Below are 72,089 nucleotides of genomic sequence, written 5' to 3'. Positions count from 1 at the left end.
TATATATATATATATATATATATATATATATATATCTTGCAATTTATTTGAGTTTTCGTCGGTAACTTTGTGTTACACATTTCTGGTTGGTTAATTGTTTAATTTCTCATGTCTAGCCTTTTGTGAAATAAACAATACATATTTGTATTAAATATTGTTATTATTTCATACTTAATGCTTATCATGATCAATTGATTTCAATTTATTTCCAATTTTTATTTAATAAATCTGTTATATATCATTTCCAATGATATCACTTCACTTTTTTTTCTTAATATATACGTTAAGTTACACATATTTTTTTATTTTTAGTGTAACATACATCATGTAATTGTTTAGACAATGATGATAAACTTAACAATAAGACATCTAATTTTGTATTCAAATAAGTGTTGGAAATTTGTGATTCATAACAATTATTTATAGGGCTAATGTTATAAAAACCCTTAAGTTTTCAGGGTTTTGTCGTTTTGTCCAAAGTTGAATTTTATATCCGTTTTTTACCTTAACATTTTCCAAAAAAAATGTTCGGTTTTACTATTTTACCAGTGATAACAGGTTACCATTATATTAACTTCGCAAAAAAAAAAAAAACTCTTAAGTTTACAGTTCTTTTACGTTTTTACCCTTAAGTTTATAATTTTTTTTTACACTTTTTCCCTATGTATTTTTTTTTTCATATTATACGTATTCAAGCAGAAAAATCATATGAATATGTATATTATGAAAAAATATACTTAGGTAAAAATGTAAAAAAAAATTATAAACTTAAGGGTAAAAACGCAAAAAAAAATGGTAAACTTAAGGGTTTTTTTTGCGAATTTAATATAATGGTAACCTGGAAAATCTGTTATCACCGGTAAAAGTGTAAAACCGAACATTTTTTTTCGAAAATGTTTGGGTAAAATCGACAAAACTCTAAAAACTTGATGGTTTTTATGACATTAAGCCTTATTTATAATATGTCAATAGTTTTTTTTTTTAATTAGTATAGATTTAGTTACTTACTTATTCATCAATTCATTTATATTTATTTCAAAAGTTTACTTTAAAAAATGTTTAATATTGACATCTTCGTATTCAAAGCAATTATTTTGAATATGTCAATAGTTTTTTATTAGTATATATTGAACTACTTACTTATTCATCATTTCCTTTTAATTTATGTAAAAATAGTACTTTAAGTTTAAACACTTAATATATACACATTTATATCATTATCATTATATTTTTAATAAACCCGTATAATATACAGGTCTCCCACCTAGTATTATATATATATATATATATATATATATATATATATATATATATATATATAGCTAGGTTATAATGTGGATGAACAATTATTGTGCGGACGTGTGACAATGCTATTCTACGAGAATTACTAAGATAATAGGTTGTTTAGTAATGGGAATACATTCAACCTTACACAATTATCGTCATTTTCATGCATTCTCACTATTTCTTATTCATTTTTGTCACACATCGTTTTTCACTCATTTTCATTCGTACAGAATACGACTCAATAAACATTCTGACAAAATGAAAATAATAAAAAAAGTCTACAATAACCTTATACATGATTTAATTAGTGAGAATATGTGATAATGACAATAATTATGTAAGATTAAACGTATTCACATTATCAAACAACATATTTTATTTGTCATTCTCCCAGTTATATATATATATATATATATATATATATATATATATATATATATATATATATATATATATATATATGTTCAAATGTGGATTGACATCTATTGTGCGGACGTATGAACAGTGTTATTCTGTGAGAATGACAAATAATATATATATATATATATATATATATATATATATATATATATATATATGTTCAAATGTGGATTGACATCTATTGTGCGGATGTATGGACAGTGTTATTCTGTGAGAATGACAAATAATATATATATATATATATATATATATATATATATATATATATATATATATATATATATATATATATATATATGTTCAAATGTGGATTGACATCTATTGTGCGGACGTATGGACAGTGTTATTCTGTGAGAATGACAAATAATATATATATATATATATATATATATATATATATATATATATATATATATATATATATATATATATATATATATAAATCAAAATTTATGGGGCCGTAAGATTTGTGGAGGCCCGTGATGGTTGCCCAATTTGCACTCTACTGGGCCAACCCTGATGTAAATTGAATTTAATTGGTTGGTTTTATAATCCTAGTCTTACTATGTGCTTGTTTTAACATTTCAGTAATTTTCTAATAAAATTTAGTGTTTCCCACAAATAAATAAATCATAACGCCTTGTGGTTTTTATGTATCGGGCCCTTATTTATCATATAGATAGCGTAATTATGATACTTTCTATGTTGTGCAAAATACGACCCACCAAAGTCTTCATTTTAAGTTATTTAAAGCCCATTATGGTCATTTAACCTCTCTCTCTCTCTCTCTCTCTCTCTCTCTCTCTCTCTCTCTCTCTCTCTCTCTCTCTCTCTCTCTCTCTCTCTCTCTCTCTCTCTCTCTCTCTCTCTCTCTCTCTCTCTCATCTCTCTCTCTCTCTCTCTCTCTCTCTCTCTCTCTCTCTCTCTCTCTCTCTCTCTCTCTCTCTCTCTCTCTCTCTCTCTCTCTCTCTCTCTCTCTCGTAAATGTGTTGTGTATGTGTGTCTTTATGTGAACCGGATACAAAAAAAGGTATTTATAATCAAGTAAATCAACACATTACCAAATACCAAACACTTGTACAATTGCATACAAATTACAATCAATTATAGGTAAATACAAATTTTGTGATTCCTAAAACACCATAACTTAACTGATGCTAAAAAGTGACTAGAAAAATTACAATTCATTCGATCAAACCTCCTACACATACAATTCATAGATACACATTAAAAGAACAAAGCAGTATAAAAGAGTTGGTTCCACGTATCGGGCAATCCAGGTAAACACCAATGGCTACAATCAGCGTAGTGGTCAGGATTAGACTGTTGGCCCGGGCTAAAGTCCCCACTATAAATAGACGGGTGTGCATCTTTTCTCATTGCTGACAAAGTCGTTATGTCAAGTATGTATGCAGGGTTTTGCATTTCACGTATTACAGTGTCAATAACTTTCATTTGATCAGGATAGACGCCTGGGTAGGTAGACCCGCTCATCGGACTTGTTTCGCCGTAGCAACTTTTTCCTATACTGGTGGCACCGGCGCTCCATTCAGATGGGCTGTAAAAGGTAACCACCGACGAGTTATTATAGAACAAGAATATAGACAAAAGTGTTGGAAGGTTTAATGCAAAGGGAAAGGCAACCACACAATTTGCATGTGAATAGAATTTATTATTTTTTTTTTTCTTGTGAGACATCTTTTCCCCCTGTATTTACAAATTTACTTTTGATTATTTAATTTGAATTATTATATTATAAAAAATTATTATCGGCAACATAGAGTGGGCAAGTATATAAATAGAAATTTGTGGCTAGGAACTAGGCCAATAGTATTGGGTCCAATTAGGACAGCTAAACTATTGATTCCGCTATTATGTATTTATGTTGATGGACCCTAAATTTTTAATTACTTTTTTTTTTCTATTAGAATTTTAACTTTATTTTACCCATCTTATTTCATGGAAAAAAAAATCGTTGATAACCGAATTAGATTGGTTAACATTTTTCTTGTCAAAATTAGTTAAGAACCGAATTAGTTTTTTTAGAAAATTGGTTTATTTAAATATAAAAAGACTTACTTATAATGGGTAGGGGACACTGATTGGAAAAAAATTCGGGTCGTAATTGTATCAACATTAGAATCAACCCATCGAGCCCATGTTTTTAAGCCTGTATCCAATGCGACAAGACGATCCATATCCTCATAAAGATGTCCACCTGACTCGATCAAGTCCCACCTGTATCATTATCATCATCAATTTAACATAGTGGCGTATCCAAGAATTCAGATATGACGTACGACTTTTAACCTATAGATAGATTTATATTATATCTTGTCCTAAGTTATATATAAATTAAGTTATATTAAAATATTGTTATGAATTATGATAGCGTCGGTTTTGTAATTGTTTTGACTTTTGGACCAAATATGTTTATCACATGTATGTTGCTCACTACTTGTTTATTCAGCTTCATCTAAATATTACTTAACCCATCGTTGACTAATCCTCTTACTCAAATTAGTACACACAAATCTCGTGCTCCCTATTTTTTCTATTGATATTATGAGCTACAAAAACATTAAAAATGGTTATTACAACTTGAAGTTGTAAAAATAAATAATTGTTTTTTTTAAAAGTCATATTCAAACAAAAAAAAACGATTATATATGGTATAATACAACTATTTAAGTATCTTTACTTTATCAATTTTTTTTCTTGAATAATCAAGATTGACAAAAATGCAATACCAAAAAAAATCAACATAAACATTGAAATTATGCTTATATAGTACTAGTATTACATTTGTGTTGATTATTTAATATTGTATAATCACTCTACAATATTTATTTACAGAGTAAAGACCTTTTTCGTTTTTGAATAACAAAATATATGCCAATTAAATTTAAATGCTTATCCTTTCTAGATTTTATTTGTTATTTTATTTCTATCCAAACATCACTTAATTTCATGTAACAACTTATGACGAAATCATATATATATATAATTTATTTATGGTTATTTTATTGTTGGATAAATATAAAAATACATGAAAAAACAATTACTATTTACTAACCCTTGAAGGGAGCCTTTATGACTCCACCAGTGACCGGTGTTAAACGACAGAACATCGGCGGACATCCACGCCCGTGCATTCTTCGAGATTTCTTCCAATTTAAGCACCCTCCGCCCATCCACGGCGTCAATGTCCACCAGATACGGCGCTCGATAAAACGCCACATCCACCCCATAATCCTAATTCACATATTTTCATCAAACAAATTAAGCGCCACTCCACCCACCATATTCAAATCGATCAATTACAGAGTAGTCAAAATCAGATAAATGCTTTACCAGAAACTTAAATGTGGAGAGAGGATCGCCGGTAATCATCTTGGTGGCGGACTGTGGCACCGCCGACAACGTCATACAAATCAATGACTCCCATTGGTTTCGCCCAAGTGAGTCTCCGACGAACATCACCTTCTTCCCTTTCATGTTCATCAGAAATTCGAGTCCGTTAAACCTGCTCAAATCACAAACGATACAAATCGTTAATGTTTACAACAGCTACAATCAAGTAGAAATTCACATTCGAAACTGACCTCGGGAGTTCACAATTGGCAGGTTTCCATCGATACTTGAGGTAATCGGAGTCGGGTCGGCCATACATTTGGCAATTGAACTCTGGATCGATAATCGGGCAGGAAGAGGCTTTGTAGATCGGGTAGGATTCGTCATGGACCCATGAACCCATGAACAGAGCACATTCGGAGTGGTTTGACTGACGGATACGGATTGGCTGCTTTTGGCCGGGGTTATCGCCATTGTTGTGGATAGGATGAGGTAATCTAACAGATGAAGCTATTAACAGAAAATTGAAGGATATCATACATATAAGAGTAGATGTAGAAGGGTTGAAGATGGAGGAAAACGCCATTGGAGAAGATGGTGTAGCTTTGGCTATGGGTTTTGGTGGGAAGAAGGTGGGAAGGGGAAGGAATTTTGGTGGATATGGAAGAATGGCTACTTTTTGTTGTGTTTGTGTGCATGTGAAACTTAGCATAATATGACTTCATGTCTCTCATGTATATATAATGAGTTTGCATTTTGGATATATATTTCTGTATTATTAAATAACTTGATAAGCCTTTAATTATAAATTATAATAATAAAACATTAAATAACTTGGTTGTCTATAATAATTTTGAATTCTTTCGACACTCTATTATTTCTTTTTTCTAATTTGGATATTTTTCTTTTAATTTTGTGCACTGTTTGATTATTTCTCCGGTCATCTTTAGGATGACACTGACATGACATGACGGCCTTTTACTATTAGTGACATCGCAAGATGTCAAAATTTCAAAAAAATAATAAATAATAAATAATAAATAAAAATCTGACCTTTGTAATAGATATCTAAAATATAGATTTTTGTATAAATTGGTCTAATCATAAAAAAATGAAAATTCAAACACTAGGTCCAATTACCCTCATCATTCTTGATTTTGGAAATCGATTTTGCAAGTAGGTTCCTTAACCAAATTTTGGTGTACTGAATTTAGTAATAACTTAACTAGGTTCTTGTATGTGTTTGCATACCTTTTCCACAGATCCCTCGGTGGTGTTATGTATATCGTGATTGAGTTTGGTTTATGTTTGATTGAGTTTGTTTGAAGATAAACGAGTTTAAGGTTTTGTGACGAGTTGATGAAGAATTTAGGAATTTGATGGAGTTCAATTAGTTTTGCTCAAATTTCCCATAAGATGTTTTAAATTGTACTTTTGTTTATTTCTTTATTATATACATCATAGGTTGTTACATAACCAATCTCACGCGATGTACTTTTGTTTATTTGTCATCATTCTTTCTTTCATTTTATTACATCATTACACTTCCAAGATATATGTTTTATCACGACATTATACTTTTACAAATCATTATGATATGGTAATTCAAAAAAAATCTTATTAAGAACTTATACCTTGAAAATAATCAAAATATACCTAATTATAGTAGTGAAATTTGTTTCTTATATGGATAATATTGCCATAACTTGGATAGTTTCAAAGTACAATGCTATAATAGACATATATGAAAGTATGATCCTATATAAATAAACCAGTGGAAGTATGTTGCCATTTTGCATTTAACACTATGAAATACATCATCAATGAAATAAATAATGGTGATATTCACATATGTCTTCCCAAATCCTTTAAAACCAAAAAATTAGAATATTTTTTTTCATGAAACATATTAGCCAAACTGAATAATCTATAACTATTTGAATCAAGCATTTTCTGCGGTTTGAAGTTCACCCACTTATATATTTCCATATATAGTGTACTTGAAAAAATAACCATTAAAGAAGTTATATATGACTTTCAAGATTCATGAAAGAACATTATTCATGATGAAAAAACCTTTCTTAGCAAAAATAAATGGATGTTAATGACACATCTCAAGGATTATTTGAGTAATAGGTCCATTTCACTAATATTTTGAAGAGTTGATATACATTTTAAATTATCTTAATGGTGCATGTTATTTATCAAACCTTCATCCCTAAAACTTGTAATATTTTATTCCACATTTGAGCACACACCTTTGATGTCTCCTCTTTATTAGATGTAGCATGGTCCTTGCAAAAGATGCACAATGTATGTATTAATATATACAATCATTTGGTTTTGTGTGGTTTACGTTCACATTTTACTTTGCCAAATCAAAAAACTAAAGTCTTGTGATACATATTTTCTTTTGGTTCTTTTGAGAAGCAATAATTTACGAAACTTTTATAAACAACCATTTAACAATCTTACAAATAGTATTTAACTCATGTATGAATACCCATAGAAATAGTTGTATTGCCTTCAATAGTGTATGATAACACTGTGGATCACTTTTGCTCAAGGGTAATAACATTTTTTGAGTTGCCTTTTTTTTGTTATCGATAAGAAATTACTTACACCAAAATAATTTTATATGAAACTTCATAACTTCATAGTATAATATTATTATTTTTATTCAAAGATCCATAATTATAGCTTTTTAGAGGAATATATTGTAAAACATATCTATATGCGCAATTTAGGCAAAAACAAAATGAATGAGTCAAATTTCTTAAGTTCTTAATAAACTCCTTACCAAATGCTAAACTCACTTCTCTTCGAACAACTCGATCAAACACAAACCAAACCCAATCATGACTTACATAGCACAGCTGAAAAAATTTGTTCAAGAGTATTGAAACCATACATGAACCTCGTTAGGTTATTATTAAATTCGGTTCACCAAAACTCAGTTCTGAAACCTAGCTTGCAATATCGACTCCCAGAATCAAGAATGAAAAATAATTGGACATAAAGTTGAAATTTTCATTATTTTTTATGATGAGACTAAATTGCACAAAAGCCACTATATTTTAGATAATTATTATAATAGTCACTATGTTTTTAATCTTTTTCTTAAAGATTTTCCGTTAGAATGTGATGTCACAAAATAATGTCATATCAACATCATGTTATTAGAGTATCATCTCGGTTGACAATAAGATAAATTGAAAAAGTTCCCCGAAAAGATAAAAAAAAAAAAAACAAGTATTAAAAATAATTGAAAAACACGATGTACAAATTGGAAAAATAATAAAGTGTCAAAATAAAATAAAAACTTGGTTTTTCTTCTACGGCACTTCCTACTATAACATATAATGACATTTGACTTATTACGAGTTTTTATATTGGTAATATACTAATTTAATCTTTAATGTTTATAAGTTCTTGTTTTTTAATCGTATTTAGGCAAAAATAATTGTAATGCGTAGCTTGCTTTTACCAAGATGGTAATTGCATCGATATTTTATCATCGATGAATATTTAAATAGTAATAATATTATTTTTAAAAAATGAGACTACCGAGTAAGAAATATTCAAAATAAGAGAAAAAGAACATTAATAAATTAAATTATTACAAGAAGTTGTAGTTGGCATCGTCAAGAGCAATCGTATTTAATTGTTTGAAGACAACACCCGAGCTTGACAAGATGAAAATTACTTATCCATTATTGTACTTTTAATATATAATATACAAACCTTAGATTTAATTCGTGACTTCTGCATTTTTTTTTGATAAATGTCACCGCTTTAACCAACTCAACATGCATAATCATTTTCTAAACGTGAATACAATATGATGAATTCTTGAATCACTCACAAGAGATTGTTAAGTGGGACGTGTCTTAAGATAATCAAGTTAGAATCATGGATGTATAACAACGAGGAATAATGTATATAAGTGTTTAGAAAGAAAATTAAGATGTTGATTTTGAATAATTCACTTCTCTTATATCTAATAGCATACGTGACACTATTATGATGTGGGAACTTGTGTATTGGATGCTTGTTTTCATCTTATGATTGTACATATATAATGTAATATCAAAGTATAACAATATGGAAGATCAAATTCTAGGTGTTTTGTTAGAAATTTGAGGTATGAGAGCACTTGAAATTTTGAGAATCATGAAGACACTTTCAAATTGAAGTATTTCGGTGGTACTTTCGAAATCAAAAATTGGATAAGACTCAAAAATAAGATGCAAGAACAAATTGGTTATTAACATCTATGTTTAAAGCTGCCACAAAACATTTTTTTATGTTTGAAAACTACCCAAATTGTCACAAGAAATTTTACAACAGTCGCAAAATAATGGTCAAGACAAAAGTCAAAACCGAGTTCCAAACTGTCACTCGGTCCCAGCCAGGGGCTCTACCCCTTGGACCCCGCTACCAGGGGCTTTGCCCCCGGACCCCCGTTTGTTTAGGGGCTTCGCCCCTAAATGACAATCTATTTTGAATCTTGAACAAACTTAAACAAATGTGCACTCAACACCACCATTACGTGTTTAATGTTTATCAAGATTGGTTTTTGTCAATAAATCAATCTCATTACACTTAAACAATATTAGTGAAACAAAACACCAACATGTTTTAGACTTGAAAACCGTTATGAACTTTAGATGTTCCTTAGATAATGTAACACACATATTTTAGGGTTAGAAAATTTTAAGCTTTTAATAAAAAAATTATGAAGAAAATTTAATAAAGATTAGTTTGTAAAATGAGTTAAATAATGAAATTGAAGTTTCAATTTAAACAATATAAATATATAACGGATTTAAAAGTTTCAAGACTAATTTGGTTCAATTAGAAAATTTAAAGTTTAAGGGACTAAACTTATGTAATTTAGAAACTTAGGTTTGACTTGACATAACTAGGTCTCGATCTAAAGTGTCAAGAAATTATCTATATACTTTTTATGCATAAGCTTTATAACTAGTTGGTGAAGTAGAAGTTGGTTGGGGAATCAAGTATGAACTTTGAAGTTTAGCGGCTAAAGTGTCATTACGTCAAAGATTTGATGAAGAAGAAGGATTAAGAAGTTTATGGATCAAAATGGCATTTAGATTGTTCTCCCGACGTGAGGATATGCATGTCACGTCGTGTGACATCCCCAAAATCACGGTCAGAAAAGACCGATTTTGTTTATGCTTTGTTTAAAAATCAGAGTAACATTTTAAATAAAAGTGTTACGGAATTTGTCCAAAAACAAAATATGATAAAGATTTATCAAAAGCATTTCCATAGAAATGTATTTCATTAAAAGACTTGGGATGTCATGTTCGTACAGATCAAAAGCATAAACAGTACAATATAAGCCTTACTACATTATTTCATATCTACAGGCCTATATCCGTAATCCCTCGTCCAAACATCATATCTATGCTCAAGCGCCACTACCTGTAATACATAAAACTGAGTGGGTCAGGCTTGGGAGCCTGGTGAGCACATAGGGTTTTCAACCCATAATAAATAAGTTTATTAATTTCATCAATCAACAATAACCCGATTACCCGTTCCCGTTATCCTCACTTTACGTCCCTAAACACCTATCATAAGGGACCTAGCCTAAGGATCATTATCGGGACGGACACTACTGCTAAGGGGATTCCTCAGCAATAAATGTCCTAAAGGCAACCATGTGGGGGATGGAGTACACCGGTGAACACATCGGTCACAAACACCTACAGGTTGCGAGCCTGCTAGTGTTCCAATGGACTATCTAGAAGAGTCCGTGGTCGTCATCCAAACTCCGCTAGATGACAGAATCAACAACATCAACATCGAGGTCTCTCATCATTTTATCACACATCACCTATTACATCTACCCATGTTTTACCCCAACATTTTCGTAGATATAAAATACATATACAGTTTAAATCATTGAAAACATGTATAACAATGTTCATCCGACATAGATAGCAAGTATTCAAATAATATGCACACATAGCACGTAATTTATATAAAATACTTCATATCTATGTGTAAGCTGAAAGTAACTATGCACTCACTTGTTAAAGTGACGATTCCAAAATCGGGCAGCGCTTGCTTCTAACGATTCTATTTTCCTTCGACGAAACCTAGCATTATTATCGCAAAATTTTAGTCTAATATTTACCGTGACCAACTATTAGTCTTAGTATTATTATTATTATTATTATATAAGCGTTAAACAATATTTTCCAACCACTATGTACAGACAGGGGCCATACATAAAACACCGGAGGGCAGGACCATTTTGGCATATAGCACTTCTGAAATCCAACAACCCTATGCGGCCCTTTAAACCAGATTTCCCGTACCACGAGTAATTAAAAAAAATATTATAACGACACTTATATAAGTTATAATAATAGCTCAAATATTTATTATAAGTTCATAATAACAATACTAATTTTAAATATAAGCTATATTAAAATAAGGTAAGCATAACTTACTTACAAGAGGGTTTTAGCTAGGAGTCAGGCTCTACAGGGGCAGAACTTCGTCGCTAAATCTTTCTAAGAAAGATTCGTGCAGCGCTTCAACGCTCACCTTACTATACTAAACTACAGAAAGAGAAGTCGATTCACGAGGGACCGAAATGCTCGGGGGATAAGGAGAGAAAGACTCTTGAATCAAGAGAATGGTGCAAGAAATATGAGAGCCCAAGACTCTTATTTATACTAATTGAATTTTCAAAAACTACCCTCCATAATTACTTAATGACATTTTAGTTATATAAACAACTAAACACCCCTCTATAATACTATTTTAAATGGATTTAATGATATTTGTACTAAACTAATGTCGAAAGAACTCAACATTAGTCTTATAATGACCGCATCGTCGATACCTTTCTAATGATATATACATATGTATATATATGTGTACGTATACATGATTTATACTTTATTTTAATACGTAAATATGCTATTATAATTTGTAACTCGTTCATACGAACTCCGTTTTTGATGTTCTTTATATCCACGCGTAGGTGGAGACGTACTCTACAACTTTCGTTTAGACTCCGTCGGCTAATTTTGACTTTATTTTTAAAGTTATATTTTTAACAGGCCGGGACAGGATTGGTCTGTTTAAAATCTCATAACTTCTTCATACGAAGTCAGATTTTTGCGTTCTTTTTATGGACACTCTCAGTTTAACATATTCTACGACTTTCATTTAGATTTCTAAGGCTAAAAGTCGCTATATCATAAGTTCACTATTTAAGTTTCCCGGTGTCGCGCCGGTTCCGTCGTGAAACTTCGACGGGTCATAACTTCTTCGTTATAACTCGGATTTCGGCATTCCTTATATCCCCGGAATCCTTGTTTCGACCAATACAACTTTATGTAAAGATATCGGGCTTATCTCACACTTTAATTTTGACGCTTATTTTTATTCTTTATTAATTATACATTTATAATTAAACAATAAACACATAAACACACATAATTCACATAATACTCAAATATTTCATTATTATTACTTCAAAAAGAGTTACAATAGTTGACCTAGACTATTACATTGACAAATATGCTTAGCCCTGAAACCCGGGCGTTACACGTCGTGAAGATTATGAGACCCGACTATTTTGTCCTGTAGTGGCTCACGACGTGACCATAGATTGTAATGTTGTGAGGGGCTGTTGACTGTTGACTTTCTTTGACCGTTGAATTTTTGACCAGTTTGACTTTGGGTAAAACTTGAAAATTTTGAGTTGTTGATATGATTCTTCCATGTTTTGGTGTTAGAGGGTGTGACATCCCCATTTTCACGGCCATAAAAGACCGATTTTGTTTATGCTTTATAAAAATCAGAGTACCTCTTTTAATAAAAATGTTGCAGAATTTGTTCCCAGTAAAACATGATAAATACGTTATTCATTTTAAAACATTTGGGATGTCATCATCAATACAGAAACATAAGCATAAACAGAACTTACATTCATTATCACTAGTGATCCTTAATCTCTCAGTGTAATGTGACTTCATATCAACACATGTGATATAAATAAACTGAGTGGGTCAGGTTGGGAAACCTGGTGAGTAGATAGGGTTTTCAACCCACAATAATATAATTATTATGTTTAAACAATCAAGTAATCAACCCGATTACCCATCCCCATTATCTTCTTTATTTTTAAGGATCTACCCTAAGAATCAGCTATTTCTCGTTTATTCATTCCTAAGGATTATCCTAAGGAATAGGTACGAAGTCCATCGTTGTCAATGATACAACTGTCAAGCACAGCTGCTAGTTCTATCACTTAGGCGTAGCTGCCAGAATTGTGACATTCTATGTGAGGCGCAGCTGCCAGTATTGTCCTTCGAGCACAGCTGCTAGGGTTATCTCGTTTATTGAAAATATCGTTTTCAAGAGTCCACTCGCAATAAATGTCAATGGGTTTTTAGCGTACAGCGGTGAGCACATCGTTCACAACACCTACAGATTGTGAGCCTGCTAGTGTTCCACCGGACTGTCTAGAATAGTCCGTGGTTGTCATCCATACTCGGCTAGATGACGGGGCCAACTTTTGGGAACAAGGCTTCTCACATCGTCTACCTCTCACCCTTACCTCATGGTCTGTATCACCTCTCACATCGCCCAAGTACTTATTATAAGTTCCTAATAACGTTACTATAATTAAATAAAATCTATATTAAAAAATAGCGTAGGCGTAGCTTACTTACAGCGGGTTTTATAGAAAACTGGGCTTTGCTTGGAGCAACGTTCTCGAGCCGAAAAGCTCTTCTTCTCGGAGCCGTCGATCACTCCGGGGCTTTTGCCTCGTGCTAGGGAGGTTCCCTAGGGTTTTCGGGGGGTTTCAGGGCTAGAGAGAGGTTCTAGAGAGAGAGTGTAAAGAGAAGAAAGAATGGGAAATGTGTGAAAAATGCGGGTGGAAGGGGTTGTATTTATAGGGTGAAATATGGCTGAAATTGGTGCCACATGTCACCATCCAGTGGCAAGCTTTGGGGAGAAAGCAATAGCCAAGATTGTGCCACGTCACCCCTTTTGCAGCAGCACCCTACTGACTTCTAAACCCTGTAAATTTCGCATACGAGCTCCGTTTTCGACGTTGTTTATATCCACGTGTAGGTAAAAATAAGATCTACAACTTTCATTTTGACTCCATCAACTAATTCTCGACCGATCTTAAATTTAACAGTATGATGAGATTATACTGTTAAATGTCCGCGTAAAATTCATAACTTCTATATACAAACTCTGTTTTCGTCTGTCTTTTTACCGTTGAGTTCCTATTAATGATATATTCAATTCTCATTTAGGTTGCATAGGCCAGAAACCGCTCAATCTAAAATTCAAGTTTCGGGCTGTGCACTGCTAAGCCAAATCGTAGAAAATTAATAACTTCCTCATACGAAGTCAGATTTGGGCGTTTTTTTGTATGTTCTTGACTTAACGTATACTAAAACTTTTGTTTATATTTCTAAGGATAAAAAGTTCTACATCGTAAATTCACTATTTACGTCTCTCGATGTCATGCCGGTTTTGCCGTAAAACTTCGACGATCCATAACTTCTTCGTTATAACTCAGATTTGAACGTTATTTATATGTACGGAACCCTTGAGACGTATTCTACAACTTGGTTAAGATTATTTATTCTAAATAATCTTTTATTGAAAAGTCATTTTCGACCTTTATTATCTCTAAATTGACTAGTCCGAATCTACGGGGGTTACAAAGGGCTCGTAGGAGCAAGTCGTGCAGAAAGGGAGTGCGTCACAATGTTTTTAGGTTCTTCGATTAAGGTGATTTTTGCCTCATTATACCCATGGGTCGAAAGCACCAATGCCGACCCACTAGTTTTGGTTATCTTTTAGTGGAGGGATGCCATAGGGACTATATATAGTCATGTAGTTTAGACTGATGACTCTTAATCAGACTTTATTGCATGTTCCTTGTTTGGTTGTGACTCTATAGTATGATCACCTGGCCGAGTGTCTATATATATATATATATATATATATATAGAGAGAGAGAGAGAGAGAGAGAGAGAGAGAGAGATTTAGGTTTATGGAAAACAAAAAACCCTAAAAATCATAAAAATGCATAAAAATGCATAAAAAAATATTTAGAGATCACAAATCTTTTTTTTTACTTTATATTCTTTAAAACCGCACATTTTTGTATAATTTCGTTGATTTTTTTTTGAAAAAAAACGAAAAAATAAAAAAATAAAAAATAAATAAATAAGTAATAAAAAATCGATTTTTAATTTTTTTTCAGTGAATTTATAAAAAGGTTGCGATTTTTAAGAATATAAAGTAAAAAAAAAATTGAGATCTCTAAATATTTTTTTATGCATTTTTATGATTTTTAGGGTTTTTTTATTTTCCATATAACCTTCCCTATATATATATATATATATATATATATATATATATATATATATATATATATATATATATATATATATATATATATATATATATATATATATATATATCCTATCTAATAAATAAAACCAAAAGTACACGTGTCCATTCAAAACAACTGAATTATTCCAAAGTTAAATACCAATTATACCCTTCGTTGTTTCAACTACAAATTAATATCGGTAAAAGCCCTGTTTTCTTTCCATTTACTCAGTGATAACAACTGTAGATATTAACTCAAAAATTCATTACATACCCGATTAATAGCATGTTATTATGGTATCCGATTTCGTATATAAGGTATGGTATCAATTGCATTCAATTTGATCGTAGTCTGCTCAATATATACTTCAAACATATGATATCAATCTATCAATCGTTCCTTTACAACATCATGTTTACAATATCATTCATTTGTAAATTAAGCTACGATTTTAATACCTGATATACCCCTTTAGCCTTTCAGTATTAACGCAATGTAAAATGACGGACTGGAGGTACCTATACGAACGAGAAATCAGCGAGCTCATAGAAAATCTCAATCGGATTAGCATCATGAAGGTGATCAATTCCATATATATTGCTCAATTTGTCTATTTATTTGTGTTTGCTACTGTCATTGATTAGTCAGACAATGAAGAACATCTCCTATCCTTCTTCGTCCTTTCTTAGCTTGTTGACAAATGTCTTTGATTCGAAGAACAACTCCATAACACAAACGATTCTAAAATCTATTTCTCTTGCATCTTATCGCTCACCCGAATTTATTTCCCTGTTTGCAACCAAGAACTATACGTCTATACGCCCACACCAACTGTTGGTTCTCCTATTTTCGAATTGTTTGCAGAAGTGGTGGTTGGATGTGATTTACAGGTATTTATACATATCTCAAGTAGTGCGTAACTAGGGGGTTTCTCTCAATTATAAAAAGAAAATCGCTTGTGACTTGCAGTCAAATTATACTTTGTTAAATAAATCATATATATTTTTGCAAGGGTTTGTATAAAAACAAGTCTGGTTAGATGTAGTCAATATAATAAGCTTTGGTAGTAATGCCTTATCAGCGCATTTTTAATCAAAACCATGAAAGATTCCTCAAAGTAGCCAGTATTAGGACTTAGGGTTTTGTAATTATTGATTTGGGGAAGTTGTTTTACTTATATGCCTTCTATCTTTTATTCAACTCATGGTGTGTAGGTATTATACTATTATTTAGTTGAAGATTATACGCCTACAAAAGTTTAAGTTCTATCTCATATTAATCAAGTAATTTTTTTCTTTTTCATATATTATTTGAAACATCCCAAAAATACAGGCCAAAAATTTCATTTTTAAATACGTCATTATAAACCAACAGTGTAATAAAACATCCGTAATATCATGCCATGTCAAAACCAAAGTAGAAATAACCAAATGTGTTATCATAAAATAATATCAGAGTGTAATCCCAAAGATCTCATATGCGGAAAACCATAGTGTGATGCGCTGCGATCGAGCCGACTCCTTTCCTTTAAACACGAAGTACCTGAAACCAAAACTAAAAACCGTAAGCACAAAGCTTAGTGAGTTCCCCCATCATACCACATACCATACAATCACATAGCATACATACTGCCGGACAATTCTGGGGTGCCCGAACTACCCATGTCAAGCCATTCTGGGGTGCTGACCTACCCGTGTCAAGCCATTCTGGGGTGCTGACCTACCCATGTCAAGCCATTCTGGGGTGCTGACCTACCCGTCGGTCCTAACAACCGACCCTCGGGGACTATTCCACCCCCTACTGCTACTATCACATATATCATAACATAAACATACTATCAGACATATCTGGGGTGCCTGAACTACCCTTCGGTCCTAACAACCAAACACAAGGACTGGTCCCCTCATACTACCTCTATCGCATATAACATAACAAGCCAGCATGCAAACATATCATCACATACTGTCAGACGTATCTGGGGTGTCTGACTACCCTTCGGTCCTAACAACCGAACTCGACTACTATCACATACAACATATCATGCTAGCATATAACATATCAGGTAGTAGCAAACCTAGATGATATCACAAAGACAATCATCTATCATACGTCTCCTACTGGTGGGTCGACATTGTGGCCTTAGACCCACCGCTACTGGAAGGTAACTCACCTCACACTGCTGAAGTCCCGAAGACACAATCCCACACTTGCCGAAGTCCCGCAGACTCGACCCCAGCTGCTGGCTGACAGATTCCCGAACTGTCAACACCAAAATAACACCCAATTAATAATTGGGTCTCAATACATAACCATACATACATTCTTTGGGTAATTACTACATTACCCCTCGCTTGGCTTATTCAAGCCCAAGGCCCAATCCGTAGGCCCAAGGTCAATTAGAAATCAAAGCCAAACACATGGCCCAATTTTCCAAATTGGGCCTAGGCCTATACATGGTCTCATTCTGAGGCCCAACATCATATACTCATTAAGGCCCAAACTATGGCCCAATTTTCTAAATTAGGCCCAAGCACCTTACTTGGGCCTTACCCTAGGCCCATTAAATTGCTCTAGACCATTTGCTTGATCTTGGATAGCCCATTTGATATCCCAATCATTAAGGCCCAACAGAAAGGCCCAACCATAAACCCAAATGAAATTAGGGTTTCACATAAAATGATGATTAGGGTTAAGTTTCCTACTTAACCCATTAAGCACTTAATCCATTAAATCCGATATTGCTTAGATTAGTCTTTGCCAATGATTATTATTTAATATCTCTAGTTATTAAATAATTCCCGTGTGTCCCGATTAATCCCCCCTAATTAGGGTTTCCAACCCAATACTAGTCCATTAATTAATTTGTTGGGCTTTTAAATCAATTAGGGCTTTATTGGGCCTATTAAGCCCACTAGAATATCATTAAGCTCATTAGGGTTTTATTAGGGTCCATTAAGGTTTTATTAGGTCCAATAGAGTCCATTAAGCTTCATTGGTCCCATTAGGGTTTTAGTCCTTTGTCCAATCATCCAAACAAGTCCAAACACTATCAAAGCACACCGCCACCCGACATGGCGGCCGGTGGCGGCAGCCACCACCCTACGGTGGTGGTTTGAGTTTCTTTTCATTATTTTTCTTTCCGGTTACATTTTACAATGCTAACACCCCAAATAATCACACACACACACACACTAATACAAGTACATAAACAACAACCTAATGGTGGCCGACGGTGGCGTGTGGTGGCAGCCACCATGGCTGGCGGCCATGGTGGGCATTCTTTTCCATTTTCCGACCAAGATAAACCACACAAAACACACACGTGACTGGGAGCACACACCCTCAATTTTTCTTCTAGCAAAACGAACCCATCCACCCACCTAAGGTGAGTGGCGACGGCAGTGGCGTAACAGCGGCTCTATGGCGGTAGAGAAGGAGCAGCGGCAACGCTCATCGTCGAAGGGCAGCAGCATCAGCAACGTTCATCATGGCGGCGGTGCAAGGTGGCCATGAGGAAGGCAGGAGGCTCATCGTCTTCAACAGCCGCCAACAGCGGGGCATCGGCTAGGGTTGCGATCTCGACAACCGAATCACGTCGGAGCAGCATCCTTGTCTTCGTCGGCCGCTAGAACGTAGCGGCGGTTTAATGCGGCTCCAATGGCGGCTATGAGGCTGATGACTAACACCGGTGACAACGGGGTCAGCTGATGGCGATAGCGAGATGGAGTCTCGATCGGTCGGCAAGGCAGGAGGTCGGGTAATTGCTTGGTGGCCGCTAGCTTGCCGGAGAACGGACCAGGTGGGGGAAAAAGGAACGGCTGTCGGAGGTTGAAGATGAAGAGTATGAATGGAGGCGGCTGAAAGATGAAGGGTTTAGGGTTTGCCGAGACATATAAACCCGCTCCATCTAAAAGTTTCCCATATTGACAATAACAGTCCCTCCCTTCATATTTTCTTTCAAAGCAGAGCTAATATTTACCATTCAAACCCTGAATACATAAATCTCTTTCATAATAAGTCTGGATTTTACACTTTTAACCCCAAATCTCTTAAAGTGTGACAATTAGCTCTATGAGACCATCATTTGATATATAATTATTTATTTTAGGGCTACTAATCGCTCATTAATTTATTTATTTAATTAATAAATAAACGGGTGTTACATTATTTTAGAGTCCAACAATAATTTTAGTTGATTTCTATGATACTATAGCAAGAATTTTAAAAAAAAAACACCCACTTTAATTGTTTGATGCATGTATACTAAATTAGACTAATGAAACCATGCACACTATTTAACATTTATTCTTGATTACCCTTTTATAGGTGGATCTGATTATCATTACGAAAGTCTTATGACACTTCTTGAGAAGATTGGTCGATTGAAGATGGCAGGAACGTAAGTTTTTATCTTTCTTGATTAGTATTGGCTGAGAAGGTGTAGTTGTGAGTGTGCATATATCTATTGTAATGTTAATTTAAAGTTTTCAATTTAAAAAATAGTAAATACTTCTGTTAATATGTTTGTTATAGCATTGTATTTTTACTTCTTCCTATTACATCATTATACCTTCTACTTTTTCCTAATTATAAGACATTGTATTTTGAAATTTTCATGAGAGGTTTCATCATTTTTTTTTCAAATCATTGTGAACACTCTTTGGCAATGGTAGCAAATTAGCAGTGATGTCTCTTGTGGCAAGAATATGATGGATTTAGGTAGGTGGGTTTTTTATGTTTTATTTCCTTTGTTTTAGTTTTGTTTGATTCTTGAATGTGACGTACTATTGGCATGTGTTGGGTGGGAACAAGGAGAAGTAAAATATTTTGATTAGTCATTACGATTTAATATTATCAATATTGTTTCTTTTTATGTCAAAGTATGTTGCTATTATAGGTATTTATGTTCAACTAGCAAAAAATGTTTCTAAATAGTAGTGTCTAGATGCAAAAAATAACGATTAAAAGTATGCAACTTTTGTCGGGCAGCCCGTCCACCGGTTGGGGTTACACTAAGCTTTTGGTCGATAAATCCATAAGATTGGTATTATAGTTTTTTTAATAACAACTTTTATGAAATTTCTTATAATTCGTAATAATTATCGAAGTGAAAAGCCACATTGATTTGTCTCAGAAAGATATAAGTTTTTTAATAGGTTTACGTTTATTGGTTGTGATAGTTCTTAACAAGAAACTTTTTTAGATTTTCAATAAAATTTTATAAATTTTTACCCGTGGTTTCTACGGGTTGTAACATAGTATGTATATATATAGTTATATACATATACTAGCCGTTTACCCGCGCCAAGCGTCGGGTGCGAATGTGGCGGTGATGATGCTTAATGGTGATTCTAATGGTTACTGGCTCTTTTCAATGAGTTTGTTTTTCGGTGAAAGCAGGTGTATGATGGTGCAGAAGATTTGCAACCATTTAATTAAAATTAACACTTTGTTGTCGATTTAACTTGTTCTTTGATTTTTTTTTTCTATTTTGTAGATTATTGAAAAACATATAACATACATTTTGACACCTACAATGCTATCAAACAAAAATAATAATACATTTTTTATTTGGATACATGTTTAATGTCTTCAATAACTAACAAGCATATCTTCTAAGTTAATACAAACGCAAAACAATGAGTTTCTCTTTCAAGTTAATGCTAAAGATGAACTTTCAAAACAAAATAACCTTTAAAATAAAGACCAGAGAGAATTAAATTGGATGATTATTAATAAAAAAATGACTAAAAAAATAAAAAAACCATATAAAATGGTCCTAGTCCTATTAGCAACAGATTACACAAATCATATTAACAAATAACCAATAAAAAACTAAAGGAAGTAGCCCAAATCCTTTTGTTCTTCAATTTCATATCAAGATTCAAATTAATATTCAGAGGCTAATTTTTAAAGCTATTCTAATCCTATCAACAAAGAAATACTAAAAATCAAGCAGAGTGGACCATCATTGAAGAACAATTTTAAAAAATAACTTTTTTAATAGCAATAACCTATACAAAAAGATAGCTAGTGAAACCGAAAAAATACAAGAAAGAAAAATAGATGAACACAATCAAGAAATCAATTGTAAATATTAAAAAGCTTCATCACGAGTGATTTAGCATTATCAACGTTGAAAAAAAAACTTTATCTAGTTATCATCACACATCATAGCATAAGAGATCAGCAAAATTACAAGCAACACCCAAATCAACTTGAAATTGCAAACACCATCTCCAGGGGTATAATCGTCCAATTTTGATCAAAAGTAGGTTACACATTGGAAGCTCTAGATAACATCCTCAATCAAACTCACATCAAGGGAAAAACCGTCCAATTTAGGCTTTAATTATAAATACAAAAGTCATAAATTGTTACCAACATATAAAATCAAAATCATAAAACCAGAATATTTACCCGGATTCATATTTCCATATTTCTCAAACTTCCCCAGACCACACAGGCACGCACACACGATTCCACTTGACAATTTATCGGTTATGCATAATGCATTTAGAATTCTTGAAAGAAAAGAAACAAAACAAAAAGAATACGTTTTTTGTTTTTGATTTCATATTTTGAATTTCAGATTTAAGAGTTTGGGAATGCAAGCAAAGAACAAAAAATTTAGCTTCTTAAAGCAATAATTTTTTTACCTTTGCTTGCAAGACTCAGGACAATTGATTTTTGATTTTGGGCGTGATTATTGCATCTATTTGAATCCTTGTTTTTTGATTTTTATGCGTGATTGTCGAGCTGCATTTTGCCACCTTCTGCCCATTCTATTCGTCGATGTCTCATGCCTTTCTTGAAACTGGATCAAAGATTGTGCATAAAATTAATATGCCTATAAGAGATGGACTAATTTTTATGATCCCCTCACAGTGATGCCCTGGGCAGTGGCCCAGGTTGCCCTACGCTTGGACCAGGCCTGAATGAAATCATCAATTCTACAAAGAATGGACAACAATTAGATAAAAAAACAATAATAGGGTGAGAATATGCTTTAAAAAAACATCTCACGTTAACATTTGAAGTAGAACTGAAGAATAGCATGCTAGCTGATTATAGAATTCAGAAAGACACAACCCCAAATGCATACATATGCCATAGGATATAAGAAGAATGATTCAAGAGTGGGATACACTCACACAACCATACACAATCACATATACACAGACCTGCTTGACAAATATTTCCCTAAGTAACAGATTCCTTCATCCCTCAAAACAACAAACCATCCCAATCAGCATTTGACCATTCTAGAACATTGTAAGCTAGCTCCTACCACCTGTTAATCACATACACACACATCTGCCGGATTTGAGCATAAAAAATTGTTTGCAGGTGCAATTCTTTGGTCTTTTATAGACTTGAAAATTTATCATAAGAATAATTGGAAGTGTCTGTAGTAAAAACAAATAAACATTTTACAAAATACCATTTTCATCAAAAGAACAAATTGTAAACCTGAATAGAGTTAGGAACTCAACATAACCTTCTTGTAAGAACAAGGATACATGCTCTTTCTGAGTTTGTGGGACAAATAAAGGGTAAATTAACTGCAAATATAAACACAAGGACTATTAACTAATGATAACAAAATCATTGGCCATAGATCAATATAAACACTATCTTTGGTTTTTGGTTTTTGGTTTTTTTTCTCTTGGTTCTGTTTTAACCTACGTGATTCTGCCATTGGATAGTTGTGTCAACCACAAAGTTTGGCTTTTTATGGTTTTTCTAGCATTGTACCCTCCATTGTCAACTGATGCTCCCTTTTTTGTTTCAATTTAGGCAGTTAGACGAATTTCTCGTTAAAGGAATCAAACTAAAACACATTCGAATTTTCAAAAACCTATGTAAATCTTAGAATCATCAATATCACAAAAAGGAGAGACCTGAAATTGTGAAATCATGAAATCATGAAAGATAGAGGGATAGACGATGAGGGAAAGTCATAACAGCAAGATTTGACAAAAGCAATCAAAATTAAGAGCAAGAGAGGAGATATAAATCTATAAATATTAAGAACTCACTTGTAAGAAATTGAGAAAGTTGAACCATGAGTCCATGATAGAGAAAACTTGTGTAGCTATGGTTGATTGAAATTGCCCTGATTTCACTCCTTCTTGTAACTATGACAAATCATCACCACTAAATAGGGAGTTAGATGATGGTACCAAATCAGAAAAATAAAACCCTAAATCGAGGTGGTGGAATGCTATTCTAGAGAGATACAGAGATAGATAGGAAGGAATAGAAGAGAGTGTTTTGGCTCGTTGCTGTCCGAGGATAGCGAGACGGTGGTGGACGTAGTAGCCGATGATGGTGGTGTAGGTGATCGTTCGTCGATGATGGCGACGTTTCATTTGTATAATGAAAGAGAGGTATGGTGCAACGATATTCAAATGGAGAAGAAGAGTGGAGGTGGGTCGTGGGTTATATAAATGACAAAGGTATAGTATTATACGGCGGAAGAAAGTGTGACATAGTGGGAAGCTTGTTGGTCAGGATTGGTGAGATGGGGGTGATGGCTATTTGAATTAGTCTTCCCCTATTGAATGAGTCTCTAGTATCTTATCTTGACTTTTTTAATTGTTGACTAAGATTCATAACCTTTTAATGCATAAATTCATTGTACACATTGCATTAGGCCATGTACCTCTTAAAATTCAGTCTTTGACCAAATTTGCATAATAAGTAATATATATATATATATATATATATATATATATATATATATATATATATATATATATATATATATATATATATATATATAGGGGAGAGTTCAATTGAGAAAAAAAAAAGGTTGAGAATGGGGGAATCATTCTCAGTCACTCATTTATTTTTGCCACAAAAGCCTCCGTCGTACCAGCGGAAATGGGGAAAAAATAGACATGTGTTTTCCAACAAAACATATTTCCTTAAACTATGCTAATCATTACCTTAATATATACAAAAACATAGTCTTTTTCGTTTTTTTTTTTTTAATTTTTAAGAAGCTAATTTTATCGAAAAATTATTTTAAATGTACCAAAATTCATGATTTTTTATTCTCTACAAATAGACATCCATATTAATATAGTTTTAAAATAAAATAATTTTTTTTTATATTTCCAGCTATCGTTATTCATATGTAAATAAAAATGAATCAAGTTTTTTCTACAGTACATTTCACTTATGAATAAAAAACTATGATTAATTTTTTTTTTTACATTTTAAGTATCATTCATATATGAATATAGCATATACTAAACATAGTGTATTCATATTTAAATATTAGACGATTCATTAACTTGTGAATATTACATAGTATATTCACTTGTGAATATTATATGGTATATTCACTTATGAATATTTGATAATATTTTCATATCTGAATATTACATAATATTACATGGTATATCACATGTGAATAATACATAGTATATTCACTTGTGAATATTAGATGATATATTCACCTATGAATATTACACAGTATATTCACATATGAATATTACAATGTGTTTTCACAAATATATATAATTTTTATATATTATTCACATATGAATAACATCTAGACTTGCATATTCGTTTTTTTGTTTTAATAATCATATATTGATTCAAGCGAGAAAACAAATTCATATATGAATATAACGTGGTAATTTAGTTTATGCATTTCATCAAACAGTTGGAGTGCATACAAGTTAACTATTTTAAAAATGTTAAAAACATCAAGTTATCAATTCCAAATCATCATATACTTACGATTTCAACTTCAGATGCGGCACTTATGTCTGATCGATTTCTCATTTTGATTTTGATTTCCGAAAATCAGATTGGGAACTTGTGTGTATCGATTATGAGTCCTTCAATGTCGACCGTGACTGCGAGTCAAGAACTCCGATTCCAATTTCATGAACAACGAAGAAATTCCGATTCCAACTGATTTCGTTTGCGAATCTGGGAAATTCCAGTTCCAAACTTTAACAAATCGATGAAATTGATGAATTTGGATTGCAAATTTTGTCTTGAACGACGAACCTCCCATCTACGAATATTGATGATTGATTAACACTGGATGACATTGACGATGGTTTAGTTGAAGAAATTTGGATGATTGTTGAAGATTGGAGGAGAAATTTTGAGGATGAACGAAGTGTTATCGAAATCTCTATAGTTACGTATTTGACATTGAAGGTTATTAACATATTTACAAGTTTGCCACCGTGTCTTTTTATGCTTATATAAATGAGTGGCTGAGAATGATTCCCCCATTCTCAACCTTTTTTATTTTCTCAATTGAACTCACCTCTCTCTCTCTCTCTCTATATATATATATATATATGGTGAGGTTCAATAGATAACCAATCGTGAGCGTCAGAAATCATAATGATCAATGACCAAGGAAATAGATGTATATTTTTACATTGCAGGCACACATACCAGATTATACCAAAAATCCACTTCCTTACCAAAAAAACTCACATCTTTTTTTCGTTTAAATTTTTTAGGCCACATTTCTTATAAAAAAAAACAGAATATACCGTTGTTCTCGATTTTTCGTCCTGTTTCCATAGAGATTCATGTTGATATATTAAAAATAGTTTTTTTTTCGAAAAAAAAACTCACTTCATTTTGTTAGTTTTCTCAATATTTAAGCTTATTTTTATCAAAAAAAAATAATTATACAAAAAATATTAATTTTTTGTACTCTATTAATAACCATCAACACCGATTATAAAAAAAACTCGAACAGTGTAGATTCACTAAACTGTAAATATTTCAATTTTTAACAATCAGAATGTGAAAAAACTCGAATAGTTCAGATTCACATTGTAAATCTGACTTACTATTATGTACACTGTGAATCTAAGAAGGTTCACAAAAAAAAAAACCTCGATCAGTGTAGATTCACACCGTGAATCTAAACTGTAAATATTTCAATTTTTAACACTCACAATTTGAAAAAGCTCCGATCAATTCAGATTCACACTGTGAATCTAACTTACTATTATGCATACTGTGAATCTGAGAATGTTCATAATGTGAATCTGAACAGGTTCACAATATTAATCTGAACAGATTCACAATGTGAATCTGAACTGAAATATCAATTTTTTTTAAACATGAATATGAATCTATGTTTAAAAAGTACAAAAGATCATGAATTTGGATATATTTATTAATTTTTTTCTATAAAAAAATAGAACTTAACTTTTTAACAAAGAAAATGAAGTGAGTTTTTTTCGAAAAAAAAAGTTCGTTTTTTTTTTATATATATCATCATCGATCTCTTTGGAAAGAGGACGAAAAATCGTGAACAACGGTATACGCGGTTTTTTTTTCGATAAAAAACATGGCCTAAAAAAAATTTAAACGAAAAAAAAGAAGTGGATTTTGTTATAATCCGGTGCATACACGTCCATTGTAAAAGTCTACAACCCTTCATTTTGCTTTTGATCGCTTTAAATTTCGACGCTTTGGATTGGTTCCTTGGTTTTTTGATTAATAATGATTCTCTATTGAACTTTTATATATATATATATATATATATATATATATATATATATATATATATATATATATATATATATATATATATATATATATATATATATATATATATATATATTGTGTGTTGTTTAAAAGGGATATATCCCTTATCCGCATGATTTTATCCACACTAAAACAAAATTTATCTTTCATATTGCACTTAAAATTTGCTTTGATTCATATTAAGGGCGTATTCGACACGCAGTGTTTTTGGAGCTTCTGGCTTCTAGTCTTCCTATTCTAATAAAAGAATAAGTTTAATCTCCTATTGACAAGTGTCATACAATTAGAATACCTCATTAATGATATATATTCATTATCATGCCACTTGTCAACCTATTAATTATTCATTTCAAATTTCAAATTTTAAATTTTTTCATTCTAATTACATTAAACTAATAATTGATTCTTTTATTTAAATTTCAAATTTTAAATTTTCCCACTGTAATTATATTAAATTTATAACCGTGGTTTCACGGGTTATAAACTAGTTTTTAAGAAAACGCTAGTAAAAAAGAAAAAGTCTCGTTCGGCGACAGGAACGTTTAGCTTTTAACCTAAGCAAAACGCTCCAAGATCAAACGCTACCCGCTACCCGTTAGCAGTTAGTTTTATCGAACACACCCTAAAACAAAATCAATCTTTAATATTGCGCTTAAATCTAAAGTTAACAACCAATAAATTATTAACGTATCCTATTATTATGAAGTCATGTAAGTCCCCTTAATGTAAATTTATAGTTCCGCCCCTAGTGCCTTCATCTGATCATAACTTCATAAGGATGTTATGTAATGATTAAAATGAGATGTTAAAGATTAAGAATTTAGTTTGGACAATTATAATGTAATTAGTTGCAACTAGTTGATGTGAATTATTACCCAATAATATATGTCCATATCTTACTAAACCATGGGTTTGATTTCTATTTTTATGTGATATCTATATATCTATGTTATGTGATAGTCCATGTACATATGTGAATTTTTTTGAGATTTTAGAAATGATTTTGATCATGAATTTGTACATTCACTTAGGATAGATTAAGACTTTGAATGACACTTATCAGTATCTAATTTGGAACATTTATTTTGAGTGATTGCCTCATCAACACTAGGAATTTGCTTGTCATTGTGTAGTGTGCTTTGTATAGTGTGAATTGAACGTAGATTAAAATTGTATAGTGTAATGGTTCACATATAACTAGTTTGAATCGAACGTAGATTAAAATCGTATAGTGTGCTTTGTGTTATTGATTATAAGATTGGACCTTGAGATTGACTTGGAGTTTGAGAATAAAAACATAAGTATTTTTTAATTGAAATTGTTCAATTATCATCCATAAGTATTTGTGATAATGGAGATGATTACTTTTGGAAAAAAAAAAATTATTCCCCAAACTTTAAAACTTGATAAATAATTTATTGATTTGAAAACCTTTTTGAAATTTGACTTTGTGTTTGGAATTTTGACATTTTACAATATCCTTAAAAGTTAAATACGCAAATGTTCATTAGGCTTTTCAAATAACTCATACGAAAGATGTTTAAGATAAACACAAAGTTTGCACTTGAGGTTGATCTTTTGGAATACCTCATTGAATACAACCACAAATACAAAAACTAGAGATGCTTTACACCTTAAATTAAACAATAATAGAAACATTTGTGGACAAGAAGAAACAATTGGGGAAGATAGGGTCCAATTATTTTGTGGAAAATTAAAAGATGAGAGATAGAGAGAGATAGGAGTAAAGGGCAATTTATATTTGGTTAACGACTATGTGACCTACAATACAAGTTGGTTAGTGCATGGGACCCTACCACTTTCTTCAAAGTTGCTTGGTAGGCGCCTCCAAGTCTGATAAGTCTACACTCTCCTTTTCAACAAGTCAAATAAGAAAAAAAATAAAAAATTAAATATCACTCAAATCCCTAAATTCGGTAATTAATCTCATAACAAAATAACACTAACAACATCAATTACTTCAACCACATTTATCACATCATGAAAAGCATTAAAAACATTAAAAATTTTGTTTGTTACATAAAGCAATGATTGAGAGTGAGTCTCGGTGTACTATGTCCAAATACGTTAAACTTGTTTTCTTCTTTCATCACTTTTACAAGATAGATCACACAATTGTTCATAAAGTTAAATAATTGTAGGATGGTGTCAAGGATTTAACCCTAGATAAGGGTAAACTTGTCATTTCAAGAGAAATCATAATTTAGATAATTAGAAACAAATTGAAATAACTTCTTTCTTACGTATCAACAAAAGGCAAATAGATAGCAAACTTTTACCAAAGGGGGAAACTTGCAAGTTGTAAGCAAACATGTTCTATTCTTTCCTTGTGCAATAAACACTATTTTTTATTTTTATTTTTTCTTCATGTCCTATTGTGACCACTTGTATTCCATGGTCCCATTTCAGTTTTTATAAAAATTATCCAACATTTAGAGTTGCCAACAAGACATATATATATAAAACGTTAAAACAAACTTAAGCCCTTTTTAATAAACGAAAAACATGAAATAACAAAAGGGTGTTTAGTGGGACACTTCTTAACATGGGGATATTAAAGGTAAGGTGTGCCAGTGTATCTTGATTCAGATGTTTTGCTTCTAAACCCAAAGCACAATTCCCATTTTACCCTCCATCTTAATCCTATAGTTAGCTTGATCTCGAAAGTCTTGTTTTTTTGTATTTATGAAGTTGTATTAATCTTTTAAGTTTATAAATTTCAAATCTTTAATAAAAGCAGCAGCCAGCAAAGACGTGTTGGACTAATTAAACTTTGTGTCATCTCATAAAATAAATCTCAACATCAAGAAAATGAAAGAAAGCATATAACCCAATGATTGAACATTCGAATGTGATTGTATTAAAACATGCATTCTTTTCATCTATCACCATTTTTTTATACAAAAAACAAGGTTAAAGATCATCATAACCTCTACTTACATATTTCAATGAAGTTACTTTTGGAAAGACACCTAAATTTTATCCTTTTGTAACAATTTGGTTGTAAATTTGTTGCACTTTGAGCTTCTACGTGACCATTGTTCCTAAAAAACAACATAGTCAGTATCTGCAAAAAAAAGTTATTCTTCGAGCAACCCCCATGAATCATGTTTTAATGGTCAAACAAAAGACATACCTTGAGGAAGAAGGTTTGACCAAGATTTTGTGGCATGTTGTAGTGCCTTGGAAATCAAGAAAAGTGAAGCCTAAAAGTTTGAATTTTTCGGATTCGGTCATCACTGAGAAGCCAAAGGATCTTGTCCAAGTGAGTAGGACGCTTGAGACAGCTGGCAAAACTAGTCTCTTCACTCCTAACTCTGTAAGAATCTGCAAAAAAATAAAAAAAAAGTTGGATTCTATAATATCCATATCACTAAATGACAAATAAAGGAATCTTGTGGACCCCATGAGTGTCATATCATATCAGATCAGGTGTAAATCAGATACACAGTAGCCCCCACTAATATTTATTTACCTTTTCAAGTTGGTGCATGAGAATATGACACATTCCACGTCTACGGTATTGGAATCGTGTTCCAACAAGTGGGATTTCCGCTACTTTTTCTCCATAAACCCTTTTTATAAAAAAAAAAAAAAAAAAAAAAAAAAAGTTTCAATCTTTCAAGATGAATATAAATAAGGACACAAAATTAGGAGATTTAATAAATTAGAAATGTTGAATCACACCTTAATGTAGCAGTTGAAATTAGCTCATCACCTTTCTCCAAAAAAACCGTGTAAAAACCCTTAAAGTTCAACCGACGTAGCTCTGACCTTAATACCAAAAAAGAGAGAGAGAGAGAGAGAGAGAGAGAGAGAGAGAGAGAGAGAGAGAATAAGGAAAAGAGTTATTACATTTTTGGTCCTTGGGTATAACTGATTTTTGCAATTTTGGTCCCAAAAAGTTTTCTCTTTCAATTTTGGTCTTTATTTGAGGCTCTTGTAACGTGTTTGATCATTGTTCCAAATAAAATGACTTTTTTGTCCCTAGAATCTTAAATATAGCTGATTTTTTCATTTTTGGTCCAAAAAAGATAGTCTTTTTACATGGAACATGAGCTAAAATCTCAAAGAATGAGAAAAATTACAAGAGAAAACTACTTAGGACCAAATTTGAAAAAACTAGCTATACTCAAGGACCAAAAATGTAAATTACTTATTCTAGGAAAAATTAACTCACCATCTACAAAAGATAACATCTTCAACTACATCTCTCCCAGTGCGAGCTTCTTTAACTGGCTCAAAGCATTCATGCATGACACTAATAGCAACATTCAACTTGCTATAATTCTCTATTATTTCCTCCATATTTAAGGCATCAATATCATCATTAGAAGTAGAAGAGCATTCAGATGTCTTATTTTTTCTTAAGGTCCATGTTAACTTATCCTTATCCCTCCCAACTGGAATCGACTTCCCTAAAAGCCTTTCAAGACCCGTAAATATCTGCAATTCCCAAAACTTTATCATATTATCAATCATAAAATGATTAAAATCTCTAAAAAGATATTACAAACTTGAATGTATACATACCTCTTCACATCTTGAACTACAAAACCAATTTGCTTCAAGATAACTCCCCACACCCACCTTTCTTTTTAAGCACCCTACATGATCTACATAAGTTTAACAATCAATAAGTTTCATGCTTTATTATAACAAAAACAAACAAAAAAAAAAAAAAAGAGATTGGATTGAAGAATGAAGACTACATACATCGTTTGTCACATTGTTCACAATTTATCATTTCACTATTTGTATTTTGTTCACTAAATCTGTTCTGATTACATATTCTACAACAGCAAGATGGACAAAACCATTCACCATCAGGAACCTCCTAACAAAATCAAAAACTATTCATCAATATAAAATTATAAAGTTTAAACAATGAAGAAATATAAAAGTATAAAACACCAAGATATTTTTATTTTTTACCTTTAATCCCACGCAAGATTTGTGAAATGAAGAAGGGCATTGATCACATAACACTAACTCACCTCCATATTGACAAACAGAACATATAAAATCATTGTCATTCACCATTTCATGTTGGTTTCCTTTTAGATTTGACTTTGAACTTTGATCAAGTTTAATTTGCAATTGACAATCGAGTAATGATCTTCCATCTTCAAGAAATATGTTAGCAGAAGCTCTCCCATAAGAGCTTCCACCATGAGATTGAAACTTCAAGAGGCTAAAAGTAGATTGACAACAACTACATTTAATCCCCTCACGAGTTATTCGACCTTCCTTCATTGTAAAACCATTTTTCTTACAAATATATTTCACTTTTGCTCGAGGCAAAACAACATTATTATCAATCAACCAAGATAAAACAGTTCTTGGGGTTTGAAACAATGAAGAAACATCTTTTCGTGCCCTTTTGCTTGATCTTAACACATGAGTAGTAGTAGGAGTCATCAAAGATTCGGCTTTTTTTATTGGGGATTCAGTATGCAAAACACCATTTTCGTTCTTGAAAGTCTTGTTAAAGTCAAAGCAAAAGGATTCCTTGATATAATGACTGCAGGCTTCATGAAGACTGTAGAACTTTCTTCCATTCGGTGAACTGTAAACAATTACCTTCCTACCAGAATCATGTTCTAGATGAAAATTCGACCACCCAACAGCAAAAAGATGCTTTCTTGCACTAATTTGAAGTTTTTTAAACTTATCATCTCTCATCTTTTGTAAGTCAAAGTTTGGTGCTGATATCAATGAGTAATAGTCAACTACAGCCTGTGGACAGTATTCAGATTCAACAACGTGTAAATCTTGTATTTGTGGTTCTTCTTTGGTGGATGCTGATGATGTTAAAGATTCAAGATTCTTGACATTGAATGAATTTGAAGAAATGTTTTTTAGCTCTGTGCATAGTACATTAAGTGAATAATATTGTTTCCCATTTGGGTCAGTGTAACGATATCGAAAAGTAGCATTCCCTTTTGAGCCAATTTTATAAATCTTGCACTCAATTGTCCATCCCAAATAGGAAAGATGTTGCCTAACTTTCAGTGTTGTAGAAACTGGAGGCTTTTTACCAGATTTGAAGCATTTGTAGTATTCAAAAATTGCATCTGGGAAACACTCTGCTTGAGGAAATATATCGGTTTTGGTCCATTTAGAATAGGGTTCTTCAGAAGGGGAATTAAGAGTCTCATGATCAGATTTAATAGCCAAAACTGTGTCATGATCATGAAATTCCTCAACAGATTTGGAAAAGGAAGGTTCAAGATTTACCACTGAATCAAGAAACCGTTTGTTGATATCCATATCTTCTGAAAACGTATGCAAGAAGTCTGCCATTGTTAACTTAAAGTTATCTGCCATTACCTCTTTAACAGTTTCTTTCCAGCTTTCTTTCACTGGACATGTCCACTCCTTCATTTCTTTTGAAAAACACTTTGTCATTCTCACTTCATACCAAATCTGTTTCACAGAAACAACAAGTGGCCATTCCAATTTTAGTTCCTCAATAACTTCAAGAAAAATCCAATCCCCTCGAAGATTCCATTCATCAGTAGCTGCATCCCAATCTTGAGTGACCCTTAGATTCTTCAATGGAACCCTTAACTCATCACCAATATCAGGAAAGAAAACTAATCTTTCATCAAAACCATCATTATGATCAAATACAACACCTTCCCACCATGCATCTTCATGAAATACATCCACACATTGTCCATAATGGAGATATATTTTGTCACAGATGATGTGAGGGGGTAGAGGCCTTATCTTGCCACGATAATTAGGGAAATCAGATTGTCTCCAGTTGGTTGGAATGTTGCCATCAACTGCAAATGAAACTTGGATGGACTCAATAAGATTCTCTGAAGTATTTTCATATAAGAGATTATGGTATTTCACCACACGAATCTGTGTTCTACATTCTATCACAATGCCTCGATGCCATGAACCTCGGAGTCCTTCTTCAATACTCCGGACCTATGATGATTTTCATTAGCGAACAAGATGAAGAAATGAAGATAGAGCAGTTTGATCCAAGTAAGTACTCATTTACCCTAACAAATTACACTGCATGAAGCCGATATTTAGGGGAAAAAAGGAATCAACTACCACAATAAGCTAAAACTGCAAGTTCATAAATGAATCAAACAGAAAATTCCCAAATTTGTCATCGTGAAGCCGATATTTGGAAAGTTATTTTTACCCTAATAACCAAACGAAGTACAATTTCCACTTAGAAACCCCCAATTTAACATCATAAATGAGCATTAAAGGATCAAACAAGAAACAAGCAAAGAACAACACAATGTAGGCAACAAAAAAACCACAAAACCCTCCAACATTTCCATGCAAAAAAAGAAAAAACAAACAGGTTAAAATAAGGCAAACATTACTTCGACTTGTTCGGTAGGTAGAAGCTTCGGAGCATGGCTGAGTCTCTGGCGTTTCCTTGATTGCTCCAAAATCATTTGCGTTGTGATGTTGGCAGCCATTGATGAGGTTTTTGAGGTTGGAGAGTGATATTTACAGAATTATACTTCACGGCATTCGAATTTATTATAAAATTAAGATTAAGAGATGATGGACTTGATTGCAGAAGAAGAAGCGAGAATTGTTGTGGGAAGACACCGGTGGCTACATTGTCGGATTTGGTGATTTGGCAGATTCAACATCGTAAAATACTTAATTATATTAAGAGGGTTCGAGAGGAAGATTTGAGGGGTTTAAGAGAATCTCCGAAAGTATGATATATTTATTATATAGTTTATCTCACGCGTTTGTTTGGGCAGGAATGGATAAAAAAAGGTCCTTGCTAAAATCACCAAAATGGACGTTTTGTTCCTCCAACAAAATAGTCATCAAAAACTCAAAACTTCAACTTTTTTTTAAAATCAAATTGGTTTATAAGAGTGATATTATTACAATTATAGAAAAAAAAAAATAAGGTTTTTGACATAAAAATTCATAACTTTTGAAATTTTTGTCAATCTTCTAAAAATTGGTTTATATTTGGGTTTATATTTTCCATTAGCTTGTTTTGTCGAGCACTGATCAGGTATGGGATGAAGCTCGTATAAATGCCCTCCCACTCTCACGGCCAATCGGATCTATCATTGTGTAAAACATGTTTATTCTTATACTTAGTTAAAAGTTCGTTATTTATTATTTAAACTTGAATTTTTAATAGTTATTATTATTATTATTATATAAATACATTTTTATGAATGTATAATAACATAATAAAACATTTTTATATCTTTATAAACACATAATAAATGTTTTTGTACTTTTATAATCGTTGGTGTACACATTAAAAGTATAAATATGTGTTTATAGATATATTTATATGTATTTATAGTTTTATACAATATAAATCATATTAATATGTATTTATATAACAAAATATGTGTAAAATACGTATTTATATGTATTTATATAATATAAACCATATTAATTTGTATTTTCATATTTATGTGTATACAATATATTTTTATACGAAATAAATACATATTATAAATGTATAAAATTTGTTTATAATATGTATTTTCGTTTAAATATGTATTATATATGTTTATAATAGGTATTTTCGTTTAAATATGTATTTTATACGAAATAAATACATGTTATATATGTTTTTATACAAAATAGATACATACTATATATGTTTTTATCCAAAATAAATACATATTATGAATGTTTTTTATATGCAATAAATATATATATTATATTTTCGTTAAAAGTATATAAAATCGTTTTTGAAGGTATACATGAACTTTAAAATGCATGAATATGTTGTTTTTAAGTAGCTTAAACACACGTTGACGTGACATGCCACGTCAGCTCCATCTCGATAAAAAGTTATACTCAACGCCAACGTAGCTTGATGATCGGTCATCATGTCCATTACCATCTAAGTGGCAAATATGAACAAAAGTATGGAAATATTAGGCGACGAACAAGAAATCGTGAGAGAGATAAAAACGATAAAACTTACCAAATTTAAGGACTTTATATCAGAAGTCCAAAAAAATACTAATTTTTTTTTAGAAATAACTTTGTTGCAACATTTCAAATAGAAATATTGATTTTGGAAATTCTCGTTTATGGGTAATCATTTTGTAATATCTATGCTAGGGGTAACAAGAACATATCTAAAAATACTGAAAAACAATAAGAAATAAAAACTGAAAAATAGAAACCTGTGCAAAAACTAAGTTTGTGGTTTTAAATTTGAAAAAAAAACGAACAAACTCGGCATGGTGTGGTTTTATCCTAGAAACACATCTTCAAAAACCAAACCACATCACTATAATTATATATATTTAAAAAATATATAATATACAATTACGAATGTTTATGATTCTTGTAAGTTATAGGGATGTTTAAAACTATATTTTTTGTTGTAGAAATAAAATATCAAACACATCATCATACCTCATAATTAACTAGGGATGTATCCTCCGCATTGCATTGTGGGGGTTAGTGATGTTCAAAAGGAAAATAATGTATTTATTTATATATGGATGAGGGGTTCATTAGGTACATTAAAACATCAACATGCGTTATTCAAAGATAGGTGCTACAATCAATGTTTACTCATCGTAGATATCTTTCAATTTATTCTGTATGGCAAAGCCCTCTTGGAATTTTAATTCCTTAATATGATATCCTCTTGGATCCAAAATTAAACGTTCAGTCATCGGTTAGCACTGACTTACTAATAATTTTATTCAATTAATTGTTTAGTTAATTGTTTAGGTCGTTGGTTAATAATCATCCAAAATAACATTAAAAAAGAAAGTAGGTTGCTATAAAAATTGAAAAATAAAAAGTACAATATTATAATTAGTGAAAATCTTTGAAACTTTATGGAAAGAATCACAAATCAACCATTTTGGGGAATCGAGATGTAGAAAAATCACAAAAAATAACAAAAAGTACTTTTAGTTAACACCATATTAGAAGCATAGAAGCATATATGATTCCAATTTCTCTGTGAATTGCCTTTGTGCTACAATCGTAGCAAAATGCGCAAATATAATGCTATTTTCTTTTCCACTACACAACATAAAAAAGAAAAGAAAAATAGCTTCCATAAGGCTAAATAATTAGCATAAAGTAGGTGTGATTTTAGTTAACAATTTTGTCACAATTTCATAACTAATAGTACAATTTCATTTTACCTAAATATTGTCCCTACACTTTCATCTTACTATGGTTTTGGTCCTTGTACCATCACCCATAAATTAGAAATGTATAATTTTTTTAAAACCAATAAAGTACCTAAGAGGTAGTCTTAATTTTACCACCATTACTCCATATTTTGGATTTTCCATGGTAAGAACCTGTTGCAAATAGTGTTTTCCCACCCTACATAAAAACCACCAATTTGAGATATCAATAGAATCAAAACCATGAGATGTAAAGTAAAAAGTAAGAAATGACCTTCAAATGAAGTGTGATCATGAAAGAAAAGCAAGATTCTACTGCAATCATAAACCATGTAAGAAACGACCTTCAAAAACATTTATATTCAAATTTAATAAAAAGAGTCAATGATACAAAATTACGAATGAATGAGTTCATGTTCTATAAAACCTTATTAAAAACCATGTCAAAAGTATATTTGATGAAAACATAAATCAACACTAAGATTAAATTAAACAATAGTGAAAAGACTATAAACCCCATGTATTTACCCGAGACCAAATCATAACAACAGGTAAGAATGCGAGTGTATGATATATGTCACTTTCTGAATCAAAGCCAATAATTTCCAATTTCGACATTAGCTGTTAGGATTTCTCGCAATAAAATATACGAGGAAAAAAAGATACATAAATAAAATTGGTTATATTGCAATAAACATTCCATTCCATGATAAGATGAAAAAAATACGCTACAAAGGATTGAGAATTAAAAAAAAAATGGAGGAATAACATTCCTTTAGCAAAGGTCAATTACATTCCATCAGGCAAAGTCAAAAGAAACTAGTATTTTTCATTCCAGTGGAATGAGAAATTCAATTCATTCTCCAATTCCATCGTACCAAACAGTACTTGAAGCTTATTTTAAAAAACCATGATTCTGTTCAAGCCAATAAAAGTAAACAGGGTGTTTAGACGTGATTCTAAATGCAATGCAAGATAGGGGTTTCCATTTTGTCTTATTCTTGCAACCAAAGAGTCAAACCTGAAATTGGCCTTCAAAATTGGTTACACAAAAGGGTTATAACTAAAAATCTAAATCAAAGTCAAACAATAACCATATATGAACATTTATATCAGGAAAACCGACTTATTACTCCAAAATTTTGAAATATAGAATTGGTTATCATTCTTCAATTAAAAGAAGCTTTATATATTTCTTCCAGATTTGCATCCATAAGACCAACATGTATTCATATTGGTTTTGGACTACAATGAAACTTTATTGTATTCTGATTGGAAAGTATTAAAATAAAGTAAAACAATTAAATATTATATATATATATATATATATATATAGACAATTGACTCTCATTTTCAGCAGTTGACTCTCTTATTAAACATTACTTTTAGTAGTACTTGATTTGGCATCATAAAAAGTGTTGCGTTTTTTTTGTTTGAATTTGTGGAGTAACTTCTCATTTACAAATAAATACTTTTTAATATCATATAAAAGGTATTTAAGTGTTATGAGCTACCTGATTTGATCAATTTCTTTGATCAGATATCAAGTCAAGACGTCATTAACAAAAAAAAAAAAGATTCCTTTGAGTCAGTTGGGTAGCATCTAAACCTCAACCCCTAAATAAATTCAATTAGTTACGTTCTGAAGCGAAAATCTATTGATTTATACCGTGTAAAAGAGAAAATTGAGCAAAAAGTGCACAGGGTTATACCTGGTTTGCATAGATGACTTGAAGAATCTTTGATGAAATTAGCAATTAGACGAGGGCAGTCCGCGTGTTGGGATACAACACGTAGTGTACAGAAGGTACTTCAGAACTACAAGTTGCTTAAGTTTGTTCACCATAAATTAGCCTCTTCATCAATACAACCATCTCTGCTTAAATCAACTACGATTTGCACAAGAATTCGATAGCTAACCTGATGAAAAACACATCCCATAATAAGATATACAATTCTATATAGATGAAAATGAGATCAAAGATTTGGGACATTGTGATAACAAAAACATAATTAAAAAACAATTTATGTAAAATTAGGGCAGCAAAATTCCCAAACATGGCCTCTTCCTTCAACACATGGAGACCGAAATCAAACATCATCATAAATGTAGAAGAAATAAAATAGGGAAAAAATAATCCTGTAAATAAACAGGCACAAGAAATAGCATAAATCGGCATATCTGAAGTCTTTGATCTAAGGCGTCGTCGGTGGAGAAAAGTTGGAGCCAACGACGGGAATTCGAGGATCTGGAGAAACCCAAAACTCGTCGAACGAAGATAACAGAGAAAGTTGCAATGTGAAGGTTGGAATAACAATTTCGCTCCAAATCATCAACGAAAAAACAGAGAAAACATGAATCTGAGGAAGTGAAGCACCAACTTGAATTTAGGGTAACAAAATCGAGTAGATGGAACGTGTAGACCTTCAAAAATGGAATAGAAATCAAAGAGAATAATCGAGAGAGGGAGAGTAACCTTTGAATCTTATAGGTGGAAAAAACCCAAAACGATGATGATAAAAGGTAGCGTTGGAGAAAGATAAGAGAGAAACAGGAAGAAGATACCTGTTATCCTATCGTCGAAGAAGCAGATTAACTGAGAAAGGCGGTCACTGTAGCAAACCGATGACGATGCACATTTCCAACAAAGGAAAAGTAAAAACATAAAGCACTTGTATAGCATGAACGGTGGAAGAAAACCAGACGAAAAGAAAATGTAAAAGAAACATCGTTTTCACTCAAAAAAGAAAAAAATAAATAAATAATCCCCCAGTCTCATAGAAAAGTAGTTTTTCACTCAAAAATGAAAAAAATAATAATCCACCAATGAGAGAAAACTAATGTTCCTAAGAGAACACAAAATTAATCTATATATATATATATATATATATATATATATATATATATATATATAATAGTCCAAAAGTGTGGGCTATAATTGTTTTGTGGACCAAGTCAATGATTTCATCAAAATTTTGATTGTGAGTTAAAAAGATTAAAAAGAAGTAAAAGTGTTTCATGTATATTGGCTAAGGTGTGTTGGATAAAGGGTTAAAACTAAACGTCCCAAAAATATGATCCAAAAATTTTATTTTTAATTTAAATAGATGATATTTCCAAAAACATTATACATACAACCCAAAAGAAAATAAGTATATCATCATCAAAACAATCAGAGTAATATTTCAAAAGCGGAATCCATATGGTGTGTGCAATGCAGTCATCCCAATCTCTTCCCCTTGGAACCATAATTACCTGAAACATAAATTGAAAATCGTAAGCACAAAACTTAGTGAGTTCCTCAAACTACCTCATACTATACATAATAAATCACCTATTGTGCCCCCGCCCTACATCGGGCCTCACCCGACATCGTGCCCCGCTCGGTTTACATATCTGTTATTCTTAGGTCTCGCCCACTTTGCACATACAATATATATATATATATATATATATATATATATATATATATATATATATATATCATGCTAACACATATAATGATCATAAAACAATAGCCTATGTTCCAGTCATCGGGGCTCGCCCGACATCGAGCCCCGCCCGGTATGCATAGCAACAAATCCAATGGCCCAAAACGAGGGTCCCGATAAGTCCAAAGCAACAAATCCAAAATTAGAGTTTTCTAAACCCTAATTAGGGTTTCCAACCCAATCGCGTGCCCATTAGTTAAATGATTAGATTTGTAGGTTAATTAATGTTTCATTAGGTCAACTACGGTTTTCTTTAGTCAATTAGGGTTCCATTAGGTCGAGCACCACCCACTGCCACCTCGGGCGGTTGTGGTTGATGGCGGCACCCAGTGGCAGCCACCACCTCACGTTGGTGGTTATGGTTCTAGTCCAATCATGTCAAAGCATCCCAAAAGTAGTCTAAACACAAGCAAAAGTACAACGCCACCCAACACGGTGGCTGGTGGCGGCAGAAGGCGGCAACCACCACCTCACGATGGTGGTTATGAATTTCGTGATTATTTTGTCATCCATTACAATTATACAACGCAATATCCCAAAATAAACACACACACACCATAAGATAGACACACGCACACTTCCACCCTTGTGGTGGCCGACGGTGGTACATGGTGGCGGCCACCAACTCACGATGGTGGTGGTGGCTTTTCTCGCGAATTTCAGCTAAATAACCCCACACAAAACACACACTCAGAGCAGAATTACACATAGACACGTTTATTTGTTTGCAAAATGGACCCAGCCACCCACCTGGTGGCGTTCGGTGGCGGCAATGACACAAGAAGGCGAGCAACAGCGGTGGCTAATGGTAACATGAGAACGGGGGAGAGAACAAGCGGAGACCTCCATGAACAACAGTAATGCTAACCACCGGCGTTAGCAGCGACTCTGTCTTCAACGGAGAATAAGAGAAGAACACGACGGGGAGGTGGCGGTTAGTCGTCATCGGGAACAGCAGCAACGAGCCTAACGTTTGACGACATGAATGGTGGCGGAACAAAAGAAGAGGCGAAGAGGGTGGCGAATTCCACCGGAAACAACAACAACGACACCCCCCGGGTGTGTTCCTTCCGATCGTCCACTGCTATGGCGTCTAATGGCAACTTTTGTCTTCAACGGAAGGACACAACGACGGTGGAGCTCGGTGGTGCAAGGAGACTACAGGAGAGATGGCGGCGACGACCGGTGCTGGGAGACATACGGGCGGTGTGATAGATCCTTGTTGAATCTATCATATACCCCAGGCATTCTAACAGATTCAAAGCAACAGAACACTCAACAATACTAGAAAATTAGGATAGAATCATAGAATTCCCATTCATTCGAGAGGAATGGACTCTCCAAAAGAAGAACAAAGTTCTTTACAAGTTAATTCTTAGCTACCGACTCTCTAAAACAAAAGGACTATATATACTACCACTAGAGACAAGACAAAAGGGAATAACAACCAACATAATAAGGTGTTGTTCCCACTAAAAAAACAACCAATAACAGCTATAATACCAAAAAGACCAAACTACCCCTACAACAAAAAAGATAACAGAATAAATCTACTAAATCAAATCAACTAAAAACACTCTAGGATTAGTTAGGGCTTATCAATATTGACCACCCAAACTTTCACATTGTCCTCAAGGTGAACCGAAGAATAAATCCATTTGGTACTTGGTAAATCCCTCAATTTCTTTTGGACAAACTCATGTCTTGTAAGTTCCTCTTTAGCCTCTTAAACATTTAACTCTTCTTCGGTTGTTGAAACTAGTTTCTTCCTTTTATATTCCTTCAACTGTCCAACAACATGCTCCTTGATTGTAGTATTTGTGATCTCAATTTTTTTGTGATCAAGCATCTCTATACGTACTCTAAATGTCTTAAAGGTTAAAGCATCAAACTTTCTTTAGTTAATGACAACTCTTAAGTCAACAATACCCGTCAACAAATGTGACAAGTACGACTCATCATCTAATGGTTTATTGCAAGCACACTGAGCACTATCAACATTTTCATTCATATGTGGAAGGTAAGCACCTCTTCCAACTGATATCAAGTCTATCTGACTAGTCTTTGCTGCCATCAAGGGTATCCTAGAAGTCATGATAGCAGCAGATGTTGTGATCCTTCCTTGATGAGATTGAAGACCAAAACAGACCCTGCCTGACAAGGGTAAGAACTGGTGAGCTTTAAGATCATCCATTGATACATAATTATAAATAATACAGATAGGTGTTTCATTTGTTGCATCAACTTTTGAATTTTTGACCAATATGTTGACCAGATCCCATTTCTTTTGTATGATATCCTTGAATATTTCCAACACACCATCAAGGTCTACCTCAACTCGTGAACTTCTTATGAACTTCTCCCCATTAGCCAACCAGAACTTCTCTTGGTAAATTGTCTTCATAGGTGAAGTCAGTTTCCAGTCTCCATAATTCTTTTTAAGAATCTGAGAATAGTTACTTTTGAGTAGACGAATAAGAAAATAAAACTTCTTCAACCTGAACCCAGGAGTAACTTTGAGGGCATAAATTAAAGGACCTTGCTCTCCTTGTTCAGGTATGCAGCAAGTCTCCTGACCAGCCCAAAACAGATGAATTTCAAGATGATCTTGCTTCACACGAACATAGAAACTCTTTATTAGAGCTATTCCAGCCCCACCATACTTGTTTGCGAAGATGGAATACTGTGTCGCTGTGTCTCTGTTGTCAGGAAAGTGTTGTGGAAGACAAACTAATCCTGGGAAGACCCGCATAGTAGGATCAGTTGTACCATCTCTTTTGAAACCTTTTAATTGATAACTGATTCCCAAATCACATAGGGCCGAGTTACAAACTGGCCATGATTGTTGAGAAGATAGCTACCCTTCCTGTTTACTTAGGTAATTAAGATAAAGATCATGAATTACATCATCTTCCAACACTACAAGTAACTCCAATCGCTCCATAGAAATTTTATCCTTGCATTGGAGAGTCAAGATGGCTTCTAAGATTTTGGAAGAGTTCAACACTGACGACTACAACGTCGTACGTGCCCAGGTAAAGAAAGAGACGAAGAAATGGTGGAGGTGTGATATGGTGGTGTCTCACCTGTATGCTGTAGATTTAATGAGGTATGAGCTTAATTTTTATTCATTGTCATACCTGCGTCCAAGTCTATTATCAGATTCAACTTCGAGCCCAACACTCTCATTTTACCCCTAATATTCTTTTTAGGCCCACTTCTGTAATGACCTAAGTTTAACGGAGTCGTTAACACTAATACGCTCCGTTGGATTTTAGTTTGCATTTCAACCTGGCAGAGCGCCAACCGTCGCTCTCCTCCGCCGTTTGACGATCGGAATTGTAAAAGAAGCAACCCCTTAAGCGCTTCCCAATCTCTTACGGGTCGCCTTAGGTGCTCCCACTTATATCAAAGAGATGCGTCACCTTCAAGAGGTCTCATCGCAGCCTTTATCACGTTCTCTTCTGTTGATTTGTGAAAGGAAAAGTCCCTTATAGCCTGAATAACCCAGCTCTGGAAGCTTTTACCATCGAACACGGGGATTTCCAGCATTCCCCCAAACAACTTTGAGTCTCTAACATTCAGAGTTGCATCCTCCTTTTTGTTCTTGATTCTTAGAGGTTGTGGATACAACAGTGGTGATGGTGGTGGAGATGACAGTGGTGGTAGAAGTGATGGTGAATGCAGCGGCAACGGTGGAGGGCATGTTGGCGTCTGCGATGGCAGTGGTGGTTGTGTCGGCGACAATATTGGTGGTGGGAGTTGCGGTGTTGACTCGGATTCCGATTCCAAATCAGAAAATTCCGATGATACTTCATCTTCCTCCTCGTAGACTGTGATTCCTCCGCTAGTTGCTTAAAATTCCGACAGTGATGACGGTGGTGTGGTCTTGCATTCCGATTCTGACTCATAAACTTTGAAGGATGCTTCTTCCTCCTCATGGTCTACTTGCTCCTTTTCCTTCAAGCTTGAGTAATAAATATGTCTCCACTTAGCCTTCTCAACCTCCATTCCTTCCTCTGAGTAGTAATATTTTTTCATTTTTGCTATTTTAGCTTCTGTCTCTTCTTCTCTCTTTATCTGGTTCGATGATGCATCTCCATTAGCTTCACAATCTTTAGCAGATATGTTTTGATTATCCTCATTTTTGTTATTTCCTCCCCAACATCAACAACTCTGATACCATTTGATAGATCCTTGTTGAATCTATCATATACCCCAGGCATTCTAACAGATTCAAAGCAACAAAACACTGAACAATACTAGAAAATTAGGATAGAATCATAGAATTCTCATTCATTTAAGAGGAATGGACTCTCCAAAAGAAGAACAAAGTTCTTTACAAGTTAATTTTTAGCTACCGACTCTCTAAAAGTAGAGACATGACAAAAGGGAATAACATCCAACATAATCAGATGTTGTTCCTACTAACAAAACAGCCAATAACAACTATAATACCGAAAAGACCAAACTACCCCTACCACAAAAAAGATAACAGAATAACTCTACTAAAGCAAATCAACTAAAAGCACTCTAGGGTTAGTTGGGGCTTATCATGGTGGTGACGGCTGATGAGTGATGAGGGAGCTCCTAGGGTTAGGGTTATAGGATGGGTTATATTCCCGACACCCTTGAAACTTCGTTCCATAATGATAGAAACGGTCCCTCCCCATAATAATCTTTTCAAACAATGTCCATAATTTACTGTTCTTACCCCTGCTCACATAATTCCTTTCATATTTAGTCCAACAGTTACCATTCAGCCCCTTAGACTCCAAAATCTCTTCAAATTAAGTCCCAATAATTTACCAAGTAGTCACTGCCTTCATAATTATTTACAAAACCAATCCAGAACTTACACTTTTAACCCCCAACTTCTAAAATTATGACAGTTAACTCCTTGAGACCCACACATTCCTATATTATTATTGATTTTAAGGCTACTATCCATTCATTAGTTTGTCTATTTATTTATTTAATAAACGGGGTGTTACATCATGAGTCCACAAAAGAGCAACATGGAATGAGTAACCTATGAAGGAGTAAGCCAGACAATAGAAATGAGGATGCCACAGAAGGTGATCCAAAAGATGATGAAAATGAGAATGTCCCATATGTGAAAGGAAAACCAATGTTTAATGAAGACATATCTTGGAAGAGTAGTTCCCAATTAATGGTATGAGGTTCACCAACCCTAAACAATTGAAATTCATGCTTTTGTAATTATGCTGTAGCAAATGGGTATCAATTGTACTTTGAAAAAAAATAACAGTAAAAGGTTATTGGTTAAGTGTTGTGATGGTCAATGCACATTTAGGCTGTGGGCGTCATGGATGAGTGAGGAGCACTCATTTCAAATCAACTTCCTTATCATTGAGCATAATTGTGCAAGAAATTTTAAGTTAGGGTCAATCGTTAATTATAGATGGACTGGTAGTCTTCTCACCAGGGAAGTTCTTAAAAATCAGAAATTCAATGTTAGGATGCTAAAAGAAGAAGTAAAGACTAAATTTGTCATAGAGGTTAGTATGGGACAATATAGGAGAGCTAAGCAACATGCAGTGTCTCTTGTTGAAGGTATCATAGTGGAAAATTATGCAAAGTTGTGGTCCTATGGTGAGGAGATAAAAAGGTCTAATCCAGGGTCAACAGTCAAGTTGTCTGTGAACTCTATGCCAGATGGGAAAACTTACTTTACCGGGATATATATGTTGGATGAGTGTCTAAGTCCATAACTATTTTAGTATGTACTTGACCTCATGGTGCATGGTCCTTTTGGGTTGCCTTCACCAAAGCAACTTGATAGGATAAATTATGGAGAGAGAGGATTAATTATAATTTATTAATATATTATGAGAATAATATATTAAAGGAAATCATATTGTTTAATTAATATTAGTCAATTAAGAATTAATTTTGTGGCTAAAAGAGATTAATTAAACTTGGGGGACTAGAACTATCAAGTGTGTGATAGTTGAATATTGGGCTAATGGACTCCATATTAAAGGAGTGGACGAATTCTATGGGGAACCCCATTAGAAATCGTCCAAGGCATCTAAGGAGGGAGTCCATGGGCTGCTTAGGGCCTAAGCAATCAAATTAGGGTTTCCTTGTTAGATAACCCTAATAGCCTCACTATTTAAGGACCCCTAGGGCACCAAAAACGTGGCTAAGAGTTTCCTTAGGGTTTTTAGACGTTTTTGAGTGCCTCTCCTCTTCTCCTTCTTCATGCTTTTGCTATTGGTGTTTGTGAGCCATTAGAGGTGTGACATTTGTGACACTAAGCTTTTAGAAGCCAATTACAAGGAGGATTTGAGATTGTTATTGCTACATAACAATCAAGGCAAGATCTAAACCATATTCTTATGTTAATATTGATTATCACATGCTAGATCTAGGGTTTAAAGTCTTGGATGAATGCATGTACAACAGAGAAACCTAAATCCAAGAATTAGGGTTTGCATGAGTACATAGGATGTTCTTTTGGCCAAAACCCATCAATATATATATATATATATATATATATATATATATATATATATATATGTTTTCATGCACTAAAGGAAGGTTGGAGAAGTGGCTATAGAAGGATAATAAACTTAGAGGGGTGTTTTCTAAAAGGAATGTGTACTGGTTAGTTATTATGTGTTGTTGGTAGGGATGGAAACAATAATATATACCCAATAGATTGGGCTATAGTTTGTGTTGAAAATAAAGACAACTGGAAATGGTTCTTAGAAAACTTGCAAGAAGATTTGCATCCTGAAGGTGGGTTTAGTAAGACATTGATGTCAGATCAAGATAAGGTATGTTTGTGTTCATAATGCCATGGCTTATTTGTTTCAATTGTGATCTACTTCTAAATGTCCCGATGATGTAAATGCAGGGGATAATTGACGCAGTGAATGATTTATTTCCAGAGATAGAACATGGGCAATGTGCCAGACATGGTCTTTCTAACTTCAAGAAGAAATTCCTTGGGGCTCAATATGAAAAATTATTTTAGAAGACTTGTAAGGCATCAACTAAACCTCTTTTCAATTATGTGATGAAAGAGATTCAAATGATTAGCCCTGCTGCTTATGTGCATCTTATGGGAAGGAATCCAAACTCATGGCCGATAGCAGTTTTTCAAATAGGAAGGGGTGTGATGCTGTTGAAAATGGGTTGTCTGAAAGCTTTAACAATGTTATCTTGGATGCTAGGAAGAAGCCAATTATTACTGTTGGATTAGTGTCTAAGCCCGTAACCATATTTGGTAAGTACTTGATCCGATTATGCATGGTCATTTTTGGTTGCCTTCACCAAAACAACTTGACTGGAGAAATAATAGAGAAAGAGGTTATTATGGTTTATTAATATATTATAAAAATAATATATTAAAAGAGAAATTATATTTGTTTAATTAACATTGGTCAAGAATTAATTAAGAATTAATTTTGTGATCAAAAGAAGTTAATTAAACTAGGGGGATTGAACTGTAATTATATGATAGTTGCAAAGTAGGGCAAATGATGCCCTATATGATAGGGTAGACGAATTCAAGGGGATAAGGCCTTAGAATTCGTCCATGATAAGGTTTCTAGGGTTATCCTTTGGGCTGCTTGGTGGCTAAGCAACCAGATAAGGATACAGACTGAAACCCTAATTCCTAAACCTATATAAAGATCCCTTGGCATAAGAAATTCGGTCACTTTATGCCTAGGGTTCCTAGAGCCGAATTTCATACCTCCCCTTCTCTCTCTCTTGCCTCTCCATTTGGTCTTGGTGTTTGTGAGCCATTAGAGGTACTACACTTGTGGTACTTGCTTTCAAAGACAAGAAGATTCAAGATACAAGTTCTTATCACAACGTAACAACAAGAGGTATGTATTCCATTCTCCTTTATGATTTTTGAAATTACCTAGGAGCATGTTAGGTTTCTTTTGTGTTCATAATGTTGTATAACTAATAGTGAAAACATAGATCCGTATCTAGGGTTGTATGCACACATATGATTGTTTGTATTAAAACCTATGAATTACAATGTTGAAGGATATTAGACTATATGTGATTCAGAGGATGTGTAGTTTGAGGCATAAAGGAAGTGGATGGGGACATTTTGTAACGCCTTTGTTTCTGGGCGTGCCATTTTTAGCAATGTAATAGTCTAGGTTAACCTTTGTAACCCAATTTGAAATAATAAGAACGTATTATTTGAGTATTATGTGTTTCGTGCTTAATTGCTTAATTATGTGATATGATGAATTAAGAATAAAATGAGCGTTAAAATTTAAGTGTAAAATAAACTTGATATCATTGGATAATGTTGTAGTAGTTGAAACGAGGCTTCCGAATATATATATAGAACGCCCAAATCTGACTTCGTATGAGGAAGTTATGATATTCTGAAGTTTCGACTTAGCGGTATGCAGCCCGAATACTCGATTTGAGATCGAGCGGTTTTTAGCCGAAACAATCTAAACGAGAATCGAAGATCTCGTTAGTGGTAGCGAAGCGATAAAAAGATAGGCGAGAACGGACGTCGGACGAAGAAGTTATGAATTTATAACGAAGTTTTCCTGTCCCGGCCTACTAAAAATAAATCATAAAAATAAAATCAAAATTAGCCGACGGAGTCTAAACGAAAGTCGTAGAGCATAGTCTCACCTACGCGTGGATATAAAGAACGTCGAAAACGGAGTTCGTATGAAGAAGATATGAATTTTTGAAGTTTATTAAATAATTAAAATATATAAATTTAATCTTTAATTCGGATGTATATCTGAAGGAGTCACCGGACTCATCCGAAGTACGCCCAACGTACTGGTGTATGCCCAGCGTACCACTCGAGTGTTCTGAGTTCGTATGCGATGACGTAGAGGACCGATGACGCAAGGGATGATGGCAACCGAAGCATTACGCCCCGCGTACCCCGAAGTTACGCCCAGCGTAACCCCGAGGATCAGACCCTATAAAAGGGGATGCGAAGCCAACTTCTTCCTTTTACAAACCCTTCCTTTTTCTCTCATCTTTTGCATCGTTTTGCATGCCATTTATACCCCGAAGCCCCGGTAATATTCCCGAGCCCCGAAGCAAGTTCTGAAGCCCCGAAGATCCCGAGAAGTGCGATTCCCGAGCCGAAGCTTTGCCCGCGAGGAGCCCGGTTTTTGTGAAGATCTTCCAGATCTACCGAAGAATACTACTTCTGCAAGTCGTAGTGCTGTCCGATCATCTTCTGATCAAGTGAGTGTGTAATTACTTTCTTCTAACGCATAATTTTGAAGTATTTTATACGAAATACGTGTTATGTGTATAATTTTGTTGCTATGTGTGTGAATGTATATTCACTCTCTTCTATCTCATAGATCTGATTTACTTTCTATGAAATACGTGTTATGTGGGTGTGCCTCATCTGTTACGTGTAATATGTATTGAATGAAAATGCTATACAGGTTTTTAAACTATGTATAAAAATATATATTTTTATCTACTAATATGTTGGGTAGAACATGGGTAGATAGTTGGTGTGTAATAAACAGATGAGAGGCCTCGATGTTGTTGTTGTTGATCTAGTTATTCAGCGGAGTATGGATAACGACCACAGACTCTTTCTAAACGGTCCAGTGGAACGCTAGCAGGTTCATTACCTGTAGGTGTTGTGAACGATGTGTTCACCGGTGTACTCTATCCCCCTCATGGTTGCCTTTAGGATATCTATTGTTGAGGAAACCCCTTAGCAATAATGTCCGTCCCGATGAAAATCCTAGATTAGGTCCCTTGAGATAGATGTTGTTTTAGGGACGTAAAGTGAGGATAACGGGAATGAGTAATCGGGTTATTGTTGGTTGGTGAAATTAAATATAATTATTTATTGTGGGTTGAAAACCCTATATGCTCACCAGGCTCCCAAGCCTGACCCACTCGGTTTTATTTGTATTACAGGAAGTGGCGCAAAGGTATAATATGGATGAATCATCGAGTTGTTTTGTTTAGAAGTCTGTATATGTATATATTTGTTGAATGACTTGTAATGTTATCGTTTATGCTTTATGGTCTGTATCGGAACATGACATCCCGAGTTTTGATTATATAATGAAAATGCATCTCTTGATGAAATGCTTTGATAAATATTATTTTATCATATTTTGTTTTGGGAACAAATTTCGCAACTCTTTTAAATCAAAAGGATTTACTCTGAAATTATTTTAAAAAACATAAATGAAATCGGTCTTTTCTGGCCGAGATTTTGGGGATGTCACAGTTGGTATCAGAGCATTAGTTTAAGCGAACTAGGAATTTGTAGGATTTCTAGACTTAAACTTAGAATGTTAAGTGAAGGTTGTTAGATGTGTCTCTGTTATATTTCAGACACGAGCACTAGTTTATTTTAGGAAAGTTACCTAAAATGCTTTTAGGTGCTAAATGTTATATGTTGCCATATATGATATTATTTGTTCGGATCTATGGTCTGTTGCCGACCGGATCTAGAAACCTTATGTGTGTAGGATTCTAAGCGTATGTCTACGGTATTAGAACTAACATGTAAACATTTCGGAGTAATAAGGATGATTTGAATATCTATCGTGAATGAGAATCTAATTTCACCTTATTCGGTGTATAGATCAAAAATGGTGAGAACAAAGAGTGGCGTTGGAAACGCGGATGAAAACAGGAATCAACCGCCAGTGATTGAGCAAATACCTGTTGTAGCAGTAGCACCAGAACCAATAACGATGGCTGAGGTGCAAGCCATGATTTGGGCTATGTTAGCCGAACAAAGGGATGAAATGCGACAGATGTTGCATGATAATAAGGATGAACCTATCATAACTATTGAGGAACCCGAATTGATTCCCGAGCAATCGGAGGAAGGGAACAATAGTCGCATGGTGAGTCAAGTTGGGTCTCAAGGAGAAAGAAGGAACGATCTGGAAAAGAAACAACAAGGATGGGCGGATGTACAAGAACTTCTTGGGCGCCAAGCCGCCAAGTCTTTCTGGAAGCCCAAAGCCTGTTGAGATAATGGATTGGATCTCCGAAATGGAGATGGTATTTGAAAGTTGCGACTGTAGCAACAAACAGAAGACTGTCTTTGCAGTTAGACAACTGAAGACTGGAGTCTTGAGTTGGTGGAAGTTGTTGGCAGATGCTATGCCACGAGGAGAAGCCCTGAAAATGTCATGGGAGGAGTTCTTAGAACAGTTAAGGGTACAATATTGTACAGAGATAGATCTGATTGATCTGAATAATGAGTTCCAAAACTTGAAGAAGGGGAGGATGAGCATAGATGACTATGCTACTGCATTCACTGAGAAAATGAAGTTATTTCCGTACCTAGTGCCAACGGAACTCTCCAAGATTGAGAGGTTTTGCTAATGGACTGCCTGCCGACTTTGGCCCGACAGCCAAGATGGCAACTACTCTGAAAACAACTGTTCGTGCAGCTAAGAATATGGAGGCCCAGCAGAAGGAAAAGGGTCTGGAAAGGATAGATGTTGGTGAAAAAAAGAAGTTCGATAGAACTTCAGGGTCCAACAAGAAAAACAAGTTCTCGAAGTCTAGTTCGAGAGGAGGAGGAGGGGAAGCAAATGGTGCGACAAATGTAAGAAGAAGCATCATGGAAAATGTGAGGTAGTGGCCACGTGCTACAAATGTGGAAAGCTAGGGCACTATGCCAATGAATGTAACCTCACTAAGAAAGTTTGTTATGGTTGTGGTGAGGAGGGACACATGTCGAGGGACTGCCCGAAGAAGAAGGAGGCAGCTAGACCCAACATTCCACCAAAGCCAAAGGCGAGAGCATTCCAGATGACACTGGAAGCTGCTAAAGATGAAGCTGATATCGCTTCAGGTACCTTTCTCGTAAACAAATTGCCTGCCCAAATTTTATTTGATTCTGGAGCCAACTACTCCTTTATATCGAATGAATTTGGAAAAAAGCTACCTTTGCCTGTTGATAGACTAGATAATGCTTTATTAGTCGAAGTTGCTAGTGGCAAGTTTGTACCTGTTAGTCATCGTATGAAAAACATCTTAATTGACTTGAATGGGAATAAGTTCCACGAGGAATTATTGCCTATCGAACTTAACGGTTTCGACATCGTTTTGGGAATGGATTGGCTTAGCACCAACGATGCCGAGATTTTATGCAAGAAGAAAATAGTGAAAGTGAACCTGCCTGGGAAGGAATCGTTTATGGTGTATGGAGATAAACGCAGAGTAAATTCTGGAATCATTTCTATAATGAAAGCCAAAAAGTGTTTGACCAAGGGGTGTACATCATACTTAGCATTCGTGATCGATGCTAAGAAGGAAAAGAAGGTGATGCAAAATATTCCAGTGGTATGTGATTATCTGGAAGTATTTCCCGAAGATCTTCCCGGATTAACGTCTGATAGACAAGTGGAGTTTAGAATAGACTTGTTGCCTGGAACGACGCCACTAGCAAAAACACCTTATCGATTAGCACCGACGGAGATGAAGGAGCTGATGATGCAACTTCAGGAGTTATTGGACAAAAGTTTCATTAGACCTAGTTCATCGCCCTGGGGAGCTCTCGTGTTATTCGTAAAGAAGAAAGATGGAAGTATGAGGATGTGCATTGATTACAAAGAGCTGAATAAAGCAACGATAAAGAATAGATACCCGTTGCCGAGGATTGATGACATGTTCGATCAACTACAAGGTTCAAGTTATTTTTCAAAGATCGACCTGAGGTCAGGATATCATCAGCTAAAAGTAAGAGAGCAGGATATAGAGAAGACTGCATTCAGAACACGATATGGACACTACGAGTTTTTGGTTATGTCGTTTGGACTAACCAATGCTCCAGCAGCATTCATGGATTTAATGAACAGGGTTTGTAATCCATTCCATGATAAATTTGTGATAGTGTTCATAGATGACATTCTGATTTATTCGAAAAGCCAAGAGGAGCATGACAGACACTTGCGAGAAGTGTTAGAAGTTTTGAAGAAGGAGAAGCTGTATGCAAAATTCTCCAAATGTGATTTTTGGATTCGAGAAGTCCAATTCTTGGGTCACGTGGTCAACCAAGAAGGGATAATGGTTAATCCAGCAAAGATTGAAGCTGTGATGAAGTGGGAACAACCGAAAAGTCCCACGGAGATTCGAAGCTTTTTAGGATTAGCCGGATATTACCGAAGGTTTATCCAAGGCTTTTCTTCAATTGCTAGTCCATTGACAGCTTTGACCTACAAAGGAGCTATCTATGATTGGAGTGATAAGCATAAAGAAGCATTCGAGAAGCTAAAGAAGAAACTATGTGAGGCACTGATACTTTCTATACCCGATGGAGTTGAAGACTTCGCTGTTTATAGCGATGCGTTTGGGGTTGGATTGGGTTGTGTTTTGACCCAACGAGAAAAGGTGATCGCATATGCGTCTCGACAATTGAAAGAGCATGAAAAGAACTACCCGACTCATGATTTGGAGTTGGCAGCGGTAGTTTTCGCTCTGAAGATATGGAGGCATTACCTCTATGGCACGAAGTGCAAACTTTTCACTGACCATAAGAGTATCCAATATCTCTTTAATCAGAAAAAATTGAATATGAGGCAACGACGCTGGCTGGAGTTACTTAACGACTACGACTGTGAGATACTTTACCACCCTGGTAAAGCTAATGTTGTTGTTGATGCTCTCAGTCGGAAAGTCAATCTTGAAAGGAAAAGGCCAAGAGCGTTGAGAATTGAAGTTGCCTCGACAATTGTGGAAAGTATCAAGAAAGCTCAAGAGGAAGCTTCTGAGAAGAATGACCGAAATGAGGAACGTTTGGGCAAAACGTTGGTGTTCGGTATAAACAGTCATGGACTGAAGGTGTTCCAAGATCGGATTTGGATACCTAAGACAGGAGGAATCAAAGATCTTCTGATGGAAGAAGCTCACAAGACCATGTACTCGATTCATCCCGGTAGCACTAAAATGTATAAGGACCTGAAACCCTACTATTGGTGGCCGACGATGAAGCTTGATGTTGCAAAGTATGTGGCCGAGTGTGTGACTTGTGCGAGAGTCAAGACACAACATCAGAAACCGTGCGGGAGTTTAGAACCATTGCCTGTGCCTATGGGTAAGTGGGAAGACATTGCTATGGATTTTGTCACTAAACTTCCCAGAACAAAAAGTGGTCACGACATGATTTGGGTGGTCGTTGATCGATTCACTAAGAGTGCGCATTTCATAGCAGTCAATGAGAAATGGTCTATGGATAAGCTTGCGAATTCTTACGTGAAGGAAATTGTGAGACTTCACGATGTTCCGTTAACGATTATATCGGATCGTGATAGTCGTTTCACCTCGAGGTTTTGGAAAAGTCTACTAGAGGAATTGAGTACCAAGTTGTGTTTAAGTACAGCTTACCATCCACAGACTGATGGTCAGAGCGAACGAACGATACAAACACTTGAAGATATGCTGAGAGCATGTACCCTGGAATTCCAAGGTAATTGGGATGAACATTTACCTTTGGTAGAATTTTCCTACAATAATAGTTTCAACTCGAGCATTAAGATGGCACCTTATCAAGCTTTGTATGGACAGAAGTGTCGTACGCCATCTTGTTGGCTTGAGGTTGGGGAAAAGCAGTTTATGCGACCGGAGATAGTCCATCAAATTGTTGAAAAGTTGAAAATAATTAGGGAAAGAATGTTAGCAATTCAAGATCGTCAAAAGAGCTATGCTAATAACAAGCGAAGACCGATGACTTTTGAAGTTGGAGATTCGGTTTTGCTTAAAGTCTCGCCATGGAAGGGACTTCTAAGATTTGGTAAAAAGGGAAAATTAAGTCCAAGGTTTATTGGACCGTTTAAAGTTCTTCAGAGGATTGGGAACCAAGCTTACAAGCTCGAACTACCAGAAGAACTGAATGGAATTCATAACACTTTTCATGTGTGTTATTTGAGGAAGTTCACGGGAGAAGTTCCCGACATGATTCCACTTTCGGAGTTGAGAATCGATGAGAACAAAAGGTTGATTGAAGAACCAGAGGCAATCGTTGACCGAAAGACTAAGAAGTTGCGACGCAAGATGGTTGAGTTAGTGCTTGTCCGATGGAAATACACGAATGGGCCGAATCTCACCTGGGAAACGGAGAGTGACATGATGGGTCGCTATCCGCATTTGTTTGTTGATGTGTGATTCCGGGGACGGAATCATTCTAAGGTGGGGAGAATTATAACGCCTGTGTTTCTGGACGTGCCACTTTTAGCAATGTAATAGTCTAGGTTAACCTTTGTAACCCAATTTGAAATAATAAGAACGTATTATTTGAGTATTATGTGTTTAGTGCTTAATTGCTTAATTATGTGATATGATGAATTAAGAATAAAATGAGCGTCAAAATTTAAGTGTAAAATAAATTTGATATCATTGGATAATGTTGTAGTAGTTGATATATATATATATATATATATATATATATATATATATATATATATATATATATATATATATATATATATATATATATATATATATATATATATATATATATGATTCTAAAATGTCATAATTAAATCTTTAAATAACTCACAGTTTGAAGACATTGTCATCATCAATGCCAAACAATAGCATATATGTTAAATATTGTATCAAATATTTATTATTATTATTATTAGAAACATGTGCTCAAAAAACATTATACACCAACCTTCAAGTCTTGTAAAGGATAATGCCTTGAACCTCTTTAGACTCTAGCTTCATAAAACTCCGTTATCACATACTACATACAAGAACATGCACTTCTACATCTCAATATAAATATAAATAAAAGAATGAAACACGGTGGAGAGTCTACATGGATTTGTAGCCCTCCTTACACGATTAAACATATATGACCTGTGCATCATAATTGCACAAAATGATGAACAAAGTTCTACGACTTCACCATTATGTAAAAAATATTATGATAGTTTTGAGATATCTACAAAAATGATATTTCAAATAGGCAATAAGTTGTCAATTTTTATACCTAGAAGATTGAGTAATATATAAGATATGTACTTTTAATTTTTTGGAAGATTGAGAAATATATATATATATATATATATATATATATATATATATATATATATATATATATATATATATATATATATATATATATATATATAATTTTTTGTTTATAAGTTTCTTAAAAGACTTGAATCTGCTTAACATTGAAATAATTGTTATATAAATATTATAATGAGTGGCAATATACTAATATTGATAGATGGATTTTGTTAAAAATAACTAAATCATTATAATATAAGAATTTTAAGATTAATCACTTGTACATGCACATATACTTTTATACTTAAAATAAATACGCTATTTTGACTTATCTAAGATAACTGAGTCAAGTCGGTTTGTAAAGATTAACTAAAGTTTAATATAAATTGAGTCGTATGAAGTATAAATTCTTTAAGAGAAATCATGATGTTAATACAAGACTTACTTTATCGTTATATTACTACTTGAATGTTTAAGTGAAATTTAATTAAGAAGAATAAATGACTTGAAAAGATCAAAGCGATACGATTGAATATAACAACTCATCATACATTTGAAAGCTCAAATTTGTTCATGAAGAGGGTGGTTCAAAGAATGTGCATCGACTATTGTGAGCCTTCTTTATTTAGTCATCTTTACCTATGATTTTTCGTTTCTTTCTTGACCAGCTTACCTAGCATGTCCTATGTTGCACGCTCTACTAATTGCTATTAATATAAGGGTATTTTTTTCCACACATCAATCTACTACACACTAGTCTATGCCTACTTAAAAATCATAATTATTGATTAATCATTTTAATAATAAATTATTTAGATTACATTGTTTTCTGAAAAAATAAAATTTTTCTCTCTTCTTTTTATTCTTTTTCTCTCTCATTTTTATTCTTTTTCTCTCTCTTATTATTTTTAATATTATTTTATTACTATTATTATTAGGATATTACTTATTTTAATAATAATTTTCAGTTAACATGGAATATTACTATATGTAATTTTTATTTATTTATTTATTTATTAAACTCAAAGTAATAAATCAAAGTCAACATTTTTTTCTTATTGATGAGCTAATATTTTTTATTTTTAATATTTTAATATAATTATAAATCAATTAATAAGAATATTTTTATAAAAAACTTTAATTTTTAACAAAAAACTACGTGTTTTAAAAAAACTGCATGATTTAAAAAAAGCTGCATTTTTTATAAAATAAAAAAAACTGCACATTTTTTAAAAACTTCATGTTTTAAAACAAAATTTCATGTTTTATAAAAAAACCGCACTTTTAAATAAAAAATGCACGTTCTAAAAAAACTTAAAAATAGCAAATTATAACAAAAAAATAAAGAGTTCTATGAAAATTAGGTTTATGGTAAAGAAAAAAAAATATTACGCTTGTTGGTTTACGACTAAAACCAAAGATAAAAAATGATTATTTTTTTTATACTATAAATTTTTTTGAGGGCTGAACTATGCAAAAAGAGTATACATAGTAAAATTTAAATATGAAATGAAAATTAAAATTAAAATTAAATATAAGGAGATTTTTTTGTCTTTTTCTTGAATATTCTTTTGGAAATTTTTGAAAAATATCATCATCATTTTGTTTAATCGTCGACTATGGTTCAACGGCAGTGTCGGCATAATGATGGTTTGACGATGACCAGTGGCGGAGCTTGAGTTTTGATTTGGGGGACCGAAAATCGAATATGTAAAAAAATTGAAGAACAGGAGGGGCCAAAGTCAAATTTTATAGTTTTAGGTATAATATGTAACTTTTATTAATGTATAAGGACTAATTATAAAAAAATAAGGGGGGCCACAACCCCCTTGGTCCTATTAGCCCTGTTGAAAATACCCGATACCCGAATTACCCGCCCGATTTTTTCGGGTATCGGGTAAATCGGGTCGGGTAAATCAGGTATTGGGTAAATTTTTCCGGGTAATCGGGTCACCCGATTTTTTTTCGGGTCGGGTAAATGGTACATTTTTTGGGTTTCGGGTATAACCGAGTTACCCAAATTATTTAAAAAATTCATTTTTTTTGTAGAGCTTATACTATATAGCAAATATTTGATCACGCTTAAACTAACTATCATTATTGTAAAACATAAATATATTTATTATGACAATACGACACTAACAATATTAAAAGTAATTTTATATATCATCACGTTCTTTAAAACTTAACTGTTTTCTAGATTATAGTTTTTATTGTAACTAACAAACTCATTATCTTGACGAAACTTTAGAATATGACAAAACTTATGGCTACATTTAGCTTAAATATTTTAAACTTTTAAATTAAGATCTTTAGGTATTTGTTTTTTTTTAACATCTTATTAGATTAGATTAAGTTGTTAAAAAATTACTTGATATCTCATGTATTATTGACTAAAAAATCTCAATGTTCAAAGCTTGAGTAACTTCGTTTATTTCTCGTTTGTTTATATAAACAAGACTAATAAAGCACGACGTATTTATTTTATTAAATTTATTTTCAGATGAAATTCAAAAAAAAAATTATATATTTCGGGTAATACCCGAATTACCCAAACCCGACCCGATACCCGAATTACCCAAACCCGAATTACCCGAAATTAGTTTGGGTAGGGTAACGGGTAATTTTTCTAACATGAAAAACCCGAATTACCCGAAACCCGAAAAAATTACCCGTTCAACACCCCTAGGTCCTATATAACCTCCGCCACTGACGATGACAGTTCGATGGTCCGGCAAAACAACGACATATATATTATTTTTAGTTTTATTTATGATTATATGATTGTAAAAATATTTTAATATATTAACATGAAAGTTTGAAAATAAAAAAAAATATTAAGTTAAATACATGTTAATATTGGAACGTTATTGAAATGTAAAAAAAGAATAAATTATTTGGTATATATATATATATATATATATATATATATATATATATATATATATATATATATATATATATATATATATATATATAAAAGAGAGACCCTTTATATTGACAACATTGTATCGAACAAATATAATTCATCGTGATAAACAGCTCTATTTATTTCCATCCCATTTGATTTTTTACCTTAGTTGATTCAAATTATGGGTTCGTTGGATTAGCTTTGATACCCACATTTTTGATTGAAAAAGGTGGATAACATAGAAATAGGGGATGGTCTAGCATTTTTTCCATTTCTTTATTTCTTTTTTTATCGGAAAATTTTTTATTTTTTCTCTGTCTCATCTGTCTTAGAACTCTGGACCCATCTCACATCAATCACCCGACCCCTACCTCCTATAGGTAATTTTAGACAAGTTTCTTTTGAAGTATATACCAGCATGCCAAGTATGGTTCGTAACAATCTATCTTCGGGGGCATACGATGATTCTTTCACCATTTGGGGCGTTAATTTACCTACTAAAATATCATCTGTTTCCACCCAAGATCCCAGCATTACAATTCCATTTTTGTCTAAATTTCGGAGTAAATGGACTTCTAAATGTGGTATTTCATTAGTGACCCTTTCGGAGCCTTGGTTAATCTGAATTTCATATTTACGTATGTGAAAAGAAGTATAAATATCTTCATATACTAAGCGCAGATAAAAAAATATTTAAAACAATGTAAGTAATAATTTATTAATGGTAATGATTAGCTTATGTATATTAGGTTAGTATTTAATAAAATGGTATGTTCAAAGTAAGACCCTAATATAATGACTATCAAGAATCAATATCTATTATCTAACATTGATGATATTTTTGAATAACTATAAAGGCAACAACTGTATTTTGGGGATAGAATTTTCAATAATTTTTTTTTTATAAGAATAACTTTTTGAAAAAAAATTATTAAACTAAAAAAATGATTTAAACATGAATATATAAACTAATTCATAGAAATCAATTAATTAATTATATATTTGTTAAATTTAAAGTTTCACAGTTATCAGAAAAATTAATTAAAGATAAATCAAGATTTAGTGTTGAGTGATCATTTTTATCATGTTTGGAAAACTTACGTTGACTTGGATTAAATTAGGTAAACTGTATGTGTTGAAAATTTAATTGTAATAAATTAACACTTATAAGCTCATGTAAAAGTTTATAAGATAGAAATATAGATGAATGTTCTTTTTGAAAATGCAGTTCCGATTGTTTTGATAAAAGGTTAGAATATGATGGTAGTGGTAGTGTAAGAAATAAAAAATATTATTAAAAATAAATAGATGGTGGTGGACGGTGAGTCTGGCGGCAACATAGGTAGAACCGACACAACATTAGCGGTATACGGTGGTAGTATGTGGTGTGGGCTGGTGGTAGTGGAATGGGCCCACTGATTAATTCAATAATAATAATAAATCTAAAAAAATGAAGATAAAATTAGAAAAAGTGAAAAAGAACATACGAATTTTAGTTATTTCATTCGGACTTAACAAAATCGCATTGAGTGTAACTAGGATATAGACCAAAACTTATAGATTTGCAATGGTGTTAAATTTTCAAAACTAAAACCAAACGTGAGAAATATGTATAGCATTGGATCAAAACTTACTTTACCATAGTAAAATCATATACATACAAATTCACAGATATAATTATGTAAACATGACATATTTTTACATACTAAAAACTACTTTTTTTTTTTTTTTTTTTTTTTTTTTTTTTTTTTCAAAATGAGTATTCTCGTTTAGAATATGTTTACCTCATAGATGGTCTAGATGTTTTGTTTTGTTTTGCAATTATTTTGACCAGCCGTGATTGAAGCAACTTAAGATTCGAGCACCGCCCCTACGAAAATGTCTCAAATTGACAATTTTTTATAAACAACTCATAAAAAACACAAATAAGATTATCATTTCTTTTATAGACTTATAGTTAAGACATATGAAATTATTTTTCATATAGTTTCTTATGTTGATTTTTTCATGGACAATAAATACATGTTCGTCAATTTGATTGTCATTTTTTTTACTTTCATTTTCCTTTAAAAAAAACTATAAATGATTATATTCATGTTATATATATATATATATATATATATATATATATATATATATATATATATATATATATATATATTATCAAATATTTATAATTTATAAATAAACATGGTATTTATTAAAAAGCAATTTGTTAATGTGTTGGTGTGACCATTTAAAAAAAAATATACCGGTATGCATTAATATAGAAGTAATCACGAAAGTCTTAGATTACATTAATGTTAATGGTGTAAGGCTTTCTTGTCTATACACAATGAAAGAGCTCGTGGTGTGTATACACCTCACCCCTCACCATTATCGCTTTCTACCTTCTTTCCATAACACAACAAAGACGGTATACTCCCTACAATGATTGTGGTCATGGTGGATTTAATATGCAAGAAAGAAGAAGAGACGCGTAATTGGTCGTAGTGGATTGTGGTGGACAGCACGAGAGGCCATGATCATGGCTTTAGGTCAGCACCACGAGAAGACTAGGGTGGTGTTCACGGCCTGTGTGGTCGTTGCCACCTAGACTACAAGTCATTTCGTTGTCGGTACTTAAGATAGACTAAGATATAATTTTAAATGGATAATGGATCACGGACCAAAATCATAAGAAAATGAAACTAGTTTGAAATTTGGACTCAAAATACAAATTTCACAAAATTGGACCATTTATGTAAATTTAATCTTAATTTTAAAATTGAGTAAACTCAAAACATAAACCCCCGATGATAGACACAGTTGCACTTTATAAGTAGAAGAAGCCACAACAGCGCAAAAGGGTTGACCCTAAACCCTCGCTTTTCTCCCCTCTACAAAACACCCTTATTCCCAACTCGTGACGCCCACGTTTTCTCAAACGTCAACCCTCTTCTTCCCTAATAAATTCCGAGGGAGCAGACACTATTCGGAGACACAGACACATCAATGGCCGTAGGGTACCTCCGAAGGTGGTGGTGTGCGGTGGTGCTTGCAGTACTGTTCGCCGCTTGTTTGGCTGCCGGAAACACCGACTTCACCTTAGGTAATAATCTGTTATCGATTTCATTTCTTCGATGAACCTCTTTTAATTAATGGTGATTCCCTGTCTGTTCTTCTCGAAGTAGAGAATGATAATTGATTGATTATTGGTTCCATTCACAGATACGAAATTAAGTTTGATTACTCAGTCTCTATTTACTGATCATGTATTTTTTTAATTATATTCTATTGGATAAATATTTAAGCGTTAATTAATTTACGTACTTATGTCATGGGCATCAAAGCATCAATTTTATTTATTATTTTAAAGCTTATTTTTAATTTTGTACGGAGATTCACATTTCACAAGTTCACACTCCAATAAGTTAAGTCGGCATCGTGAATAGTGCAACTTGTCAAGCTGATCTTGATTCATCTGACGTCTCTTAAAAAGATATTTATTTTGTTAAATAGTTTTTACCTCTTTATTTGTTTTTGACTAATTACGTTCATAGTAACTTTGAACGTAAAAATATAGTTGATATTTACAAACTTTATATTTACTTTTGATAAACATTTTTTTACAAATAAAATTTAAAGCTACAAGCTATTTTTTTCGAATAAACTTTTACAACTGTGAAAACAGATGAAATATTTCAAATCAAATAATTGCATGGGCATATACATTTATACTTCAACGCATGTAAATAATAATTGTTATTATATAATGGATTATTGTAGGTGAGAAAACAACATGGACTCAGAGAAGGTTGTTAAGGATACATCTAAATGACTATGGCGAACCATCTGCAAATAAAGGACATGATCCTAAAGGAAAGGTTGCTAAGCGTCCAAAAAAGAAAACCCGTCACTTTTAATTATGTATCGGCGTAAAAGTTGATAGATAACAAGGGACAAGTAACAGAAAACTTTTATTTCGATAGCAAGTAACTAAGACATAATGTTTGTCATATTTTCTTTTGTATGTTCGTAATGTAAGATAACTACTTATGTTTGTGTTTCTGGATGTTAACATTTTATGGTACTATGTCAACTAGAATCTTGGTTCTGTTTATTAGTATCAAAATTGCTATTGATTTATTAAGAATGTCTTGTTTTAATAAGCGTATATGAAAGATAGTGTTTGATATATAGGACTTAAAAGAACTTGACTAGTTAATACTCAATTACACGATCCTAAATCTTAATGACTTCAGGATGGTTTTATTAAGCAATATTAAAAGTCAATCATATATAAAAAGTATCATGACACTACTCATTTCAAACGTACATGTTCATGCAATATAAATCAACCTTCACATGCCATGCAAATTATGTGCATATTGCATGCACATAAAATAATATTTACCACATGAAAAGTTGAAAACTCACCCGATGATACTGATAACACCTTACTTGTGTGCACGATAAACGGACCTCCTACTAATCCACGTAACATTTTCTAAGATACACTAATTTTATTTTATAGACATGTATCTTTTAAAATGATTAAAGTATACATAACCTGATTAATTGTTGAATTATTTATTATACGTATTATTATATATAAACACTTTTTTATCCATCATAAGTCACACTACATGCCTTAATAGTTAATAGTAAGATAGCCATTTTTTTTTGGTTATAAGTTATTTAACAACTCTTGGCCAGCCTTTCCTAGTTTCCTTGATGTAATGCCTTAGAATATTTTGCATGTCTTCGGGTGCTGCTCGACGTGACAGCAATATTGTGTGATCAATATTGCATCATCTTTCTATTTCGGCCTTTAAATAAGAAACTGAAGTATAATTCAACCAAATTACTCCTGGGTCCCTTCACTTAGAAAAAGTAATAAATAAATCCAATAATACCAAATTTATAATTTTAAGGAAAACTGTAAAATAACAATATACTTATATGTGTCCACGATGCATTATGTACACTTGAATCCATCTCCATCTTCCAACCTTAACACCCTAAGCACATAATTCTTGCTCAACACCACTTTTAGGAGGTGTTTGGTATAGAGAAATAAAAACAAAGAAAATGAAATAATTCTTTTTCCTTAATTTGGTTAATAAAAAAAATAAAGAATTGGGAAATAAATTAATTCATTTTCCATCCAAATAATTCTCTATTTTTAAAAGAGAAAATGGGAGAAAATGAAGTCGTGCATGGGTGGAAAAAAAAACAGAGAATTCATAGGGCCCCCATTCTATCCCCAGGACGTTCAATTTCTGAGTTTTTTCAAACAATCGCTACCGAATATCATGGAATCGGCCCACGATCACAAGAAATTCTCGTTTGCCCTACATATGCCTTACTCTTCTGTGTTGTTAGTAACTTGGAAGTCACGGCTTCCCTTTTCTTTGTAGCAACATCTTGGTTGATTTTGACATCAACGATCCACTTCTAGTTGAGGGTATGACTTCATGTTTCTTTCTAATTCTCCTTGTTGGTCGATTATGTGCTAATTTTCTATGAATTTTGTTTTTGATTTGCAATTCAAGAATATGTTAATCTTGCTATGAATTGCTTCTTTTTGCATGTTTGAATCTTCCTATCTTCCTATGTTGAAATCGATCTTGGTGGTTGAATCATGTAGATAAGTGCTCAATGATGATCAATTGCTATTTCTTCATTGTTTATGCTTGAGTTGAATGAACATAAGTTTTTTTTTTTTGTTTTTGTTTTTGTTTTTGTTTTGTTTTGTTTTTTTTTGTTTACAATTTCAGATTTTTTTTCTCCGGTTTGAACAATCATAAAAGCTTTATACAAGCTCTGCGATTTTTTTTTCAAACTATACTCCTCTGTCTTGTCTACGTTTTAGAATAGAAAAACAACATAATTGGTTAAGTTTTTGTTGAGTTATATAACCACAAACAGGAGCTGTTATGATTGCTGCATAATATTTCAACACTTTTTTTAAATTTTGTCCAACTTTGAACCATCATAAAAGCTCGAAATGATGCATTTTTTTTTAAACCGTACTCCACTGTCTTGTCTACGTTTTAGAATAAAAAACAACTTAATTGATTAAGTTTTGGTTGAGTTATACAGCCACAAACTAAAGCTGTTATGATTTTTGCATAATATTTCAACACTTTTTATAAATTTTGTCAAACTTTGAACCATCATAAAAGCTTCATACAAGTTCGGAATGATGTGATTTTTTTTTTCAAACCGTACTCCTCTGTCTTGTATACGTTTTAGAATAAAAAAACAGCTTACTTGGTTAAGTTTTGGCAGAGTAATATAGCCACAAACATGAGCTGTTATGATTATTGCATAATATTTCAACATTTTTTTTATAATTTTTGTCCAACCTTGAACCATCGTAAAAGCTTCATACAAGCTCGGAAGGATGCGATTTTTTTCAAACCGTACTCATATATCTTGTATACGTTTTAGAATTAAAAAAACAACTTAATTGGTTAAGTTTTGTGTAACATCCCAAAAATATGAGCCAAAAATTTCATTTTTAAAACATACACTTTGCAAAACATTAGAAATAAAACATTCACGAATCATATCATTTCATAAAAGATGTTGCGTGTCTGGAAACCATTTTATAAAACATAATACTGCCAGAGTACAAATCCCCAGGAAGATCTCATAGTGCGGAATACAAAGCGTGTGTGTGATGTGCCGCTACCGTGCCGGCTCCTTCCCCTTCGAAGAAGAGGTACCTGAAACCAAAACTGAAAACTGTAAGCACGAATCTTAGTGAGTTCCCCCATCTTACCACATACCATACAATCACATATCATACATACTGCCGGACAATTCTGGGGTGCCCGACCTACCCGGTACGGCCATTCTGGGGTGCCGACCTACCTGTGTCAAGCCGTTTTGGGGTGCTGACTACCCATGTCAAGCCATTCTGGGGTGCTGACTACCCATCGGTCATAACAACCGATCCTCGGGGACTATTTCACCCCTACTGCTACTATCACATATATCATAACATAACATATCACCAGTCATATATGGGGTGTCCGGTCTACCCTTCGGTCCTAACGACCGAACTTGGGGACTATTCCCCTCTTACTACCACTATCATATATAACATACCAAGCCAGCATATAAACATATCATCACATACTGTCAGGCATATCTGGGGTGTCTGACCTACCCTTCGGTCCTAACAACCGAACTCTACTACTATCACCTATACATATCATGCCAGCATATAACACATCAGGTAGTAACAAACCTAGATGGTATCATAAAGACAATCATCTAACATACAACTCCTACTAATAGGTCGGCATTGTGGCCGTAGACCCACCGCTACTGGAAGGTAACTCACCTCAAAGTAGCCGCTGATCTGCGTGGGAACTGACTGCCTTCTGCTGCTGCTGCCCCGGAAGTCCTCCGACTATAATCCCCACAAAACACTCAGTCAAATACTGCTAATCGACCTCAGGGTAAAATGACCATTTACCCCTAACCAAGCCAAGAGTCAAAGTCAAAGTCAAAGTCAACTTCCAGTTGACCCGACTCGCCGAGTCCTTATCCCTTTGTCTGACCATAGCCCTGTCTCTACTCGTCGAGTTTGGCATCGACTCGACGAGTTTTCCTTTTAAACTGATGTCCAAACGTCCTTCATCCTACTCGTCGAGTTGTATGAACAACTCGTCGAGTTCGTCTTCATCCGAAGAACACTCTATGCTGAGACTCGCCGAGTTGTACAAACAACTCGCCGAGTCTGTTCTTGAGGCAAGAAGATTGCCTTGGACTCGCCGAGTCAGGGCGTTGACTCGTCGAGTTTCTTCATGTGTGAGTCTGGCTTCCGACTCACTGAGTCACACCCCATGACTCATTACTCCACTCCGTAAACACAAAAGGGGGAGAACTCAGGGACTCGCAACTCGACTCACCGAGTCCGATGAATGACTCGCCGAGTCTTTCGCATGCAAACACTATATACTCGATTTTGCTCGAATCCAGCTCATGCCATACATAGATCTGGGTTTCTAGGGCCTGCTTAACACGTAAAGTTTCTAACTTGACGTGTAAATAAACACCAATGAAGGTTTTAGGGCTCAAAATGCACTAAAAGAGTAGATCTAGGGTTTTCATGCAATATGGCTCCATAAAGGTAGTAGATCTGAGCTCCTGGAGCTCAATCATGCCTAGATCTAAGGGTTAATCAACTTATTACAAACCCTAATTCGTGATCAAGCTTGGAAATGGCTCAAGGAGGACTTTAATGGAGCTATAAGGGACTATAAGCATGAAAACAGGGGGGAAACTGAGTTATACCTCAAGGAAGTCACTGAGATAACACAAGGATGCCTGGCCTCCTTCTTCTCTTCTTGATCTACTCTTCTTTCTTCTTAAAATCTTCAAGAAATACACCAAAGCACTTCAATCTCACAAGAAATAAGGGTTTGAACGATGTTGGGAGCTTTGAGGGTGAAGGGGGCGAGGTTGGGGTGCATAAGGTTGGTTTAAATAGGGTGCAAACCCTTGAAATTTAGGGTTTCATCAGACAGCGGGGACTCGCCGAGTCCAGAATGTGGACTCGTCGAGTCGCCAACTTAAACGTGCTCCCAAACCCGTCTCCACTCGGTGAGTCGGGCCTACAACTCGTCGAGTCCAAGGCTATAAACGTAAAATAGTTAGATAAATTTTTACGTACCAGGAACCAGGTGCTACATTTTGGTTGAGTTATATAGCCACAAACATGAGCTGTTATGATTGCTGCATAATATTTCAACACTTTTTATAAATTTTGTCCAACTTTGAACCATCATGAAAGCTTCATACAAGCACGGTTGACTCTATGATTTTAAGGGATTTGTGCTAAGAAGAAAAACGGGGCCCTAAATACAATTTTTTGATATGCAAGGAAAACAAATTTAAGACGGTGAATTATTGTTACGGAAAACTTGAAAGTAAATAAATTAATTAAAAAGGAACATATGAAATTTTATAAAATGCTCAAGGACTAATTATGTAACTTATGAAAATTGATTTGTTAAACATATTAGGAGGGGTTGATTATGAAATATATAGCATAAAAAAATGGTCAAATGTGTAACTTGAATTTAAACATCAAAATGTTGTGAAAAACGATCGAACCTACATTGCTTTTGAATAAAAAACACGTCTTTGCCAATTGGACTACCCAAACTCTATGAAATATTTTGAATAAATTCATATATATTTAGTTATTTAATATATAATTTAATTAAAACTCGGGTCCTATTTTTTTCGGGGCCCTATGTGGCTGCCCCTTTGCCCCCCCCCCTCCTAAAAAAAAAAAAAGGACCTGCATACAAGCTAGGAATGATGCGATTTATTTTTTGAAAATGTACTCCTCTACTTTGTCTACATTTTAGAATAGAAAAACAACTTAATTGGTTAAGTTTTGGTTGAGTTATACAGCCACAAACAGGAGCTGTTATGATTGCTGCATAATATTTCAGCACTTTTTATAAATTTTGTCCAACTTTGAACCATCATAAAAGCTTCATATAAGCTCGAAATGATGCATTTTTTTTTCAAACCGTACTCCTCTGTCTTGTTTACGTTTTAGAATCAAAAAACAACTTAATTGGTTGAGTTATACAACCACAAACAGAAGCTGTTATGATTGTTGCATAATATTTCAACACTTTTTATAAATTTTGTTCAACTTTGAACCATCATAAAAGCTTCATACAAGCTCGGAATGATGTGATTATTTTTTCAAACTGTACTCCTTAACCTTGTCTACATTTTAGAATCAAAAAATAGCTTAATTGCTTAAGTTTTGGTTGAGTTATACAACCACAAACAGGAGCTGTTATGATTGCTGCATAATATTTCAACACTTTTTATATATTATGTCCAACTTTGAATCATCATAAAAGCTTCATACAAGCTCGGAATGATGCAATTTTTATTTTCAAACTGTACTCCTCTGTCTTGTCTATGTTTTAGAATCAAAACAGCTTAATTGGTTAAGTTTTGGTTGAGTTATACAACTACAAATAGGAGCTGTTATGATTGTTGTATGATATTTCAAGCATCTATTATGTAATAATTTTTGTAGACATGGCAGGGCGAAACAAACACACATGGACTACTGAAGAGGATGCAAAGTTAATTGAGGCATTATTGGAGTTACTCGTATCCGGAAAGTATGGTGGTACCGACAACGGATTCAAACCCGGTTATTTGAAGGCAGTGCAACAATTACTAGATGTAAGTCTTCTTAACTCGGGTTTGAAAGTAGAGCCTCATATTAAATCGAGGTTGAAGACATGAAAAAACCATTTCAACATCGTGCATAACATGCTTTATGTAACAAACACGAGTGGATTCGCCTGGGATACAGATAAATGTTGTGTTACTGCCGATGTTGAAGTTTGGGATGAGTACATAAAGGTACTATAATGATTATGTTTGTAGTATAATTAGCATCATTAAAACATATTGTAAATGAATAGTAACCAATTAATTTTGTGCCATTCTTGTAGATTCATAGAGGTGCTGCATGTTTTTGCGATAAACAATTTCCCCAATTTGATAACCTATGTAAAATCTTTGAGAGGGATAAAGCTACTGGTCATGGAGCTACTGATCTTGGTGAAGATGTGACTAAAGAGACACAAAGAAACTCACATGTTGATGTGGAAGGGTTGGAAGAAATTGTTGAAGAGACGCAACAAACTACTTGTGTTAATAGTAAACGCAAAAGGCCTCCAACGGATGACACGGAAAACTCTTATAAGGAAGCAACGAAAGAAATGAAAGAGACTTTCAAGGAGGTTGGTGAAAAACTTAATGAAACAATATACAATATATGAAGGCAAGAAAATAAGGAAGCATGTGATATGATAGATAAAGTTATCGAAGATATACAACACAAACCAAATATCAATGTCAAACAACGAATTAAGGCGGTTGACATGTTTAGCAAAGATCAATTTCGTGTCCGTGCGTTTTGTAAGATGACAGAAGAAGAAAAGATTTGTTAAATGGAAATGATTAGGGATGGCTCAATATCATGATTAGGTTATTTTAAGTTATGCTTTTTTTTTTTATAGTTTTTACGAATATTGAAGTTGACTATTTGCACATTTTGTATTAGAGATAGTTATGTTTTTTAGTTGTTAGGAATATTGAATTATACTTTTTGCATATATCCTACATTGGACATAGTTTTTAAATAATATGATTTGCATATTTCTTTAAAATCTATTTGTAAGTTATTCTTTTATATTAGAGATTAGAAAATAAATTATTTAGTAACAATTAATGTTAAAATAAAAAAATTATAAACATAAAAGATACATATTTTGACTAATTAAGATGTACATCATAATGCATAAAAATGTTGTTTGAAAATGAATAAACAAGGTAAAAAAAATCATTTCCATTTCATTGATTAATATAACTAAACAAAAGAAATGATTCTCAAAAACATTTCTTTAATGGATTCTCAGTTCTACCAAAAACGGGAGTCAATTCTCTTTCTCCAGCTTAATTCTCTTTTTCTGCATTTCCATTCTCTGCAGCAATTCTATTTCTCTGTACCAAACACACCCTTCTTCCTATTCTAATAAATAAATAAGTTTATTCTCATATTGACAAATGTCATAATATTAGAAATCATCATTAATATTATATGCCACATGTCAACCTATTAATTCTCCATTTCAAATTTTAAATTTCTCACTCTTATTACATTAAATTAATAAGTAATAACTGATAATTGATTTTTCATTTCAAATTTCAAATTGTAAATTTCACACTTAATTACATCAAATTAATAACATTAGAATAAAAATAAAATAAAATTAATATATATTATAAGGTGATATAATTTCATGTATTTATTTAAATTAACGATTATAATTTTATATAACTAAAACATATCTCTTAATTAAGAATTTATTTAAAATAATTAATATGAAATAATTGATTAAAAATTTTAAGTTTTTACTATAAAAGTTTAATTAATTTTATAACCATGGTTCTCATGGGATATAAACTAGTAATGTAATTAATAATTGATATGAAGGGTATTGATATGTCATAAAGATGAAATATCTAATCTTATATGCCATAAAAAATACGGATAACACCTCTTCAATCTCATTTTCTATTTCCCAGGTCATGTTCAGTCATATTTTATGTGTCTATTTACGAGTACCAATCTGATCTTGTTTATGCAAAGTTTCTTAGTTTAGCATCCAATGGCAGAGTCAATGTCAAAGTAAAGGGTTAGCACAAAAAAAGCACGTAATATACAATAAGAAAAAAAAACCGCAATTTCATTAGATATAAAGTTCAACTTCCATAACAAAATTACATTTTAAAATTCACTTCTTCACTCTTTCATTCTTCGAAAGCGAGTAATTACATTTTTAGTCTTAACATTCTCAAGTCCCTCCTTCTCTACACTACAAATCAAAACACCATTCATAAAATCGTCACCTATTCTATTACACAGATCCGTCTTCAACAACTTCATTGCAGA

The 72,089-nt window shown here is 33.3% G+C and overlaps 2 protein-coding genes and 1 long non-coding RNA gene across 4 annotated transcripts; all 3 read right to left on the bottom strand.

The window, feature by feature from the left end:
• Positions 1-2,772: 2,772 nt before the first annotated feature.
• On the bottom strand, positions 2,773-5,788 carry LOC111912624 (protein PMR5). The gene is made up of 5 exons (XM_023908370.3): positions 5,313-5,788; positions 5,062-5,233; positions 4,784-4,962; positions 3,787-3,945; positions 2,773-3,265 (listed from the first exon to the last, which is right to left on the bottom strand). The coding sequence occupies exons 1-5, from the start codon at positions 5,771-5,773 to the stop codon at positions 2,935-2,937; spliced, it is 1,302 nt and encodes a 433-aa protein (XP_023764138.1). The 5' UTR covers positions 5,774-5,788; the 3' UTR covers positions 2,773-2,934.
• Positions 5,789-29,880: 24,092 nt separating this feature from the next.
• On the bottom strand, positions 29,881-34,894 carry LOC111912599 (uncharacterized). Its single transcript, XM_023908351.3, has 9 exons — positions 34,408-34,894; positions 31,982-33,991; positions 31,763-31,883; positions 31,580-31,662; positions 31,227-31,492; positions 30,734-30,820; positions 30,522-30,621; positions 30,183-30,373; positions 29,881-30,090 (listed from the first exon to the last, which is right to left on the bottom strand). Exons 1-9 carry the CDS (start codon positions 34,504-34,506, stop codon positions 29,979-29,981), a joined length of 3,069 nt encoding a protein of 1,022 aa, XP_023764119.2. The 5' UTR covers positions 34,507-34,894; the 3' UTR covers positions 29,881-29,978.
• A 2,195-nt stretch (positions 34,895-37,089) lies between these two features.
• On the bottom strand, positions 37,090-39,966 carry LOC111912609 (uncharacterized). Of its 2 annotated transcripts, none has more exons than XR_002857218.3 (4): positions 39,752-39,966; positions 38,898-39,105; positions 37,460-37,529; positions 37,090-37,384 (listed from the first exon to the last, which is right to left on the bottom strand). It is a non-coding gene; the product is annotated as an uncharacterized LOC111912609 (long non-coding RNA). The 2 variants fall into 2 exon arrangements; XR_006183640.2 differs by having other exon boundaries at positions 37,460-37,500; positions 39,752-39,965.
• Between the last annotated feature and the right edge of the window lie 32,123 nt (positions 39,967-72,089).

This window comes from Lactuca sativa, chromosome 5 (assembly GCF_002870075.4).
Source record: "Lactuca sativa cultivar Salinas chromosome 5, Lsat_Salinas_v11, whole genome shotgun sequence".
NCBI lineage: Eukaryota > Viridiplantae > Streptophyta > Magnoliopsida > Asterales > Asteraceae > Lactuca > Lactuca sativa.
Note: the sequence above shows the minus strand (reverse complement) of the source record. Positions and strands in the feature narration are given on the sequence as shown.

What these genes read in the sequence shown, in the direction of transcription:
- LOC111912599 (XM_023908351.3), bottom strand. Translation starts at nt 34,506, where the DNA reads ATGGCTGCCAACATCACAACGCAAATGATTTTGGAGCAATCAAGGAAA. An exon ending in AATCTTGCGTGGGATTAAAG is followed by an intron (nt 31,884 to 31,981) that starts GTAAAAAATAAA and finishes TGATTTTGTTAG; the next exon opens with GAGGTTCCTGATGGTGAATG. An exon ending in TCATGCACCAACTTGAAAAG is followed by an intron (nt 30,374 to 30,521) that starts GTAAATAAATAT and finishes ATTTTTTTGCAG; the next exon opens with ATTCTTACAGAGTTAGGAGT.
- LOC111912624 (XM_023908370.3), bottom strand. Translation starts at nt 5,773, where the DNA reads ATGCTAAGTTTCACATGCACACAAACACAACAAAAAGTAGCCATTCTT. An exon ending in CATAAAGGCTCCCTTCAAGG is followed by an intron (nt 3,946 to 4,783) that starts GTTAGTAAATAG and finishes ATAATGATACAG; the next exon opens with GTGGGACTTGATCGAGTCAG. An exon ending in GTGTCCCCTACCCATTATAA is followed by an intron (nt 3,266 to 3,786) that starts GTAAGTCTTTTT and finishes TACCTTTTACAG; the next exon opens with CCCATCTGAATGGAGCGCCG.